Source organism: Onychomys torridus, chromosome X, assembly GCF_903995425.1.
Source record: "Onychomys torridus chromosome X, mOncTor1.1, whole genome shotgun sequence".
Lineage (NCBI taxonomy): Eukaryota > Metazoa > Chordata > Mammalia > Rodentia > Cricetidae > Onychomys > Onychomys torridus.
Window position 1 is genome coordinate 81,711,964 of NC_050466.1, and position 66,749 is coordinate 81,778,712.

General features: G+C 46.7%; 2 protein-coding genes across 2 annotated transcripts; both read left to right on the forward strand.

Annotated features, from left to right (window-relative positions):
- Positions 1-11,515: 11,515 nt before the first annotated feature.
- Positions 11,516-12,568, forward strand: LOC118574705 (melanoma-associated antigen B3-like). Its single transcript, XM_036175624.1, has one exon. The coding sequence runs from the start codon at positions 11,516-11,518 to the stop codon at positions 12,566-12,568; it is 1,053 nt and encodes a 350-aa protein (XP_036031517.1).
- Positions 12,569-13,388: 820 nt separating this feature from the next.
- Positions 13,389-57,620, forward strand: LOC118574706 (melanoma-associated antigen B5-like). The gene is made up of 4 exons (XM_036175625.1): positions 13,389-13,452; positions 15,550-15,639; positions 56,509-56,653; positions 56,735-57,620. The coding sequence occupies exons 1-4, from the start codon at positions 13,389-13,391 to the stop codon at positions 57,618-57,620; spliced, it is 1,185 nt and encodes a 394-aa protein (XP_036031518.1).
- The last annotated feature ends 9,129 nt before the right edge of the window (positions 57,621-66,749 follow it).

Here is a 66,749-nt window from a genome sequence, read left to right on the forward strand (position 1 = left end):
AGATCTGCCTGGCTCTGCCTCCTGAGTGCTGGAATTAAAGGCATGTGCCACAGCCATGTGATGACATTCATGTACTTTTAAATCATTCCATTAGTTGTAGAAGTTCATGGAGATAATCTGAAGGTGGTGGGATAGATCTGATATGTGGAAGTTTTGTATGTACAAAAATAAATGAAATGCCAAGTATAACTATTTCCCCAGCCCAGTATCCTTAACATGGAGACATTTTTGTAAACCCAAAGTGTACAATATACATTCCATTGGCCTTTTTCATAAATTTTTTCATACACTAAATTCTGATAATTGTTTTCCTTCCTTCACCTCTTCACAGATCTTCCTCATTTACTCACCTACCCAGCTCCACACCCTTTCTCTCTTTCTCTCTCTTTCTGTCTCTCTGTCTTTCTGTAGAAAACAAACAAACCAACAAAAAAACCCTAGAATTAAAAAAAAACACAGAGAAGAAATAAACACCCTCCACTAATAACACAAAATTGTATCCCAGATTATTTAAAAACAGATTTTTTGATCAAAATACTGGACAGAATCCACTGCCAGAGAGAAAAGAATATGAACATAAACGAAGGTTTTGTCAAATAAAGGGGGAAACTGGTAAGAATATAAATATCCCTTTGTAAGGTTTAACTTCAACAGATCCAGATCTGCAAACTCACCCGGCGTAGTCTCTTTCCTGTTCTCATCCAATACCTTGAAATCTTGAGTCTGCATCATAAAGAGAAGGAATATGAATGTTCTCTTCAGTGACTTCCTATCCTAAGTCCTCTTCCTGATCTTGAACTTTACCTTCTCCCAACATTCCAAAGACACATCTCTGCTTTCCCCTGTGACTGAAGGGGGTACAAGTCAGGAATATTTAGAGATATGACATGTACCGTGAAATGTAAAAGAGTGGAGAGTCATGGCATAGGTCGGGATAATTGGAGACATAGGAAAAACCAATTGTGCAGAGACTTCCTTTCTCCATGCTGAAACCTGTAGTTTGAAGAGAGTTAGCTCGGAGAGGGTGACTTTTGGAAGGAGGCTTTCAGAAGGCACGACGCCCAGGCAGGTGGAGTTGCAGAAGCCATCAGCGCTGCAAGTAGTCCAGGGACACTCTTCTAGGAGACTGAGAAAGTGCACCCCCACGCCAGAGGGGGCGCCAGAGAGGGGAGGCTTCCAGCAGCGTCTCTCCCGGGTTCTCCCCTCAGTGAGGGCGTGATTTCCTTCTCCACAGTTCCAGAGCAGGAGGAGGCGCGAGGAGTGCCATCCCAGGCCGCCCACTCAGCAGGACCTGGAAACAAGCCCCAGCCTGCTGGTTCAAGGTGAGGAGGGCGAGAAGCAGCCATCTCAGAGTCCAGTGACCCTGCTCTTGAACCCACGCCCTTTGGTCTCGGGTTCTGTCCTTTAGACTTCCATTCCCACCAACCGCCCCTTGTTTTCCTAAAGTCCCAGGTCGAAGCCCAGGGCCATCTCCCCAGCATGCCTGCCGGCCCCTGGTTGCCAGAGGTGGTCCATCTCAGAATACACCCACACTTTCCTCCCTCTAACCCCCATGTCCACCTCCTCCCCGGGCTGCCAGCCTGCGCCCCCATCCCCCACTTCTCTGCTTTTCCACCAGTCGCCGCCATTTCCAAAGACACCATAAGCCTGGCTGTGGTCCTGGTGGTGGAGGTAGTGCAGGCCTCTAGTCCCAGCCCTGGGAGCAGAGGCAGGGGATTTCATCCCAGCCCTAGGAGCAGAGGCAGGGGATTTCATCCCAGTCCTGGGAGCAGAGGCAGGGGATTTCATCCCAGCCCTAGGAGCAGAGGCAGGGGATTTCATCCCAGTCCTGGGAGCAGAGGCAGGGTTATATTCCCTATTCCCAGCACAGGGAGCAGAGGCAGGGCGGGGGTGGCGGGGTTTATTTCATCCCAGCCCAGGGAGCAGAGGTAGGGGATTTCATCCCAGCAGTATGTGGCAGAGGCAGGGGCATTTAATCCCAGCACTATGTGGCAGAAGCAGGGGGGTTTCATCCCAGCGCAGGGAGGCAGAGGCAAGGAGATTTAGTCCCTGCACAGGGAGGGAAAAGTAGCAGGATTTATTCCAGTCCTGGGAAGCAGAGGCAGGGAGATTTAATATCTGCTCAGGAGGCAGATGCAGGGGGATTTATTTGCAACACTTAGGAGGTTGATGCAGGGGAATTTATCCCCAGAACTATGAGGCAGATCTAGAGGGATTTACTTCTAGCACTCAGGAAGCTGATGCAGGGGGATTTAATTCCATCACTGGGAGGGAGAGCTGGGGGATATAATCCCAGCACATAGGAGGCAGAGACAGGGTGATTTAATTACAGAGCTGGAAGACAGACACAGGGGTATTTAATCTCAGCACTGGGTAGCAGAGTCAGGGGGATTTAATCCTAGCAATGGGAGGCAGAGTCAAGAATATTTATTCCCATCTTTGGGGGAGGGATGGGGAGAACCAAGTGGATTTAATATCAGCTCTGGGAAGCAAAGATAGGGCAATAATCCCAGTAGTTGGAGGCAGATTCTAGCTGATTGATTTCAGAACTTGGAGGCAGAAGCTCGAATATTCAATTCTACCACATGGCATGCTGAAGCCAGTGATTTAATCCTTTGAGTGGAGCAAGAGGCAAGGGTATTTAAGTCCGTCACTGGAGAGGCAGAGGTAGGGGGTTTCAATCTGAGCACTGGGAGGCAGAGGCAAGACGAATTATTTCCAGCATTTGCGAGTCAGAGTTATAGGCCAGAGGATTTAATTCCCGCACTCAGAGGCATGAATTAGATGTTTTACTTCTAGCACACAAAGGAAAACACATGGTGGATATAATTCCACCAGTTGGGAGGCTATTGCAGTGAGATTTAATACCTCTACTGGGAGGGACAGACAGGTGCTTTAAATTTCAGCACTGGAGAGGCAGATGTAGGGGGATTTAATCCCAACATTGGGATACAAAGGCAAGTGGATATAACTCCAGCACTGGGAAGACTGATGAAGAGTAATTTAATCCCAGCACTGGGTGTCAGAGGCAGTGGGATTTAATAGTAGAAATGGGAGGCAGTGGCAGTGGCGGGGTACTCAATCCCAGCAAAGGCTAAAGCTGTAGGATATAATTCCAGCACTTGGAGGCAGAACCTGGAGGATTTAATTTACCACTTAGAAGGTTGATACAGGGGATTCAATGCTAACACTTGGTGTCAGAGGAAGGGAGATTATATTCCAGCATTTGAGAACCTGATGCAGGGGGATTTAATCCCAAGACAGGGAAGGAGATTCTGGGGTATTTAATTGCTGCACTTGAGAGGCTAATGCAGGAGTATTTAATCCCAGTACTGGAAAGGGGAGGCATGCGGATTTAATATTAGCACTGGGAGGCAGAGCACTTGATTTAATTCCAGCACTTGGAAGGCTGATGCTGTGTGATATTTCCCAGCACTGGGGGTGACAGGTAGGGGATATAATCCCAGGGCACAATAGGCCAATGCATGGTGATTCAACACCACTTGGGAGTCTGTTTCATCAGGATTTAATCCCAGTACTGGGAGGGACCAACAGGGGAATTTATTTCAGTACTGGGAAGCAAAGGCAGGGAGATTTAATCCCTGTGCATGAGGCAGAGGCAGGAGAACTTAATTCCAGCACTCAGGAGGTTGATGCAGTAGAGTTTACCCCCAGGACAATGAGGCAGAGGCAGGGGGATTTAATTCCACCACTCGGTAATCTGATGCAGGGGTATTTAATCCCAGCACTGGGAGACAGAGGAAGGGGAATATAATCCCAGCACATAGGAGTCAGAGGCAGGGATATTTAATTACAGCACTGGAAGTCAAGGGTATTTAATCTCAGCAATGAGTAGCAGAGACAGGGGCATTTAATCCTAGCAATATAGGCAGAATCAAGGATATTTATTCCCATATTTGAGGGGGGCAACTGGGAGAGCATAGGGGATTTAATATCAGCTCTGGGAGGCAAAGGGGGGGGCGATTTAACCCCAGCAGTTGGAGGCAAATTTTAGAGGTTTGATTTTCAGAACATGGAGGCAGAAGCTGGGGTATTTAATTCCACCACTTGGCATGTTGAAGCATGAGATTTAATCCCTTGATTGGAAAGATAATTAAGTGTGTTTAAGTCTATTAATGGAGAGGCAGAGGTAGGGGTTTTAATCTGTGCACTGGGAGGCAGAGGCAGGAGGCTTTAATCCCATCACTGTGTGGGGAGCAAAGGCAGGAGAATTTAAACCCAACACGGGGAACAAGAGGCAGGGGGATTTAATACCATCACTAGAGGACAGAGGCAGGGGGATTTAATACCATCACTTGGAGTCAGAGACAGGGTGGTTTAATCCTGGTACAGGGTTCCAGAGGCAGGGGCAATTAATGCCAGCACTGGGGAAGCTGATGCGTGGGGGATTTAATCCAAGGACAGGGAGGGAGAAGCACAGGTATTTAATTCCAGCACTCAGAGGCAGAAACTGGAGGATTTAATTCCACCACTTAGGAGGCTAATGCAGGGGGATTTAATTCCCTGACTGGGAGGGACAGTCAGGGGCTTTAAATTGTAGCACTGGAGAGGCAGTAGTAGGAGGTTTTAATACCTACACTGGGATTCAGAGTCAGGCGGTTATAATTCCAGCACATGGGAGGCAGAAGCAGGGGTATGCAATCCCTTGTCTGGGAGGCAGAGGCAAGGGTATTTAATTCCAGCACTCAAGAGGCAGGGTTAAGGGGATTAAATCCCAGCACTGGGAGGCAGATGCACAGGGATTTATTCCCATCATTTGAAGGCAGAAGCAAGAGGATTTAATCCCAGGACAGGGAGGGAGAATCAGGGGTATATAATTCTAGCACTCAGGAGGCAGATATAGGGTAATTTAACCCCAACACTGGTAGGCAGATTCAGGAGGAATTAATCCCAGCATATTGGAGTCAGAGACACAGGCCAGTGGATTTAATCCTAGCGGTCAAAAGCATAACCTGGAGGATTTAATTAAGCACTCAGAGGCAGAAACTGGATGATTTAATTCTAGCACTCAAAGGCAGAACATGGAGGATTTATTTCTACCGCTTGGGAATCTAATGCTGGGGGATTTAATCCCTTAATTGGGAGTGACAGTCAGGGGTGTTAAATTGCAGCACTGGAGAGGCAGAGGCAACAGGATTTAATCCCAATACTGGGATAGAGATCCAAGGAGAATTAATATCATTTGTCATACTAGGTATGGGGATATATTTCCAGTGCTCGGGACGCTGATGCAGTTGAATTTAATCCCAGCACTGGGCATCAGAAGTGATGGGATATAATTGTAGCAAAGGGAGGCAGTGGTGGGGGGACTTAATATCAGCATTCAAAGGCTAAAGCTGGAGGATTTAATTTCAGAACTCTGAGGCAGAACCTGAAGGATTTAATTGACCACTTGGAAGGTTGCTACAGGGGGATTCAATGCAAACACTGGGAGTCAGATGCAGGGAGATTTAATTCCAGCACTTGGGAAGCTGATGCAGGTGGATTGAATCCCAAGACATGGAATGAGAGTCAGTGGTATTTAATTGCTGCACTTGAGAGGCTAATGCAGGAGTTTTTAATCCCAGCACTGGAATGAGGTGGCATGGGGATTTAATCTTAGCACTGGGAGGCAGAGCACTTGGATTTAATTACAGCACTTGGAAGGCTCATGCAGTGGGATATTTACCAGCACTGGGAGGGAGAGGCAGGGGATATAATCCCATCACATAATAGGAAGATACAGGGTGATTGAACACCAGCACTGGGAGGCAGAGACAGACTGTTTTAATCCCAAGGGTCAGAAGCAGAAGCTGGATGATGAAATCATGTCCTGTAGTCAGAAACTGGAGGATGTAATTACACCACTCAGGAGGCTGTTGCTTCAGGATTTAATCCCAGCACTGGGAGGGAAAAGCAGCAGGATTTTTTCTAGTGCTGGGAGGCAGAGGCAGGAAGATTTAATCCCTGCTCAGGAGGCTGAGTCGGGTGATTTAATTCCAGCACTCAGGAGGTTGATGCAAGGGAATTTATCCACAGGATTATGAGGCAAATCTAGGAGGATTTAATTCCAGCACTTGGAAAGCTGATGTAGGGATATTTAATCCTAACATTGGGAGGGAGAGGAAGGTGAATATAATCCCATCACATAGGAGGCAGAGGCAGGGGGATTTAATCTCAGCACTTGGTAGCAGATTCAGGGGCATTTATCTTAGCAATGGGAGGCAGAGTCAAGGATATTTATTCCCAACTTTGTGGGGGCTGCAGGGGAGAGCCAAGGGGATTTAATAACTGCTCTGGATTGCAAAGGGAGGGGGATTTAATCCCAACAGTTGGAAGCAGATTCTAGAGGATTTATTTTCAGAACTTGGAAGTAGAAGCTGGAGTACTTAATTCCACCTATTGGCATGATGAAGCAGACAATTTAATCCCTTGACTGGAGGGAGTGGCAAGGGTATTTATGTCCATCACTGGAGAGGCAGAAGTTGGGGGTTTTATTCTGAGTACTGGGAGGCAGAGGCAGGAGGATTTAATCCCATCACTGTTAGGTAGAGGAAGAAGTATTTAATTGTACCAGAGGCAGGGGGATTTAATTGCAGCAATGGGAAGCAGAGGCAGGCAGGTTTAATCGAATCACCTGTCTCCCAAGTGCTGGAATTAAAGGCAGAGGCAGGGCATTTAATTCCCGCACTTGGGGGGCTGGTGAAGTGGGATTTAATCCCAGCACTGGGAGGAAGAGGCAGGGAGGTTTAATCCCAGCAGTCAGGCAGTAGCTGGAGGATTTAATTCCAACACTCAGAGGCAGAAGATGGTGCATTTACTTTCCCCACCTGGAAAGATCATGCAGGGGGATTTACCCCATCACTTGGAGGCAGTGGCAGGGGTATTTAATTCCAGCACAGGGAGGCCAAGGCAGGGGGATTTTATCCCAACCTAGGAGGAAAAAGCGGGGGGGATTTAATTCCAGCACTAGGTTGCATAGCCAGGGGGATTTAATCCCATAACTCAGGGCAGAGCCAGAGCCATTTAATCCCATCTTTGGGAGGCAGAGACAGGGGGATTTAATCCTAGCAATGGGAGGCATATCCAGGGGGATTAATCCCATCACTGTAAGGCAGAGGCAGTGGAATTTTATCCCAGCTCAGGAGGCAGACACAGGGAGATTTAATTCCAGCACTGTATGGCAAATCCTGGGGAATTTAATCCCAGCATTCAGAGGTAGAAGCCAGAGGATTTAGTTCCAGATATCAGATGCAAAAGCTGTAGGATTTTATTCCAACCAGGAGGCTGATTACAGGGGATTTAAGCCCAGCACTGAGATAGAGAATTAGGGGGATTTAATCCTGATACTTGGGAGGTTGGTACAAGGGAATTTATCCCCAGTACTGTGAGGCAGCAGTCAGGGGGATTTAATTTTGGCACTGGGAGTGAGAGTCACAGGGATATAATCCAAGCACTTGGGAGGCCAAGACTGTGTGATTTAATTCCATCACTCAGGAGCAGAGTCAAAGGGATTAATATCAGCACTGGGAGGCAGAGGCAGGGGGATTTTATCCCAGCTGTTGCAGGCAGCAGCCGGAGGAATTAATTTCTGCACTCAGAGGCAGAACCGGGAGGATTTAATTTCACAATTTGCAAGGCTGATGAACGGGGATTTAACCCCAACACTGGGAGGCAGAGTGATTCAATTCCAGCACATGGGAGGCTAAAGAAGGGGAATTTAATCCCAGAACTGGGAAGGAGATTCATGGAGTTTTAATCTTAGCACTGGGAGGCAGAGCTCTTGGAAGGTGATGCAGTGGGCTATTTCCCAGCAATGGAAGTTAGAGGTGGTATTATAATCCCAAAACATACTAGGCAGAAGTAGGGTGATTTAACATCAGCACTGGGTGGCAGAGCCAGAGGGATTAAATCCCAAGAGTCACAGGCAGCAATCAGAGGAATACATTTCAGTTTAGGAGACAGAAACTAGAGGATTTAATTCCACCACACTGGAGGCTGTTGCATCAGGATTTAATCTCAGCACTGGGAAGAAAAAGCAGGTGGATTTAATCCAGTATTGGGAAGCAGCGGCAGGGAGATTTAATCCCTGCTCAGGAGGAAGAGGCAGGGGGATTTCATTCTAGCACTCAAGAGGTTGATGCAGTGGAGTTTATCCCCAGAAGTATGAGGTAGATTTGGGGGATTTAATTCCAACACTCGGGTAGCTGATGCAGGGGGATTTAATCCCAGCACTGGCAGGGAGAGGAAGGGGGATATAATCCCAGCACATAGGAGTCAAAGGCAGGGATATTTAATTACAGCACTGGAAGTCAGACACAGGGGTATTTAATCTCAGCAATGAGTAGCAGAGACAGGGGCATTTAATCCTAGCAATAGAGGCAGTATCAAGGAAATTTATTCCCATCTTGTAGGGGGGGCAACTGGGAGAGCAAAGGGGATTTAATATCAGCTCTGGGAGGGAAAGGCAGGGCGATTTAATCCCAGCAGTTGGAGGCAAATTTTAGAGGACTGATTTTCAGACCATGGAGGCAGAAGCTGGGGTTTTTAATTCCACCACTTGGCATGTTGAAGCAGGAGATTTAATCCCTTGACTGGTAGGATAGGCAAGTGTGTTTAAGTCTATCAATGGAGAGGCAGAGGTAGGGGGTTTTAATCTGTGCCCTGGGAGGCAGAGGCAGTAGGATTTAATCCCATCACTGGGGGGCGGCAGAGGCAGGAGAATTTAAACCCAACACAGGGAACAAGAGGCAGGGGGATTTAATGCCATAAATTGGAGACAGAGGAAGGAGTATTTAATCCTAGCACTGGGAACCAGAGGCAGGGGTATTAATACCATCACTCGGGTCAGAGACAGGTGGTTTAATCCTGGTACAGGGTTCCAGTGGCAAAGGCAATTAATGCCAGCACTGGGGAAGCTGATGCAGGGGCATTTAATCCCAATACTAGGAGGGAGAGGAAGGGGGATATAATCCCAGCACTTAGGATTCAGAAGCAGTGCGATTTAATTACAGCACTGGAAGTCAGACACAGGGTATTTAATCTCAGCAATGAGAAGACGAAACAGGGGGATTTAATCCTAGCAATAGAGGAAGAATCAAGGATATTCATTCCCACCTTTGGGGAGACGACTGGGAGAGCAAAGCGGATTTAATATCAGCTCTGGGAGGCAAATGCAAGGTGATTTAATCCCAGCACTCAGAGGCAGAGGTACAGGGGGATTTTTTCCATCATTTGTGGACAGAGGAAGGAGGATTTAAGCCCAGCACCAGGAACCTGATGCAGGGAATTTCATACCAGCACTCTAGGTAGAGACAGGGGGATTTAATATAAGCACTGGGAGACAGAGGCAGGCGCATTTAGTCCCAGATAGGGAGGGAGAATCAGGGGTATTTATTCCTGCACTCAGGAGGCACATGTAAGGGAATTTAACACCAACACTGGGAAGCAGAGGCAGGATTAATTAATCCCAGCATTTTGGAGTCAGAGTCACTTAATTATAGCCTGGGGAATCAGAGGTAGGGGGATATAATCCCAACACTGGGATACAGAGGCAGCAGGATTTAATCTGTTCAATAGAAGGGAGAGGAAGGAGGATTTAATCCCAGCACAGGTAACCAGAGGCAGGGTGGTATAATTCCAGCATTCGGGAGACTGATAAAGAGAAATTTCATCCCAGCAATGGGCATCAGAGGTGTTGGGATTAAATGCAGCACTGGGGAACCTGATATGGGGGTATTTAATCCCAGCACTGGAAGGCAGATGAACTGGGATTGAAATCCAGCACACGGGAGGCAGATGTAGGGGTATTTAATCCCTTGACTGGGAGGGAGAAGCAGGGGTATTTAATTCGAGCACTCAAGAGACAGAGTAATGGGGATTTAATCCCTGCACTCAGAGGCAGAAGCAAAGGGATTTATTCCCGTCATTTGGATGCAGAGGAAGGCAAATTTAATCCCAGCACAAGGAATCAGATGCAGGGGGATATAATACCATCACTTGGAGGCAGAGGCTAGATGGTTTAATCCAAGTACAGGGAGCCAGAGGCAGGGGTATTTAATTCCAGCACACAGGAGGCAGATGTAGGGGAATTTAAACCCAACTCCGAGAGGCAGAGGCCAGCAGTCGGAGGCATAATGAGGTGGATTTAATTCCAGCATTCAGAGGGAGAACCTGGATGATTTAATTCTGGCACTCAAAGGCAGAAACTGGGGGATTTAATTCCACCACTTGGGCGGTTAATGCAGGGGGATTTAATACCTTCACTGGGAGGGACACTAAGAGGCTTTAAATTCCAGCACTGGAGAAGCAGAGGCAGAGAGATTTAATCCCAAAATGTGATACTGAGGTAGTGGGATTTAATTCCATCACTCAGGGTGCAGAGGCAGGGGGTTACAATTCCAGCAGTTGGCAGGCTGATGCAGAGGAATTTAATCCCAGCACTGGGCTTCAGAGTTGGTGGGATTTAATCATAGCTATGGGAAGCATTGGCGGTGGTATTTAATCCCAGCATTCAAAGTCAAATTCTGATACTATAAAATGCAGAAAAACGTAGGTGGAGAAACTCACAAAGGCCAAGCATGTGTATCCCACAGACATATGCCCTCTCTTCCTACAGAATTAGAGAACTGAGGCTCTTGACATGAGGGGAACAGATCCTCAGGTAGGCCAAAGAAGCACCACCATGGTTTGTAATGAATAGTGTGTGTTCTGAGGGAGGTACCCATCCCCAAATATCCAGGAGGTTCACAGCCTGCCCCTTCCATCCATCCATGGAGGTATATGCAGGGCTATTGTGTTAATTACTATCACAAGAGTCCTAAGATTAATGAGTTCTTAGGGTGAATGGAGGGTCCTTTAGTCAGATAAGTCCTCTGAGTATGGTCAGGAATCAGATAAGGAATTCATGGGAGGAATTAGAGTACTTCTCCCCTGCTAGGAACCTCCATATTCTGTGTGGTAGTAATGGTTCATGCCCCCATGTACTCCCATGCTATGGGGCTGTAGCTGAAATAGTGGTAAAGGATGTTTGTTACAGGACATGGCTTACATATTTCTACAAGGAAGGTAAAGTCATGTCTGAGGAAAACACATACAACAGAGCATATCACAGCAAGACAACTGTCAAGGGGAAGTGGAGAGAGGTTCATGATTTCCAAGAACTTGCTTGAAGATTCTCACTGGAAATTGAGAGGGCCCCCACAACTCTCAGGAGCTAGAAGGCATGAGTGCCAGCCTGCTGCATTCACCCAAGCCGACCAGAGGCAGTAATGATAGGCTGTATCCCTAGACTTAATCTGCTTCTTCCTTAGGGAACAGGTAGTTGAGAACAGAAGGCCAGTAGGTTCCTAACATCGGTGCTCTCCTGGAAACATGCAGAGGCTAACTTAGATAAATAAACAAAGGGTGGCTTCTCCTGGATGAAAGTGCTCTTAATTTCATTCTCCTCTTGGCAGGTGTCTGTGTCTCCAGCATCCTGCCCACACATCTTGTTGTCGTCCCTAGCCAGGTCATCATGCCTCGTGGTCAGAAGAGTAAGCGCCATGCCAGGAAGAAAAGCCACAAGGCCCGAGGTGAAGCTCAGGCTAGTGGAGGTGTTCAGGAAATAGCAGAGAAATCAGGAGGGGCAGCAGAAAAGTCGTCTGCAGCCTCCCAGACCCATCCTGGGGCTGAGTCTTCCAGCACTCCCGAGGCTCCTCAGAACGCAACACCATCTGCCTCAAGCACTCTGAGTATTTCTTCCTTAGAATCACATGAGAGTTCCTGTGAGGGAAGTGAAGAATTCAAGGAAAAGGAATGCCCTGTTGAGGACAAGCCCTGCACCATCCTTCCTCACCAAGAAATGGTAGCAAGAAAGGTAATGGTGCTCTTACAGCACTTGCTCCACAACTTCAATCTGAAGAAGCTTACTACTAAGGAAGACATGCTGAAGCTTATCACCAAGAAGTATGAATACGACTTCCCTGAGATCTTCAGGAAAGCCTCTCAGAAGCTGGAAGATGCCTTTGAGGTGGAAGTGAGGGAAGTCAACTCCAGTGAGCCCTCATACAACCTCATCAGCAAGCTGAAGCTCCCCAACAATGGGAGGATTCGTGCTGGCAGAGGCTTTCCCAAGACTGCTTTCGTGATGTGTGTCCTAGGTATCATCCTCATTAGGGGCAATTGTGCCAGTGAAGAAGACGTCTGGAAAACCCTGAAGAAGCAGCGAATCTATCCAGGGAAGAAGCACTGCATCTTTGGTGAGCCCCGGAAGCTCATGACCCATTATTTAGTGAAGCTGAAGTACCTGGAGTACAGGCAGGTGGCAGGCAGTGATCCCCCACGCTATGAGTTCCTGTGGGGTCCCCAAGCCTATGCTGAAACAAGCAAGATCAAAGTCCTGGAATATTTGGCCAAGATAAACCAAACAACACCTAGTGCCATCTCTGCCATTCATGAGGAGGCTTTGAAAGATTACCAAGGACAAACAGAAGCCAGAGATGAAGATGACTCCGATGCCACTGACCAAACGAGTGAAGATTCCTCAGTAAAATTACCAGCAAATTCCACTGTCCCCGTTGACCCTTAAAGTTTTCCTGTCATTGAGATAAGGACATAAAGCATGACAAAGTAGGTTTGCTTGGAAATATGAAATAATCTTAGAGTTAGTAGGTCAGTACACTGGGAAGAGCAGGGGATTAGAACATAGTTAAATCTAGTCCCCTTTAATTGCATTCATTATGAGGTTTGGTAAAGTTAAACGCAATAAATGGAATTAAATATTTCCCCTGGCTTGTAAAAAAAGTCAATAAAAGTCAAATGTTTATGAATTAGACTTTGTGTTTCTTTACTGATATTGAACATATCTACATCAAATATATTATCTTTAGTAGTCCAAGTGAAAGTATTAGAATGGTAATATAATATTCCAGCCTCCAATTTTAGAAATTTTTAGCCAATATCTGCACTTTTTCCAGAAAAAAAATTGGGTTTACTGTCTTTGACTTAAGGTAAAGTAGAAAAGGAATAAGGACAATGGTGTTTCTTCTTCTTTTTTTTTGTGAGTAAGCAGATGATTGTCCTATTTAATTACTGCTTGCTCTTTTCTTAAAATACATACAGTCTGTTTTTGTGGTGAAGTAGAACTCTTCTTTATCACATTCCCCTACTGGGAATGGGGGACAATACCCCTTGAAGGCAGAGGGCAGGACACAGGGGGTTCTGGACAAAGCAAGAATAAACAGACAACTTGCACTGGAAGAGGAAGGGGGAATGAGGTCTAAGTTGATGGTGACAAGTACCCTCTTAGTGATGGAAACCCAGATAAATAAAGGCGAAATCTGTAAACTAAAAGCTTCAAGTGTTGTCCCTGCTTTCTGTTTGCCATTTGTAGGAGACAATTATGCCACATGACCACAGGCAAGTTAGGACCACTACAAACAGTCCAATGGCAGCAAGGAGAGAAGAGTTCAGGTATGCTTTGTCATGGCAGGTCTCAAGCTTCCTTGGCTCTTACACTGCATGTACTTGTGCTGAAGTATTCCTTCCTGATTACAGTAGCTTTTTTTATACTCACTGATGTACTGTGTTTTCCTGTTTTTTACATATTCCTGTGTATTATACCCCTGTATCTCTCTCAAACACACAAACACATCAAAGAAAAAATGAAGTACCAAATATGAATTTTGGAAAAGAACCATGAACACTGGGTCCATAACAAAGTTTAAATGTCTCAATTTTATGATAAATAACCAACACAATTCTCAAGTTTCAGAGCTGGAGAGATGGGTTGGCGGTTAAGAACACTGACTGTTTTTCTTCAGAAGCCCTGGATTCAATGTGTAACACCCACAAGGTAGTTCACAACCTTTTGTAACTCCAGTTCCAGGAGATCTGAGGCCTCTAGTAGCACCACACACAGAAAGGTTGTGAACATACATATATACAAGCATGCACACACACATGCACATACAAACACACAAAACCACACACATACACACACAATGTATATATATACATACATACATATACATATACATACATACATATATACATATGTACTGTTGATACATCTAGCATGTGGCATTCCACTCTACCCAAATTAAAGCTTACCTATTGGTGTTTTATGCATTAATTTTTCTTCACTAACTTTTTAAAAAATTTTGATACCTTATTATTGACATCCCTCTATTTACATTTGTTTTTGGAGACAAGGTTTCTCTGTGTGGTTTTGGTGCCTGTCCTGGATCTCACTGTAGACCAGGCTGGCCTAGAACTCAATGAGATCTGCCATGCTCTGCATTCTGAGTGCTGGAATTAAAGGCATGCGCCACAGCCACAAGAGGACATTCATGCATTTTTATATCATTCCATTAATTGTAGAAGTTCATGTAGATAATCTGAAGGTGGTGGGATATATCTGATAATTGGAAGTTTTGTAAGTACAAAAATAAATAAAATGTGAAGTGTAAATATTTCCCCATCCCAGTATCCTTAAAATGGAGATGTTTTTGTAAGCCCAAAGAGTACAATATACATTCCATTGGCCTTTTTCATACAATAAATTCTGATCATGGTTTTCCTTCCTTCAATTATTCCCAAATCTTCCTCATCTACTCACCTAGCCAGCTCCATCCCCTCTCTCTCTCTCTCTCTCTCTCTCTCTCTCTCTCTCTCTGTCTCTCTCTCTCTCTCTCTCTCTCTGTGTGTGTGTGTGTGTGTGTGTGTGTGTGTGTCTTTCACTTTCATTAGAAAAAAATAAACCAACAACACAAAAATTGAAGTAAAAAAAAAAACACAAGAAATACACTCCACCTTCAATAACACAAAATTGTATCCCAGATGATTAAAAAACAGATTTTATGCTCAAAATAGTGGATTGGATCCAATGCCTGAGTGAAAATTATATGAACATAAATGAAGGTTTTGTCTAATAAAGGGGGAAACTGGTAAGAATATAAACATCCTTTTGTAAGGTTTAACTTAAACAGATCCAGATCTGCAACACACCCAGCTTAGTCTCTTTCCTGTACTCATGCAATACCTTGAAATCTTGATTCTGCATCATAAAGAGGAGGAATACATATGTTCTCTTTAAGTGACTTCCTATCCTAAGTCCTCTTCCTGATCTTGATCTTTACCTTCTCCCAACACTCCGAAGACACACCTCTGCTTACCCCTGTGATTGAAGGGGGTACAAGTCAGGAATATTTAGAGATATGACATGTACCGTGAAATGTAAAAGAGTGGAGAGTCATGGCATAGGTCGGGATAATTGGAGACATAGGAAAAACCAATTGTGCAGAGACTTCCTTTCTCCATGCTGAAACCTGTAGTTTGAAGAGAGTTAGCTCAGAGAGGGTGACTTTTGGAAGGAGGCTTTCAGAAGGCACGACGCCCAGGCAGGTGGAGTTGCAGAAGCCATCAGCGCTGCAAGTAGTCCAGGGACACTCTTCTAGGAGACTGAGAAAGTGCACCCCCACGCCAGAGGGGGCGCCAGAGAGGCGAGGCTTCCAGCAGCGTCTCTCCAGGGTTCTCCCCTCAGCCAGGGCGTGATTTCCTTCTCCACAGTTCCAGAGCAGGAGGAGGTGCGAGGAGTGCCATCCCAGGCCGCCCACTCAGCAGGACCTGGAAACTCAAGCCCCAGTCTGCTGGTTCAAGGTGAGGAGGGCGAGAAGCAGCCATCTCAGAGTCCAGTGACCCTGCTCTTGAACCCACGCCCTTTGGTCTCGGGTTCTGTCCTTTAGACTTCCATTCCCACCAACCGCCCCTTGTTTTCCTAAAGTCCCAGGTCGAAGCCCAGGGCCATCTCCCCAGCAGGCCCGCCGGCCCCTGGTTGCCAGAGGTGGTCCATCTCAGAATACACCCACACTTTCCTCCCTCTAAGCCCCATGTCCACCTCCTCCCCGGGCTGCCAGCCTGCGCCCCCATCCCCCACTTCTCTGCTTTTCCACCAGTTGCCGCCATTTCCAAAGACACCATAAGCCTGGCTGTGGTCCTGGTGGTGGAGGTAGTGCAGGCCTCTAGTCCCAGCCCTGGGAGCAGAGGCAGGGGATTTCATCCCAGCCCTGGGAGCAGAGGCAGGGGATTTCATCCCAGCCCTGGGAGCAGAGGCAGGGATTTCATCCCAGCCCTGGGAGCAGAGGCAAGTGAATTTCATCCCAGCCCTAGGAGCAGAGGCAGGGGATTTCATCCCAGCCCTGGGAACAGAGGCAGGGTTATTTCATCCCAGCCCAGAGTGCAGCAGCAGGGGATTTCATCCCAGCCCAGGGAGCAGAGGCAGGGGATTTCATCCCAGCACTGGAAGCAGAGGCAGGGATTTCATCCCAGCTCAAGGAGCAGAGGCGGCGGGATTTCATGCCAGCCCTGGTATCAGAGGCAGGGGGATTTCATTCCAGCCCTGGGGACCGAGGCAGAGGGATTTATTCCCAGCCCTGGAAGCAGAAGCAGGGAGATTTCATCCCAGCACTATGTTGCAGAGGCGGACGGGGGGATTTAATCCCAGCCCTGGGAACAAAGCCAGGGGATTTCATCCCAGCACAAGGATGCAGAGGCAGGGGATTTCATCCCAGGCCTGAGAGCAGAGGCAGGGCATTTCATCCCAGCACAGGGAGCAGAGGCAGTGGATTTCATCCCAGGCCTGGGAGCAGAGGCAAGTGGATTTCATCCCAGCCCTGTGATCAGAAGCAGGGAGATTTCACCCCAGCACTATGTTGCAGAGGTGGGTGGGGGGATTTAATCCCAGCCCTGGGAACAAAGACAGGGAGAATTCATCCCAGCACAAGGATCCAGAGGCTGTGGGATTTCATCCCAGCCCAGGGAGCAGAGGCAGGGGGGTTTCATACCAGCATGGTGTGGCAGATGGGGGGGTGATTTATTCCCAGCCCTGGGAGCAGAGACAGGGGGATTTAATCCCAGCAATTGGAGGTAGAATCCAGAGGACTGATTTTCAGAACTTGGAGGCAGAAGGTAGAGTATTCGATTCCACCACTTGTCATTCTGAAGCAGGGGATTTAATCCCTGGACAGGAGGGAGAGGCAAGGGTTTTTAAGTCCATCACTGGAGAGGCAGAGGTAGGGTGTTTTATCTGATCACTGTGAGGCAGAGGAAGGAAAATTTAATACCACCAGTGGAAACAAGAGGCAGGGGAATTTAATACCATCAATCTGTGGCAGAGGAAGGTGGATTTAATCCCAGCACTGGGAACCATAGGCAGGGGTATTTAATACCATCACTATGGGGCAGAGGCAGGGGAATTAATTAGAGCACTCGGGAAGCTGATAAGGGGGGATTTAATCCCTACACTGCAAGGCAGAGACAGTGGGATTTTATTCTAGCACACAGAGGCAGAAGCAGGGGTATTTAATCCCTTGACTAGGAGGCAGAGGCAGGGGTATTTAATTCCAGCACTCAAGAGGCAGAGTAAAGGGGATTTAAACCCAGTACTTGGAAGCAGAGGCACAAGGATTTATTCCCATCCCCTGGAGGCAGAGGAAGCAGGAATTAATCGCAGCAAAAGAAAACTGATGCAGGGGGATTTAATACGATCACCCAGATGAGGAGTCAGGGGGTTTTAATCCCAGTACAGGGAGCCAGAGTCAGGCAGATTTAATCATAGCACAGTGAGGGAGAAGCATGGATATTTAATTCCAGCGATTAGGAGGCAGATGTAGGGGAATTTAACCCCAACACTGGGAGGCAGCGGGAGGAGGAATTAATCCCAGCAATTTGGAGTCAGAGATAGAGGCTGGAGGATTTAATCCCAGCAGTCAAATGCATAACAAGGAGGATTTAATTCCACCTCTCAGAGGCAGAAAACGGATGATTTAATTGTAGCACTCAAAGGCAGAACCTGGAGGATGTAATTCCACCACTTGGGAGGCTAATACAGGGCGATTTAATCCGTTGACTGGGAGGGTCAGTCAGAGGCTTTAAATTCCAGCACTGGAGAGGCTGAGGTAGGGGGATTTAATCCCAGCACGGGGGTTCAGAGACAGGGGCTTATAATTACAGCCCCTGGGAGGCAGAAGCAGGGGTATTTAATCCCTTGACTGGGAAGGAGAGGCAGGGGTATTTAGTTCCAGCAGTCAGGAGGCAGAGTTATGGGGATTAAACACCAGCCCTGGGAGTCAGAGGCACAGGGATTTATTCCCATCATTGGGAGACAGAGGAAGGAAGTTTTAATCCCAGCACACACAACCGGATATATGTGGTTTTAATATCATCACTTGTAGGCAGAGGGAGGTAGGTTTAATCCTGGTACAGGGACCCAGAGGCAGAGGGATTTTATGCCTGCACTGGGCAAGCTGGTGCATGGGGATTTAATCCTAGCAGAGGGAGGGGGAAGCTGGGGTATTAAATTCCAGAACTCAGGAGGCAGTTGTAGGAGAATTTAATCCAATCACTGGGAGGTAGAGTCAGGGGGATTTAATCCAGCACTGGGTGACAGAGGCAGGGGAATTTCATCCTAGCACAGTGAGGGAGAAGCAGGGGTATTGAATTCCAGCACTCAGGAGGCAGATGTAGGGGAATTTAACCCCAGCACTGGGCATCAGAACCTGTGAGATTTAATCATAGAAATGGGAGGCAGTGGCAGGGGTACTTAATCTCAAAAGTCAAAGGCTAAAGCTGTAGGATTTAATTTCAGCACTCTGAGGAAGAAGATGGAGGATTTAATTTACCACTTGTTAGGCTGATACAGGGGAATTCAATTCTAGCACTGGGAGGCAGACACAGGGGGATTTAATTCCAGCATTTGAGAAGCTGATATAGGGGGATTTAATCCCAAGAAATGGAGGGAGAGTCAGGGGCATTTAATTGCAGCACTTGAGAGGCTAATGCAGGAGTATTTAATCCCAGAATTGGGAAGTGGAGGCATGGGTATTTAATCTTAGCACTGGGAGTCAGAGGACTTGGATTAAATTCCAACACTTGGAAGGCAGATGCAGTGGGATATTTGCCAGCACTGGGAGGGAGAGGCAGCGGATATAATCTCAGCACACAATAGGCAGATGTAGGGTGATCCAACACCAGCATTGGGTGGCAGATGCAGAAGGATTTAATCATAAGAGACAGAGGCAGATGTTGGAGGATTAAAATTTACTACTTGTAGGCAGAAACTGGAGGCTTTAATTCAACCACTGGGGAGGCTGTTTCTTCAGGATTTATTCCCAGCACTGGGAGTGAAAAACAGGGGAATGTATTCCAGTACTGGGAAGCAGAGGCAGGGAAATGTAATCCCTGCTCAGGAGGCAGAGGAAGGGGAATTAATTCCAACACTCAGGAGGCTGATGCAGGGGAACTTATCCCCAGGACTATGATGCAGATCTGGGAGGATTTAATTCCAGCACTTGGGAAGCTGATGCAGGGGGATTTAATCCCAACCCTGGGAGGGAGAGGAAGGGGAATATAATCCCAGCACATAGGGGGCAGAGGCAGGGTGATATAATTACAGCACTGGAGGACAGACACAGGGGTATTTAATATCAGCACTGGGTAGCAGTGTCAGGGCATTTAATCCTTGCAATGGGAGGAAGAAGCAAGGAGGTTTTTCCATCACTCTCGGGGCAGGGGAGAGACAAGTGGATTTAATATTAGAACTGGGAGGCAAAGGCTGGGAAATTCAATCCCAGCAGTTGGAGGCAGATTCCATAGGATTTATTTCAGATCTTGGAGTCAGAATATACAGTATTTAATTCCACAACTTGGCATGCGGAAGCAGGCGATTTAATCCCTAGACTGGAGGGAGAGGCAAGTGTATTTAAGTCCATCACTGGAGAGGCAGAGGTAGGCGGTTTTAGTCTGAGCACTGGGAGGCAGAGGCAGAAGGTTTTAATCCCATCTCTGGGAGGCAGAAACAGGAGAATTTAATCCCAACACAAGGAATCAGATGCAGGGAGTATGATACTATCACTCAGAGTCAGAGGCAAAAGGGTTTAATCCAAGTACCGGGAGCCATAGGCAGGGGAATTTAATGCCAGCACTGGGGAAGCTGATGCATGGGGGATTTAATCCCAGCACTGGGAGGGATCAGCAGAGGTATTTATTTCCTGCATCAGGAGGAAGTTGTAGGTGAAATTAACTGCAAAACTGGCAGGAAGAGACAGGGGGATTTAATCCCAGCATTTGGGAGCCAGAGACATAGGACGGAGGATTTAATCCCAGCACTCAGTTGGCAGATGAAGGGGGATTTAACTTTAATACAGGGAGTCAGACTCAGGAGAATTTAATCCCAGCACTGTGTGTCAGAGGCATCGGGATTTAACTTTAGCAATGGTAGGCAGAGGCAGGCAGGTTTAATCGCATTAATCAGGGGTACAGCCAGGGGGATTTAATACTATCAATGGAAAACAGGGGAGGGTTTATTTGATCCCAGTACTATGTACCAGAGGCAGGGGGGATTTATTAACATCAATCAGGGGTAAAGCAAGGGGAATTTAATATAAGCACTAGGAGGCAGAGGCAGAGGGATTTAATCCCAGCACAGGGAAGGAGAAGCAGGGATATTTAATTGTACCTCTCAGGAGGCAGATGTAGGGGAATTTAACCCCAACTCTGGGAGGCAGAGTCAGGAGGAATTAATCCCAGCATTTGGGAGTCAGAGACATAGGCCAGGTGATTTAATCCTAGCCGTCAAATGCATAACCCAGAGGATTTAATTAAGCACTCAGACGCAGAACCTAGATGATTTAATTCTAGCAATCAAATGCAGAACATTAAGCATTTATTTCCATCTCTTGGGAAGCTAATGCCGGGGGACTTAATCCCTTGATTGGGAGGGACAGTCAAAGGCTTTAAATTGCAGCACTAGAGAGGCAGAGGCAGCAGGATTTAATCCCAATACTGGGATAGACAGCCAAGGAGAATTAATATCATCACTTAGGGTGCAGAGGCATGGGGATATATTTCCAGCAATGGAGAGGCTGAGGCAGTGGAATTTAATCCCAGCACTGGGCGTCAGAGGCAGTGGGATTTAATCATAGAAATGGGAGGCAGTGATGGGGGTACTTAATCCCAGCAGTCTAAGGCTAAAGATGGATGGTTTAATTCCAGCAATCTGAGGCAGAAGCTGGAGGATTTAATTTACCACTTGGAAGGCTGATAAAGGGGGAATCATTGCTAGCACTGGGAGGCAGAGGCAAGGAGATTTAATTCCAGCAATTGGGAAGCTGATCCAGGGAGGGGTTTTAATCCAAAGACAGGGAGGGAGGTTCAGGGGCATTTAAGTGTAGCACTTACCAGGCTAATTTAATTCCAGCACAATGAAGGAGAAGCAGGGGGATTTAATTACAGCACTCAGGAGGCAGATGTAGAGGAATATAGCCCCAACACTGTGAGGCAGAGACTGGGGGATTTAATCCTAGCATTTGGGAGCCAGAGACATAGGACAGAGAATTTAATCCCAGACCAATGTAGGCACATGAAGTGGGATTAAACCTCAACACTGGGAGTCAGATACAGGAGAATTTAAATCCAGCACTGGGCATCAGAGGCAGGAGAATTTAATTGTAGCAATGGGAGTCAGAGGCATGCAGGTTTAATTGCATCGCTCAGGAGGCAGATGTAGGGGAATTTAATATCAGCACTGGGAGGAAGAGGCAGGAGGAAATAATCCCAGGATTATGAGGGAGTCAGAGATAGAGGCTGGAGGATTTAAGCCCAGCAGTCAAATGCATAACATGGAGGATTTAATTGCACCTCTCAGAGGCAGAAAACGGATGATTTAATTGTAGCACTCAAAGGCAGAACCGGGAGGATGTAATTCCACCACTTGGGAGGCTAATGTAGTGGGACTTAATAGCTTGACTGGGAGGGACAGACAGGTGCTTTAAATTCCAGCACTGGAGAGGCAGAGAGCGGGGGATTCATTCCCAAGATTGGGATACAAAGGCAGCGGGATATAATTCCCTGCCCTGGGGAGACTGATGAAGAGGAATTTATCACAGCACTGGGTGTCAGAGACACTGGGATTTAATCGTAGAAATGGGAGGCAGTGGCAGGGGTATTTTATCCCAGCAATCAAAGGCTAAACTTGGAGGATTTAATTGCAGCGTTCTGTGGCAGAACCTGGAGGATTTAATTTACCACTTAATTCCAGCTCTGAGGAAGCTGATTCAGGGGGATTTAATCCCCACACTGGGAGGGAGAGGAAGGGGGATATAATCCCAGCTCATGGGAGGCAGAGGCAGGGCAAATTATTCCAGCACTGGAAGGCAGACACAGTAGGATTTAATCTCAGCACTGGGTAGCTGATTCTGGGGCAATTAATCCTAGCATTGGTATGTAGAGGCAAGGAGATTTATTTCTAATACTGGTGATGCATATGGGGAGGGCCGAGGGGATATAATATCATCTCAGGGAGGCAAAACAGGGGGATTTAATCCCAGCAGTTGGAGGCAGATTCTAGAGAATTTATTTTCAGAACTAGCAGGCAGAAGGTGGACTATTCACTTCCAACACTTGGAATGATGAAGCAGGTTATTTAATCCCTTGACTTTTGGGATAGGCAAGGGTATTGAAGTCCATCACTGGAGAGGCAGATGTAGGGGGTTTTAATCTGAGCAGTGGGAGGCAGAGGAAGGGTTTTTATTTCCAGCACTATGGAGGCAAATGTAGGGGTATTTAATCCCTTGAATTGAGGGAGAGGCAGGAGTATTTAATTCCAACGCTCAAGAGACAGAGTTATGGGGATTATATCTCAGCACAGGGAAGCAGATGCACAGAGATTTATTCCCATCATTTGGAGGCATAGGAAGGAGGATTCAATCCCAGCTCAGGGAAACAGATGACTGTGGATTTAATACCATCAACACAGAGGCAGAGTGAGGGAGGATTAATCCCAGTACAGGGAGCCAGAGGCAGGGGGATTTAATTGTAGCACTGGGAGGCAGAGGCAGGTAGGTTTAATCACTCAGGGATAGAGCCAAGGGGAATTAATATCAGCACTGGGAAACAGAGGCAGGAGGATTTAATCCAAGCACAGTTAGGGAGAATCAGGGGTATTTAATTCCATTACTCGTGAGGCAGATGTAGGGGATTTTAACCACAACACTGGGAGGCAAGGCAGGTGGATTTAATCCCAGTATTTTGGAGCCAGAGACATAGGCCAGAGGATATTTAATTCCAGCACCCAGGACTATGATGCAGGGTGATTTAATCCCAGCACTGGGAGGCAGAATCAGGAGATTTAATGCCATCACTGGGGGCAGATTCAGGGTGATTTAATCTCAGCAATGGAAGACAGATGCAGGGGGATTTAATCCTGGCATTTGGGAGAGAGAGACAGAAGCCACCGGATTTAGTCCCAGCATTTGTGAGGCAGACACAGATGGATTTAATCCCGGCACTTTGAGGCAGAGACAAGTACATTTATTATCAGTACTCTGAGGCAGATGCCTGATGATTTAATTCTAGCACTTGGGAGCCTTACAAAGGGGGATTTTTTCCCAGCACTGGGAAGCAGAAGAAGAGGGATTTAATTCCCATACTGGGCACCAGAGTTAGGTTATTTAATCCCACCACTTGGAGACAGAGGCAGGGCGATTTTACCACATAACTCAGGACAGAGCCAGGGGGATTTAATCCCAGCACTGGGAGGCAGAAGCAGGGCGATTTAATCCCAGCACATGCAGGCAGATATCCATGAGTATAAGTCCATTCTGGTCTATAGGGCTAGTTCCAGTACAGGCTCCAAAGCTACACAGAGAATCCCTTATTCAAAAAAACCAAAACAAAACAAAACCCACTCAAAACCAAAATCATTGCTCTTGGTCTCTATACTAACCAAAGAGAATAACACCATTCTCACCCTCCTGGAAGCTCTTTATTTCAGTCTTGTCCCATCTCAAAAACTAGCCAAGGCCCACCAAGGATGTCCTGACTGGAATTCTCTGCTAACTATAAAGTGTCCCAGTCCTGTTGGAAACTGTGCTCTTTTAACAGCTTTTCCCCCAACTCAGAGGAGTACCTCCATCTCAAATAACAGAGCTTGTTCTCTGTTTTAGCCACTGCCCAAGACATCTACATTTACCTCAGAAACCACCATTTTTATGTTGCTGTTATTTAAATAATTTTATTTTTTTCTGCAATAGTAATATCATTGATTCCATCATTTCACCACTTCCTTTTCCTCTTTCCAAACCATGTACCTACCTTGCTCGGTTTTAAATTCCTGGTTTCTTTTGCTTTAATTGTTGATTGTGTTTGTGGTGGTGTAGGTGGCACTGTTGGTGGTGGTTGTAGTGGTGTGTGTGTGTGTGTGTGTGTGTGTGTGTGTGTGTGTGTGTGTGTGTGTTTGTGTGTGTGTGTTTATTACTAAATACAAAATATTCCCTGGTCAGTCCATACAGTGTTGCATGCATACATGTTTTCAGGGTGACTGGAGTCCACACTGGACCTGGACAAGGAGGACACCAATCAGCATGTTCATGAGGGGGAAGCAACCTCAGGAGGTAGGCAGTCTTTAAGAGAGCCAGCTCCAAAACTGCATCAAGGATATGCAAAAAAAATCCATGAATTTGTTGAGGGCTTAGGAAAAATTCTTATCCACCCGAGGCTTAGCCTTTATCTGAGGGGGAAATAAGGAAACATACATGCTTTCTTATGGTAACTTTTTCTTTTCCTTCTTCTTAAAAAATTCTCTTTCTCTCAAAATCTGAATCTCAGTTGTGTAGCTTGATCTGCTTAAGGAGACCCCTGGCAATAGGATCAGAATCCGTCCCTGATGCATGAGCAGCTTTTTGGAGCCCACTACCTATGGCTGGACACCTTGCACAGGCTTGAGTCATGGGGAGGGTCTTAGACTTGCCTCAACTGAATATACCTCCCCATGGGAGGCCTTACCTTCCTTTAGGAATGAATGAGGCTTGGGTGGGAGGGGGTGGCTGGAGGTGTGAGAGGAGGGAAGAGAGGAATTCTATGATTGCTGTGTAAAATAAATAAAAATATTTCCTAATAAAAACCAAAAAAAGGAAAATCTGACTCCATATAGTCATATCTCTTAACATACAGCTCTCTGTCTCTCTGTCTCTCTCTCTCTGTCTCTCTGTTTCTCTCTCCCTCCCTCCCTTCCTCCCTCCCTCTCTCTCTCTCTCTCTCTCTCTGTCTCTCAAGCACACACACACACACACACACACACACACACACACACACACACACACAAAAATCATGGATTCTGCCCCCACCTCCCTGCCACCCCAGCGCCCTGCATACCATGAATGCAATCTGGAGCTTGGTCTCTTAAAGACTGCTTTAGTCCCTAGTGGAGGAAAAAGCCTACACTATAAAATGCAGGAAAAAATAGGTGGATATAATACCATCACTTGGAGGCAGAGGCTGGAGGGTTTAATCCAAGTACAGGGAGCCAGAGGCAGGGGTGTTTAATTCCAGCACCCAGGAGGCAGATGTAGGGGAATTTAAACCCAACACTGAGATGCAGAGGCCAGAGGATTTAATCCCAGCAGTCAAAGGCATAATGAGGAGGATGTAATTCCAGCATTCAGAGACAGAACCTGGATGATTTAATTCTAGCACTCAAAGGCAGAAACTGGGGGATTTAATTCTACCACTTGGGTGATTAATGAAGGGGGATTTAATACCTTGACTGGGAGGGACACTCAGAGGCTTTAAATTCCAGCACTGGAGAAGCAGGGGTGGGGAGATTTAATCCCAAATTGTGATACTGAGGTAGTGGGATTTAATTCCATCACTCAGGGTGCAGAGGCAGGGGCTTATACTTCCAGCAGTCGGCAGGCTGATGCAGAGGAATTTAATCCCAGCACTGGGCTTCAGAGTTGGTGGGATTTAATCATAGTTATGGAAGTAGTGGCGGTGGTATTTAATCCCAGCCGTCAAAGGCGAAAGATGGAGGATTTAATTCCAGCACTTTGAGGCAGAACCTGGAGGATTCAATTTTGCACTTGGAAGGCTGATACAGGGGGATTCAAAACTAGCACTGGGAGCCGAGGCAGGGAGATGTAATTCTAGTTCTGAGGAATCTGATGCAGGGGGATTTAATCCCAAGACAGGGAGGGAGGTGTTGGGGCTTTTAATTGCAGCACATGAGAGGCTAATGCAGGAGTATTTAATCCCAACACGGAGAAGGCGAGACATGGGGTTTTAATCTTAGCACTGGGAGGCAGAGCACTTGGATTTAATTCCAGCTCTTGGAAGGCTGATGCAGTGGGATATTTCTCAGCAATGGAAGTGAGAGGAGGTGATAAAATCCCAGCACCTACTTGGCAGGGGATATAATCACAGAACATAGAAGGCAGATGCAGGGTGATTTAACACCAGCACTGGGTGGCAGAGGCAGAGGGATTTAATCCAAAGTGTCAGAGGCAGAAACCGGAGGAACAAATTTCAGGTCTTGGAGGCAGAAACTGGGGTATTTAATTCCACAGCTCAGGATGCTGTTGCATCAGGATTTAAAACCCAGCCCTGGGAGGGATAAGGAGGGGCATTTATTGACGTTCTGGGAAGCAGAGGCAGGGAGAGTGAATCCCTGCTCAGGAGGCAGAGGCAGGGGTATTTAATTCCAGCACTGGGGAGGTTGATGCAGCGGAATTTATTACCAGACTATGAGGCAGATCTAGGGGGATTTAATTCCAGCACTGGGGAAGCTGATTCAGGGGGAATTTAATCTCAACACTGGGAGGGTAAGGAATGGGAATATAATCTCAGCACATAGGAGGCAGAGGCAGTATGATTTAATTACATCACTGGAAGACAGATGCAGGGGGGATTTAATCTCAGCACAGGGTGGCAGAGGCAGAGGGATATAATCCTAGGAATGGAAGGCTGAAGCCAGGAGATTTAATCCCATCACTGGTGTGTGTGTGTGGGGGTATAGTCTCAGGAATTTACTGTCAGCTCTGGGAATGTAGATGCAGGGCGATTAAATCTTTTCTCTGGCAGGCAAAGCCAGGAGGAATTAATGCTAGCATTTGGGAGACAGAACAATAGGACAGAGAATTTAATCCCAGCACTCACGAAACAGAGGAAGGGGGATTTAACCTCAACACCGAGATGCAGACACAGGGGAATTTAATCCTATCACTGGGCTTCAGAGGGAGGAAGGTTTAATTGTTGCAATGGGAGGCAGGGGCAGACGAATTTAATCACATCACTAGGGGGCAGAGGCAAGGGGATTTAATATCAGCACTGGGAGGCAGAAGCAGGGGAATTTAATTCCAGCAATTGGAAAGATGAAGCAGGGGAATTTAATCCCAATACATGGAGGCAGGGGCAGGGGGATTTAATTCCATCACTGGAGAAGCTGATGCAGGGGAATTTAATCACTAGAAAGTGAGGGAGAGTCAGGGGCACTTAATTACATCACTTGAGAGGGTAATGCAGTAGTATTTAATCCCAGCACAGGGAAGGAGAAGCAGGGGAATTTATTCTTAGCACTGGGAGTATTTAATCCCAGTATGTGGGAAGCAGATTAAGGGGTGTTAAATCCCAGCACTGGGCGTCAGAGGCAGGGGGATTTAATCACATCACTTGGGGGCAGAGTCAAGGGGTTTTAATGCCACCACTGGGGTCAGTGAAATGGGGATGTAATCCCAGCACTGGGAGACAGAGACAGGGCAATTTATTTCCAGCACAGTGATGGATGAAGCAGGGGGATTTATCTCTTGACTAGGAGGGAGAGGCAGGGGATTTAATCCCATCACTTGAAGACAGAGGATGGAGGATTTTATCCCTGCACTGGGAGGAAGAACAGGGGTATTTAATTCCAGAACTCAGGTGGCAGATGTAGGGGAGTTTAACCCCAACACTGGGAGGCAAAAGCAGGGGGATTTAATTGTAGCAGTGGGAGGCAGAGGCAGGCGGGTTTTATCCCAGCAGGTGAAGGCAATAGCCAGCGGATTTACTTCCAAAACGTGGAGTCAGAGGCTGGATGACTGAATTCCACAGCTTGAAAGATGGATACAATGAAATTCATACCCAGCATTGGAAGGCATAGGCAAGGGGATTTAATACCATCACTGGGCAAGGCATCAGTATTTAATCCTGGCACTTGAGAGGCAGAGACAATGATATTTAATGGCCTCACTCCATCTTAGAGAAAGGAGGATTTAATCCAATAATTTGGGAGACAGAGCCATAGGCCAGAGAATTTAATCCCAGCACTCAGGAGCCAGATGCCTGGGAATTTATTCACATAACTGGCAGACAGAGGCAGAGGGATTTAATTCCAGCACTCAGGAAGCTGATGGGGGGGGACTTAATACCACCACTAAGGACACAGAGGCAGGGTGATTTAATCCCAGCAATGGAAGGCAGAAGCAGGAGGATTTAATCCCAGCACTGAGAGGCAGAGACAGGGGGGTTTAATTCCCACACTCAGGAAGCTGTTGCAGAGGGATTTAATCCCAACACAGGGAGGTAGAGGCAGGGGGATTTAATCCTAGAACTCAGGAGGCAGATACAGGGGATTTATTCCCAGCACTTGGAGGCAGACACAGAGGGATTTAATCCCTTACTGGGCATCAGAGCTAGGTTATTTAATTCCACCACTAGGAGGCAGAGGCAGGGCAATTTTACCCCCATAACTCTGGACAGAGCTAGGGGGATTTAATCCCAGTATTGGGAGGCAGAGGCAGTGGGATTTAATCCCAGCAGTTGGAGCCAGAAAACAGAGGATTTAATTCCAGCACCAGCACATGGAGGCAGATGCTGGATTTAATTCCACAACTTGGGAGTCTGATGCAGGGGAATTTAATTCCAACACTGGGATGGAGATGAAGGGGAATTTAATCCAAGCACTAAGAGTCAGAGTTAGGGAGATTTAATCCCAGCATATGGCTGCAGAGGCATGGGGATTTAATCCCATCACTCAGAGGCAGTGGTAGGCAGATGTCCATGAGTGTAAGTTCCAGTATAGGCTCCAGAGCTACACAGAGAATCCCATAATCCAAAAACAAAAAACAAAAACAAAACACTCAAAACCAAAATCATTGTTCTTGGTCTCTATACTAACCATAGAGAATATCACCATTCTCACCCTCCTGGAAGCTCTTTATTTCAGTCTTGTCCCACCTCAAAAACTAGCCAAGGCCCACAAAGGATATCCTCAATGCAATTCTCTGCTAACTATAAAATGTCCCAGTCCTGTAGGAAACTGTGACCTTTATAACAGCTTTGCCGCAACTCAGAGGAGTTCCTCCATCTCAAAGAACAGAGCTTGTTCTCTGTTTTAGCCACTGCACAAGACACCTACATTTACCTGAGAAACTACCATTTCTATGTTGCTATTATTTAAATAACTTTTTTCTGCAATAGTAATATCATCGATTCCATCATTTCAGCACTTCCTTTTCCTCTTTCCAAACGATGTACCTACCTAGCTCAGTTTTAAATTGCTGGGTTGGTGGTGGTTGTGTTGGTGGTATTGTTGGCAGTCGTGGTGGTAGTGGTGGTAGTGATATGTGTGTGTGTGTGTGTGTGTGTGTGTGTGTGTGTGTGTATTACTAAATACAAAATACTCCCTGGTCAGTCCATACAGTGTTGCATGCATACATGTTTTCAGGGTGAATGGAGTCCACACAAGACCTGGACAAGGAGGACACCAATCAGCATGTTCATGTGGGGGGAAGCAACCTCAGGAGGTAGGCAGTCTTTAAGAGAGCCAGCTCCAAGACTGCATCTATGATATACAAAAAATCCATGAATTTGTTGAGGGCTTAGGAAAAATTCTTATCCACCTGAGGCTTAGCCTTTATCTGAGGGGGAAATAAGGAAACATACTTGCTTTCTTATGGTAACTTTTTCTTTTCCTTCATCTTAAAAAATTCTCTTTCTCTCAAAATCTGAATCTCAGTTGTGTAGCTTGATCTGCTTAAGGGGACCCCTGGCAATAGGATCAGAATCCATCCATGATGCATGAGCAGCTTTTTGGAGCCCACTACCTATGGCTGGACACCTTGCACAGGCTTGAGTCAGGGGGAGGGTCTTAGACATGCCTCAACTGAATATACCTCCCCATGGGAGGCCTTACCTTCCTGTAGGAGTGAATGAGGTGTGGGTGGGAGGGGGTGGCTGGAGGGGTGAGAAGAGGGAAGAGGGAGATTCTTTGATTGATTGCTGTGTAAAATAAATAAAAATATTTCTTAATAAAAACCAAAAAAAGGTTTCAAACAGCCATCTCATGCACTAAGGACAGATCCTGCTCCCACAGACTGGGTGCCTCCCAAACAGATTGAGCTATTCAATGGTCTCACTTATTCAGAGGGCCTGATCCAGCTGGTAATGGAAGGGAGGGGCTAGGGTGAAGGTGGGTTTGGGGGCGGGAAGGGGGAGGACAGGGGAACCCATGGCTGATGCATAAAGTTTAAAACACATAATAATAAAGAAAAAATTATTTATTAAAAAAAGGGTAAATCTGACTCCATAGACTTATATAGTTATATCTCTTAACATGCAGCTCGCTCTTTCTCTCTCTCTCTCTCTCTCTCTGTCTCTCTGTCTTCTCTCTCTCTCTCTCAAAATCTCTCAAACACACACACACACACACGGGCACACACACACACACACACACACACACGGGCACACACACACACACACACACACACACACACACACACACAATTCGTACCCCACCGCATACACTGAAGGCAGTCTGGAGCTTGCTCTCTCAAAGTCTGCTTTAGACCCAAGTGGAAGAAATAAGCCTACACTGATACTATAAAATGCAGAAAAACATAGGAGGAGATACTCACAAAGGCCAAGCATGGGTGTCCCACAGACATATGCCCTCTCTTCCTACAGAATTAGAGAACTGAGGCTCTTGACATGAGGGGAAAAGATCCTCAGGTAGGCCAAAGAAGCACCACCATGGTTTGTAATGAATTAAGTGTGTGTTCTGAGGGAGGTACCCATCCCAAAACACCCAGGAGGTTCATAGCCTGCCCCGGGCATCAATCCCTGGAGGTATATGCAGGGCTATTGTGATAATTACTATCAGAAGTGTCCTAAGATTAATGAGTTGTTAGGGTGAATGGAGGGTCCTTTAGTCAGAGAAGTCCTCTGAGTATGGTCAGGAATCAGTTAAGGATTCCATGGGAGGAATCAGAGTACTTCTCCCCTGCTAGGAGCCTCCATTTTCTGTGTAGTAGTAATGGGTCAGGCCCACACTTACTTCCAGGCTATGAGGCTGTAGCTGAAATAGTGGTAATGGATGTTGGTTAGAGGACATGGCTTAAATATTTCTACAAGGAAGTTTAAGTCATGGCTGTGGTCGTGGTGGTGGTGGAGGGAATGCAGACCTTTAGTCCCAGCCCTGGGAGCAGAGTCAGGGTATTTCATCCCTTCACACTGAGCAGAGTCGGGGGGATTTCACCCCAGCCCTGGGAGCAGAGGTGGGGTATTTCTTCCCAGCCCTGGAAGCAGAGGCTGGGGGATTACACCCAGCACAGGGAACAGAGGAGGTGGATTTAATATCAGCCTTGGGAGAAGAGGCATGGAGATTTCATTCCAGCAGAGGCAATGGGATTTAATATGAGCCTTAGGAGAAGAGCAGGGGGATTTCATTCCCTCACTATGTGGCACAGTTAGTGTGATTTCATCCCAGCAATATGTGGGAGAGGCAGGGGCATTTAATCCCAGCACTATGTGTCAGAAGCAGGGGGGTTTCATCCCAGCTCCGGGAGGCAGAGGCAGGGAGATTTACTCCCTGCACAGGGAGGGAAATGTAGCAGGATTTATTCCAGTCCTGGGAAGCAGAGGCAGGGAGATTTAATATCTTCTCAGGAGGCAAATGCAGGGGGATTTAATTGCAACACTCAGGAGGTTGATGCAGTGGAGTTTATCCCCAGAACTATGAGGCAGATCTAGGGTGATTTACTTCTAGCACTCGGGAAGCTGATGCAGGGGGATTTAATCCCAGAACTGGGAGGGAGAGGAAGGGGGATATAATCCCAGCACATAGAATGAAGAGGCAGGGCGATTTAATTACAGAACTGGAAGACAGACACAGGGGTATTTAATCTCAGCACTGGGTAGCAGACTCAGGGGGATTTAATCCTAGCAAGGGAAGGCAGAGTCAAGGATATTTATTCCCATCTTTGGGGGAGGGATGGGGAGAACCAAGAGGATTTAATATCAGCTCTGGGAAGCAGTGGTAGGGGGATTTAATCCCAGCAGTTGGAGGCAGATTCTAGCTGATTGATTTTCAGAACTTGGAGGCAGAAGGGGGTATCCAATTCTACCACTTGCCATGCTGAAGCCGGTGACTTTATCCTTTGACTGGAGAGAGAGGTAAGGGTATTTAAGTCCGTCACTGGAGAGGCACGGGTAGGGGGTTTTAATCAGAGCACTGGGAGGCAGAGGCAAGAGGAATTAATCCCAGCATTTGTGAGTCAGAGATATAGGCAAGAGGATTTAATGCCAGCCCTCAGAGGCAGTAATTTGATGATTTTCTTTTAGCAAACAAAGGAAAATCCTGATGGATTTAATTCCACCAGTTGGGAGGCTATTGCAGTGGGATTTAATACCGCAACTGGGAGGAAAAGACAGGTGCTTTAAATTTCAGTACTGGAGATGCAGAGGTAGGGGGATTTAATCCCAATATTGGGATACAAAGGCAGGGGAATATAATTCCAGCACTGGAGAGACTGATAAAGAGGAATTTAATCCCAGAATTGGGCGTCAGTGGCAGTGGGATTTAATCATAGAAATGGGAGGCAGTGGCAGTGGCGGGGTACTTAATCCCAGAAAAGTCTAATGCTGTAGGATTTAATTCCAGCACTCGGAGGCAGAACCTGGAGGATTTAATTTACCACTTAGAAGGTTGATACAGGGAATTCAATGATAACACTGGGAGTCAGAGGCAGGGAGATTTAATTCCAGCTCTTGAGAAGCTAATGCAGGGGGTATTTAATTCCCAAGACAGGGAAGGAGATTCAGGGGCATTTAATTGCTGCATTTGAGAGGCTGATGCAGGATTATTTTATCCCAGCACTGGAAAGGGGAGGCATGGGGATTTAATCTTAGCACTGGGAGGCAGAGCACTTGGATTTAATTCCAGCACTTGGAAGGCTGATGCTGTGTGATATTTCCCAGCACTGGGGATGACAGGTAGGGGATATAATCCCAGGACATAATAGGCCGATGCAGGGTGATTCAACATCGCTTGGGAGGCTGTTGCATCAGGATTTAATCCCAGCACTGGGAGGGAAAAGCAGGGGAATTCATTTCAGGACTGGGAAGCAAAGGCAGGGAGATTTAATCCCTGTGCAGGAGGCAGAGGCAGGAGAACTTAATTCCAGCACTCAGGAGGTTGATGCAGTGGAGTTTATCCTCCGGACTAGGAGGCAGATCTAGGGGGATATAATTCCAGCACTCAGGAAGCTGATGCAGGAGGAATCAATCCCAGCAGTTTGAGGCAAATTTCAGAGGATTGATTGTCAGAACATGGAGGCAGAAGCTGGGGTAATTAATTACACCACTTGGCATGTTAAAGCTGGAGATTTAATCCCTTGACTGGAAGGATAGGCAAGTGTGTTTAAGTATATCAATGGAGAGGCTGAGGTAGGGGGTTTTAATCTGTGCACTGGGAGGCAGAGGCAGGAGGTTTTAATCCCAACACTGGGGGGGGCAGAGGCAGGAGTATTTAAGACCAACACAGGGAAGAAGAGGCAGAGGGATTTAATACCATCAATTGGAGACAGAGGAAGGAGTATTTAATCCCAGCACTGGGAACCAGAGGCAGGGGTATTTAATACCATCACTAGAGGACAGAGGCAGGGGGATTTAATACCATCACTCAGAGTCAGTGACGGGGGGGGGGGGGGGGTTAATCCTGGTACAGGATTCCAAAGACAGGGGCAATTAATCCCAGCATTGGGGAAGCTGAGGCATGGGGGATTTAATCCAAGGACAGGGAGGGAGAAGCAGTGGTATTTAATTCCACCACTTGGCATGTTGAAGCAGGAGATTTAATCCCATTACTGGAAGGATAGGCAAGTCTGTTTAAGTCTATCAATGGAGAGGCAGATGTAGGGGGTTTTATTCTGTGCACTGGGAGGCAGAGGCAGGAGGATTTAATCCCAACACTGGGGGGGGGCAAAGGCAGGAGATTTTAATCCCAACACGGGGAACATGAGGCAGGGGTATTTAATACCTCAATACCAGACAGAGGAAAGAGTATTTAATCCCAGCACTGGGAACCAGAGGCAGGGGTATTTAATACCATCCCTAGAGGACAGAGGCAGGAGGATTTAATACCATCACTCAGAGTCAGAGACAGGGGAGGTTTATCCTGATACAGTATTCCAAAGACAGGGGCAATTAATCCCAGCATTGGGGAAGCTGATGCATGGGGGATTTAATCCAAGGAAAGTGAGGGAGAAACAGGGGTATATAATTCCAGCACTCAGGCAAAAATTGTAGGGTGAATTTAACACCAACACTGGGTGGAAGAGACAGGGGGATTTAATACCAGCATTTGGGAGCCAGAGACATGGACCGGAGGATTTAATCCCAGCACTCAGTAGGCAGATGAAGGGGGATTTAACCTCAACACTGGGAGATAGGGGCAGGAGAATTTAATCCCAGCACCGGGTGAAAGAAGCAGGGGCATTTAATTGTCCCAATGGGAGGCTGAGGCAGTCAGGTTTAAAGGCATCACTCAGGGGTCGATCCAGGGGAATTTAATGACAGCACTAGGGAAGCTGATGCAGGGGGATTTAATCCAAGCACAGGGAAGAAAAGCAGGGATATTTAATTCTAGCACTCAGGAGGCAGATGTAGGGGAATTTAACCACAACACTGGGAGGCAGAGGCAGGAGGAATTAATCCCAGCATTTGGGAGTCAGAGATAGAAGCCTGAGGATTTAATCCCAGCTGTCAAAGGCATAACCTGGAGGATTTAATTCTAGCACTCAAAGGAAGAAGCTGGAAGGATTTAATTCCACCACTTGGGAGGCTAATGCAGGGGGATTTAATCCCCTGACTGGGAGGGACAGTCAGTGGCTTTAAATTGTAGCACTGGAGAGGCAGATGTAAGGGGATTTAATCCCAGCACTGGGATTCAGAGTCAGGCGGTTATAATTCCAGCACATGGGAGGCAGAAGCCAGGGTATTTAATCCCTTGACTGGGAGGGAGAGGCAAGGGTATTTAACTCCAGCGCTTTAGAGGCAGAGTTAAGGGGATTAAATGCCCAGAACTGGGAGGCAGAGGCACAGGGATTTATTCCCATCATTTGAAGGCAGAAGCAGGACGATTTAATCCCAACACAGGGAGAGAGAATCAGAGGTATATACTTCTAGCACTCAGGAGGCAGATGTAGGGGAATTTAACCCCAACACTGGGAGGCAGAGTCAGGAGGAATCGATCCCAGTATTTATGAGTCAGAGACATTGGCCAGTGGATTTAATCCTAGCCGTCAATAGCATAACCCAGAGGATTTAATTCCAGCACCCAGAGGAAGAAAATGGATGATTTAATTCTAGCACTCAAAGGCAGAACATGGAGGATTTATTTCCCCCCTTGGAGGCTAATTCAGGGGGATTTAATCCAGTGATTGGGAGGGACAGTCAGGGGTTTTAAATTGCAGCACTGGAGAGACAGAGGCAGCAGGATTTAATCCCAATACTGGGATAGAGAGCCAAGGAGATTTAATATCATCACTTGGGGTGCAGAGGCATGGGGATATATTTCCAGGGCTCGGGAGGCTGATGCAGTGGAATGTAATCCCAGCACTGGGCATCAGATGTGGTGGGATTTAATTGTAGAAATGGGAGGCAATGGCGGGCGTACCTAATCACAACATTCAAAGGCTGAAGATGGAGGATTTAATTCCAGCACTCAGAGGGAGAACCTAGAGGATTTAATTTACCACTTGGAAGGTTGATAGAGGGGGATTCAATCCTAACACTGGGAGTCAGATGCAGGGAGATTTAATTCCAGCAATTGGGAAGCTGATGCAGGTGGATTTAATCCCAAGACAGGGAAGGAGATTCAGTGGCATTTAATTACTGCATTTAAGAGGCTAATGCAGGAGTTTTTAATCCCAGCACTGGAAAGAGGTGACATGGGGATTTAATCTTAGCACTGGGAGGCAGAGCACTTGGTTTTAATTCCAGCATTTGGAAAGCTGATGCAGTGGGATATTTTCCAGCACTGGGAGGGAGAGGCGGCAGATATAATCCCATCACATAATAGGAAGATGCACGGTGATTCAACACCAGCACTGGGAGGCAGAGACAGAGTGAGTTAATCCCAAGGGTCAGAAGCAGATCCTGGATGATTAAATCATGTCTTGTAGGCAGAAACTGTAGGATTTAATTCTACCACTCGGGAGGCTCTTTCTTCAGGATTTAATATCTGCACTGGGAGGGAAGAGCAGGGGATTTATTCCAGTACTGGGAGGCAGAGGCACTGAGATTTAATCCCTGCTCAGGAGGCTGAGGCAGGGGAATTTAATTCCAGCACTCAGGAGGTTGATGCAGGGGAATTTATCCCCAGGACTACGAGGAAGATCTAGGAGGATTTAATTCCAACACTCGGAAAGCTGATGCAGGGAGATTTAATCCCAACATTTGGAGGGAGAGGAAGCTGAATATAATCCCAGCACATAGGAGGCAGAGGCAGGAGGATTTAATCTCAGCACTGTGTAGCAGATTCAGGGGCATTTAATCTTAGCAATGGGAGGCAGAGTCAAGGATATTTATTCCCATCTTTGTGGGGGCTGCAGGGGAGAGCCAAGGGGATTTAATAACAGATCTGGAGTGAACAGGGAGGGGGATTTAATGCCAAAAGTTGGAAGCAGATTCTAGAGGATTTATTTTCAGAACTTGGAAGTAGAAGGTTGAGTACTTAATTGCACCTATTGGCATGATGAAGCAGACAATTTAATCCCTTGACTGGAGGGAGAGGCAAGGATGTTTAAATCCATCACTGGAGAGGTAGAGGTAGTGGGTTTTATACTGACCACTGGGAGGCAGAGGCAGGAGGATCTAATCCCATCACTGGGTGGTGGAGGAAGAAGTATTTAATCCCAGCCCTTGGAACAAGAGGCAGGGGGATTTAATTGTAGCAATGGAAGGCAGAGGCAGGCAGGTTTAATCACATCAGCTGTCTCCCAAGTGCTGGAATTAAAGGCAGAGGCAGGGCATTTAATTCCAGCACTTGGGAGGGTGGTGAAGTGGGATTTAATTCCAGCACTGGGAGGAGGAGGCAGGGAGGTTTAATCCCAGCAGTCAGGCAGTAGCTGGAGGATTTAATTCCAACACTCAGAGGCAGAAGATGGTGCATTTATTTTCCCCACCTGGAAAGATCATGCAGGGGGATTTACCCCATCACTTGGAGGCAGTGGCAGGGGTATTTAATTCCAGCACAGGGAGGCCAAGGCAGGGGGATTTTATCCCAACCTAGGAGGAAAAAGCTGGGGGATTTAATTCCAGCACTAGGTTGCATAGCCAGGGGGATTTAATCCCATAACTCAGGGCAGATCCAGAGCCATTTAATCCCAGTTTTGGGAGGCAAAGTCATGGGGATTTAATCCGAGCAATGGGAGGCATATCCAGGGGTATTAATCCCATCATTGCAAGGCAGAGGCAGTGGAATTTTATCCCAGCTCAGAAGGCAGACATAGCAGGATTTAATTCCAGCACTGTCTGGCAGATCCAGGGGAATTTAATCCCAGGATTCAGAGGTAGAATCCGGAGGATTTAATTCCAGAACTCAGAAGCAAAAACTGTAGGATTTTATTCTAACCAGGAGGCTGGTTACAGGGGATTTAAGCCCAGCACTGGTATTTAGAAATAGGGGGATTTAATCCTGATACTTGGGAGGTTGTTACAGGGGTATTTATCCCAAGTACTGTGTGGCAGAGGCAGGGGTATGTAATGTTGACACTGGGAGTGAGGGTCAGGGCGATATAATCCAAGCATTCAGGAGGCAAAGACTGTTTGACTAAATTCCATCACTAAGGAGCAGAATCAAAGGGATTAATATCAGCACTGTGATACAGAGGCATGGGGATTTAATCCCAACACTGGGAAGGGGAGTCAGGGGCATTTAATTGCTGCACTTGAGAGGCTAATGCAGGAATATTTAATCCCAGCACAGGGAAGGAGAGTCATGGAGTTTTAATCTTAGCACTCGGAGGCAGAGCTCTTGGAAGGTGATGCAGTGGGATATTTCCCAGCAATGGAAGGTAGCGGAGTGATTATAATTCCATCACATAATAGGCAGAAGTAGGGTGATTTAATATCAGCACTGGGTGGCAGAGCCAGAGGGAATTAATTCCTAGAGTCACAGGCAGAAATCAGAGGAATAAATTTCAGTTGTTGGAGGCAGAAAATGCAGGATTAAATTTCACCACACCACAGGCTGTTGCATCAGGATTAAATCTCAGCACTGGAAAGAAAAAGCAGGGGTATTTTTCCCAGTACTTCGAAGTAGAGGCAGGCAGATTTAATCCCTGCTCAGGAGGAAGAGGCAGGAGGATTTCATTCTAGCACTCAGGAGGTTGATGCAGTAGAGTTTATCCCCAGAAGTATGAGGCAGATCTAGGGGGATCTAATAGAGCACTCAGGAAGCAGAGGCAGGGGGATTTAATGCCAGCACTGGGAGGGAGAGGAATGGGGATATATTCCCAGCACTTAGGAGTCAGAGGCAGAGATATATAATTGCAGCACTGGAAGTCAGACACAGGGTATTTAATCTCATCAATGAGTAGCAGAGACAGGGGCATTTAATCCTAGCAATAGAGTCAGAATCATGGATATTTATTCCCATCTTTGTGGGGGCAACTGGGAGAGTGAAGGGGATTAAATATCAGCTCTGGGAGGCAAAGAAAGCGTGATTTAAGCCCAGCAATTGGAGGCAAATTTTAGAGGATTGATTATCGGAACATGGAGGCAGAACCTGGGGTATTTAATTCCACCACTTGGCATGTTGAAGCAGGAGATTTAATCCCTTGACTGGAAAGATAGGCAAGTGTGTTTAAGTCTATCAATGGAGAGGCAGAGGTAGGGGGTTTTAATCTGTGCACTGGGAGGCAGAGGCAGGAGGATTTAATCCCATCACTGTGGGGGGGGACAGAGGCAGGAGAATTTAATCCCAACACGGGGAACAAGAGGCAGGGGTTTTTAATACCATCAATTGGAGGCAGAGGAAGGAGTATTTAATCCCAGCACTGGGAACCAGAGGCAGGGGTATTTAATACCATCACTAGAGGACAGAGGCAGGGGGATTTAATACCATCACTCAGAGTCAGAGACAGGGGGGTTTAATCCTGGTACAGAGTTCCAGAGGCAGGGGCAATTAATGACAGCACTGGGGAAGCTGATGCAGGGGGATTTATTCCCAATACTGGGAGGGAGAGAAAGGGGGATATAATCCCAGCACTTAGGATTCAGAAGCAGGGCAATTTAATTACAGCACTGGAAGTCAGACACAGGGTATTTAATCTCAGCAATGAATAGCAGAGACAGGCTGATTTAATCCTAGCAATAGAAGCAGAATCAAGGATAATATTCCCACCTTTGGAGGGGCAACTGGGAAAGCAAAGGGGATTTAATATCAGCTCTGGGAGGCAAAGGCAAGGCGATTTAATCCCAGCAGTTGGAGGCAAATTTTAGAGGATTGATTATCAGAACATGGAGGCAGAAGCTGGGGTATTTAATTCCACCACTTGGCATGTTGAAGCAAGAGATTTAATCCCTTGACTGGAAGGACAGGCAAGTGTGTTTAAGTCTATCAATTGAGAGTCAGAAGTAAGGGGTTTTAATCTAAACCCTGTGAGGCAGAGGCAGGAGAATTTAATCCCAACACAGGGAACAAGAGGCAGGAGGATTTAATACCATCAATTGGAGATAGAGGAAGGAGTATTTAATCCCATCACTAGGAACTAGAGGCAGGGGGATTTAATATTACCTCTTGGAGTCAAGGCAGGGGGATTTAATTGCAGTACTGGGGAAGCTGATACAGGGTGAGTTAATCCCAGCACTGGAAGACAGAGGAAGGGGGATTTAATTTCAGCACATGGGAGGCAGAAGCATTGGCATTTAATCTCTAGACAGGGAGGGAGAAGCAGGGTTATTTAATTCCAGCACTCAAGAGGCAGAATTATGGTGATTTAATCCCAGCACTCGGAGACAGAGGTACAGGGGGATTTTTTTCATATCATTTGTAGGTAGAGGAAGGAGGATTTAATCCCAGCACCAGGAACCTGATGCAGGGGAATTTCATACCAGCACTCGAGGCAGAGACAGGGGGATATAATATGAGTACTGAGTGACAGAGGCAGGCGCATTTAGTCCCAGCACAGGGAGGGAGAATCAGGGGTATTTATTCCTGCACTTAGGAGGCAGATGTAGGGGAATTTAACGACAACACTGGGAAACAGAGGCAGGAGGAATTAATCCAAGCCTTTAGGAGTCAGAGACAATAAATTCTCGTATGGAGAATCAGAGGTAGGGGGATATAATCCGAACACTGGGAAACAGAGGCAGCAGGATTTAATCCGTTCAATAGAAGGGAGAGGAAGGAGGATTTAATCCCAGCACAGGGAACCAGAGGCAGGGTGGTATAATTCCAGCATTCGGGAGACTGATGCAGAGAAATTTCATCCAGGCAATGGGCATCAGAGGTGTTGGGATAAAATGCAGCACTGGGGAACCTGATATGGGGGGATTTAATCCCAGCACTGGAAGGCAGATGCACTGGGATTGAAATCCACCACACGAGAGGCAGATGTAGGGGTATTTAATCCCTTGACTGGGAGGGAGAAGCAGGGGTATTTAATTCCAGCACTCAAGAGGCAGAGTAATGGGGATTTAATCCCTGCACTCAGAGGCAGAGGCAAAGGGATTTATTCCCATCATTTGGATGCAGAGAAAGTCGAATTTAATCCCAGCAGAAGGAATCAGATGCAGAGGGATATAATACCATCACTTGGAGGCAGAGGCTGGAGGGATTAATCCAAGTACAGGGAGCCAGAGGCATGCGTATTTAATTCCAGCACGCAGGAGGCAGATGTAGGGGAATTTAAACCCAACACTGAGAGGCAAAGGATGGAGGATTTAGTCCCAGCAGCCAAAGGCATAATGAGGAGGATTTAATTCCAGCATTCAGAGGCAGAACCTGGATGATTTAATTCTAGCACTCAAAGGCAGAAACTTGGGGATTTAATTCCACCACTTGGGCGATTAATGAAGGGGGATTTAATAACTTGACTGGGAGGGACAGTCAGAGGCTTTAAATTCCAGCACTGGAGAAGCAGAAGTAGGGAGATTTCATCCCAAAATGTGAAACTGAGGCAGAGGGATTTAATACCATCACTCAGGGTGCAGAGGCAGGGGGTTATAATTCCAGCAGTTGGCAGGCTGTTGCAGAGGAATTTAATCCCAGCACGGGGCTTCAGAGTTGGTGGGATTTAATCATAGTTATGGGAAGCAGTGGCCGTGCCATTTAATCCCAGCAGTCAAAGGCGAAAGATGGAGGATTTAATTCCAGTACTCTGTGGCAGAACCTGGAGGATTTAATTTTCCACTTGGAAGGCTGATACAGGGGGATTCAAACCTAGTACTGGGAGCCAATGCAGGGAGATGTAATTCTAGCTCTGAGGAATCTGATGCAGGGGGATTTAATCCCAAGACAGGGAGGGAGGTGTTGGGGCTTTTAATTGCAGCAATTGAGAGACTATTGCAGGAGTATTTAATCCCAACACTGGAAAGTGGAGGCATGGGGATTTAATCTTAGCACTGGGAGGCAGAGCACTTGGATTTAATTCCAGCTCTTGGAAGGCTGATGCAGTGGGATATTTCTCAGCAATGGAAGTGAGAGGAGGTGATATAATCCCAGCACATATTTGGCAGAGGATATAATCACAGCACATAGAAGGCAGATGCAGGGTGATTTAACACCAGCACTGGGTGGCAGAGTCAGAGGGATTTAGAGAGGCAGAAACTGGAGGAATAAATTTCAGGTCTTGGAGGCAGAAACTGGGGTATTTAATTCCATGGCTCAGGAGGCTGTTGCATCAGGATTTAATCCCAGCCCTGGGAGGGAAAAAGAGGGGCATTTATTGAAGTTCTGGGAAGCAGAGATAGGGAGAGTGAATCCCTGCTCAGGAGGCAGAGGCAGGGGCATTTAATTCCAGCACTGGGGAGGTTGATGCAGCGGAATTTATCACCAGACTATGAGGCAGATCTAGGGGGATTTAATTCCAGCACTGGGGAAGCTGATTCAGGGGGATTTAATCTCAACACTGGGAGGGTCAGGAATGGGAATATAATCTCAACACATAGGAGGCAGAGGCAGTACGATTTAATTACATCACTGGAAGACAGATGCAGGGGGGATTTAATCTCAGCACTGGGTGGCAGAGGCAGAGAGATATAATCCTAGGAATGGAAGGCTGAAGCAAGGAGATTTAATCCCATCACTGGTGTGTGTGTGGGGGTATAGTCTCAGGAATTTACTGTCAGCTCTGGGAATGTAGATGCAGGGGGATTTAATGCTTTTCTCTGGGAGGCAGAGCCAGGAGGAATTAATGCTAGCATTTGTGAGACAGAACAATAGGACAGAGAATTTAATCTCAGCACTCATGAAACAGAGGATAGGGGATTTAACCTCAACACCAGGATGTAGACACAGGGCAATTTAATCCCATCACTGGGCTTCAGAGGCTTGAAGGTTTAATTGTTGCAATGGGAGGCAGGGGCAGACAATTTTAATCACATCACTAGGGGGCAGAGGAAAGGGGATTTAATCTCAGCACTGGGAGGCAGAAGCAGGGGCATTTAATTCCAGCTATTGGGAAGATGAAGCAAGGGGATTTAACTCCAAAACATGGAGGCAGGGGAAGGGGGATTTAATTCCAGCATTGGAGAAGCTGATGCAGGGGAATTTCATCCCAAGATAGGGAGGGAGATTCAGGGGTACTTAATTACCTCAGTTGAGAGGGTAATGCATGAGTATTTATTCCCAGCACCGGGAAGGGAAAGCAGGGGGATTTAATCTTAGCACTGGGAGGATTTAATCCCAGTATGTGGGTAGCACCTTAAGGGTTATTTAATCCCAGCACTGGGCGTCAGAGGCATGGACATTTAATTCTAGAATTCGAGAGGCTGAGGTAGGGGCATTTAATACCAGCACTGGCAGGCAGAGTAAGAGGGATATAGTACCATCATTTGGGGTTCAGAGGAGGGGGATTTAATCCCAGCACAGGGAGGAAAATTAGGGGGATTTAATTCCATTACTCATGAAGCAAATGCAGGGGATTTTAACCAAAACACTGGCAGGCAGAGGCTTTGGGTGTTAATCCCAGTACTGGGAGGCAAAGGCAGGGGGATTTAATTGTAGCAATGGGAGGCAGAGGCAGGCAGAATTAATCCCAGCAGTTGAAGGCAGTAACCAGCATTTTTACATCCAACTCTTGGAGTCAGAAGCCGGATGACAGAATTCCACCACTTGAAAGACTGATACAATGGAACTCAACCCCAGCATTGGAAGGCAGAGGCAAGCGGATTTAATACCATCACTTGGCAAGGCCTCAGGATTTAATCCTGGCATTTGAGAGGAAGAGGCAGGGGGATTTAGTCGCCTCACTCCAAGGTAGAGAAAGGAGGATTTAATCCCATCATTTGGGAAGCAGAACCATAGGCCAGAGAATTTAATTCCAGCACTCAGGAGCCAGATGCCTGGGAATTTATTCACATAACTGGCAGACAGAGGCAGAGGGATTTAATTCCAGCACTCAGGAAGCTGATGCAGGGGGATTTAATACCAGCACTAAGGACACAGAGGCAGGGGCATTTAATTTCAGCTCACAGGAGGCTGATTCATGGGGATATAATCCCTGCACTTGGAGGGAGAGGCGTGGGATATAATCCCAGCACTCCAGAGTCAGAGGCAGGTGGATTTAATCCCAGCAAGGGATAGCAGAGACATTGAGATTTTATCCCATAACTTGGGGCAGAGCCAGGGGGATTTAATCCCTACACTGGGAGGCAGAGGCAAGGGGTTGAAACACAGCAATCTGAGGCAGAGCCCTGTGGATTGATTCTCAGCAATGGGCGGCAGAGACAGGGATATTTAATTCCAGAACTTGGGATGATGATACAGGGGGACATAATTCTAGCACTGGGAGGCAGAATCTGGGGGATTTATTGCCATCACTGGGGGCAGAGGCAGGGTGATTTAATCCCAACAATGGATGGCAGATGCAGGAGCATTTAATACCAGCACTTTGAGGCAGAGACAAGTGGATTTATTATCAGTACTTTGAGGCAGAAGCCTGAGGAGTTAATTCTAGCAATTTGGAGACTCATAAAGGGGGATTAAATACCAGCACTGGGAGGGAGAAACAGGGGATTTTAACCCCAGCACTGGGAGGCAGAAGCAGGGGGATTTAACACCAGCAGTGGGCTGTAGATCAAGGGGGATTAAATTCCAGCACTGGAAGACAAGAAGGGTAATATAATCCCAGCAGTTGGAGGCAGAAGATGGATGGTTTAATTCCAGAAATTAGAGGCAGATCCTGAAGAATTTAATCCCAAGACTAGGGAGGAAGCGTCAGGTGTACTTAATGACATCACTTGAGAGGCTAACGTGTTTCAACCCCTTGACTCTGCCTCCCAGTGTAGGGATTAAATCCCCCTGGGTCTGCCCCAAGTTATCGGATGAAATCTCAATGTCTCTGCTATCCCTTGCTGGGATTAAATACACCTGCCTCTGACTCTGGAGTGCTGGGATTATATCCCACGCCTCTCCCTCCAAGTGCAGGGATTATATCCCCATGAATCAGAGAGGGGGATTTAATTCCAGCACTCTTTAGTTTGATTCAGGGGAATTTATCCCCAGGATTTTAAGGCAGATGGAGGGAGTTTTTATTCCAGGACTCGGGAAGGTGATGCAGGGGGATTTAATCCCAACACTGGGAGGAGAGGCAGGTGGGTATAATCCCAGCAATTAGGAGGCAGCTGCAGGGCGATATTATTACAGCACTGGGAGGCCAACAAAATGGTATTTAATCTCAGCATTAGGAGGAAAAGGCAGGGGCATTTAATCCCAGCACTCTGATGGGGAAATAACAGGATTTAATTTCAGCAATGGGAGGCAGAAACTGGAGGATTTAATACCACCACTTGGGGATCTGATTCAGGTGGATGTAATCCTAGCACTGGGAGGCAGAAGCAGAGGGATTTGACCCTAAGAGACACAGGCAGAACCCGGAGGATTTAATTCCAGCAGTTGGAGGCAAAATTGGGAGGATTTATTTCCACAAATCAGGAGGCTGTTGCATCAGGACTTAATTCCAGCACTGGGAGTGAAAAACAGTGGGATTTATTGCAGTAGTGGGAAGCAGAGCCAGGGAGATTTAATCCCTGCTCGGGAGGTAGAGGCAGGGGAATTTAATTCCAGCACTTGGGAGGTTGATTCAGGGGAATTTATCCCCAGGACTGTGAGGCATATCGAGGGGGATTTAATTCCACCACTCGGGATGCTGATGCAGGGGGATTTAAACCCAGGACTTGGAGGCAGATACAGGTAACTTTTATTGCAGTTCTTGGTGGCAGAGTAAGGGAGATAAAATCCCAACACAGGGAGTCAGAGGCAGGGGGATTTAATTCCATCACTGGGGAGGCTGATGCATTTGAATTTAACCCTGCACTGGGTGAGAGAGGCAGGGGGATTTAATCCCATTAGTGGGAGACAGAGTCAAGGGCATTTAATGCCAGCACTAGCAGGCAGAGGCAGGGGGTTGAATCACAGCATCCTGCAGCAAGAATACAGAGGATTCTATTGCAACACTCGGGAGGCTGATGCAGTGGGATTTATTCCCAGTACTGGGAGGCAGAGACAGGGGCGTTTTATTCCAGCTTTCAGGAGGCTATATCAGGGGGATTTAATCATATCACTCTAAGTCAGGGGCAGGGGTATTTATCCCACCACTGAGAGGCAGAGACAGGGGGTTTTATTCCCGCACTCAGGAAGTTGTTGCAGAGGGATTTAATCCCAGCATGGGGGGTACAGGCAGGGGTATATAATTCCAGCACTTGGGAGGTTGATACAGGGGGATTTAATCCTAGAACTCAGGAGGCAGATACAGGGGATTCATTCCCAGCACTTGGAGGCAGACACAGAGGGATTTAATTCCCTTACTGGGCATCAGAGCTAGGTTATTTTAATTCCACCACTAGGAGGCAGAGACAGGGCGATTGTACCCCAAAACTCAGGACAGAGCTAGGGGGATTTAATCCCAGTATTGGGAGGCAGAGGCAATGGGATTTAATCCTAGCAGTTGGAGCCAGAAAATAGAGGATTTAATTGCAGCACATGGAGGCAGATGCTGGATTTAACTCCACAACTTGGGAGTCAGATGCACAGGGATTTAATTCCAACACTGGGATGGAGATGAAGGGGGATTTAATACAAGCACTAAGAGTCAGAGTTAGGGAGATTTAATCCCAGCACATGGGACAGAGGCATGGGGATTCAATCCCAGCACTGTGAGGCAGAGGGAGGGAGATTTAATCCCATCACTCAGAGGCAGTGGTAGGCAGATCTCCATTAGTATAAGTCCATTCTGGTCTATAGAGCCAGTTCCAGTATAGGCTCCAAAGCTACAGAGAATCCCATATTCAAAAAAACCAAAAAAAAAAACTCCACTCAAAACCAAAATCATTGTTCTTGGTCTCTATACTAACCAAAGAGAATAACACCACTCTCACCCTCCTGGAAGCTCTTTATTTCAGTCTTGTCCCATCTCAAAAACTAGCCAAGGCCCACAAATGATGTCCTGACTGCCATTCTCTGCTAACTATAAAGTGTCCCAGTCCTGTAGGAAACTGTGACCTTTATAACAGCTTTGCCCCAACTCAGAGGAGTAGCTCCATCTCAAAGAACAGAGCTTGTTCAATATTTTAGCCACTGCACAAGACACCTACATTTACCTCAAAAACCACTAATTTTATGTTGCTATTATTTAAATTTAATTTTTGTTGCATAGTAATATCATCGATTCCATGATTTCAAGAGTTCCATTTCCTCTTTCCAAACCATGTACCTACCTTGCTCAGTTTTAAATTCCTGGGTTGTTGGTGGTTGTGGTGATGGTGTAGGTGGCAGTGTTGGTTGTAGTGGTGGTAGTGATGTGTGTGTGTGTGTGTGTGTGTGTGTGTTTGTGTGTGTGTGTGTGTGTGTGTGTATTACTAAATACAAAATACTCCCTGGTCAGTCCATACAGTGTTGCATGCATACATGTTTTCAGGGTGAATGGAGTCCACACAAGACCTGGACAAGGAGGACACCAATCAGCATGTTCATGTGGGTGGAGGCAACCTTAGGAGGTAGGCAGTCTTTAAGAGAGCCAGCTCCAAGACTGCATCTATGATATCCAAAAACATCCATGAATTTGTTGAGGGCTTAGGAAAAATTCTTATCCACCTGAGGCTTAGCCTTTATCTGAGGGGGAAATAAGGAAACATACATGCTTTCTTATGGTAACTTTTTCTTTTCTTTCATCTTAAAAAATTCTCTTTCTCTCAAAATCTGAATCTCAGTTGTGTAGCTTGATCTGCTTAAGGGGACCCCTGGCAATAGGATCAGAATCCATCCATGATGCATGAGCAGCTTTTTGGAGCCCACTACCTATGGCTGGACACCTTGCACAGGCTTGAGTCAGGGGGAGGGGCTTAGACATGCCTCAACTGAATATACCTCCCCATGCGAGGCCTTACCTTCCTGTAGGAGTGAATGATGGGTGGGTAGGAGGGGTGGCTTGAGGGGTGGGAGGAGGGAAGAGAGGGATTCTTTGATTGCTGTGTAAAATAAATAAAAATATTTCTTAATAAAAATCAAAATTTGAAAATCTGACCCCATAGATTTATATACTTATATCTGTTAACACACAGCTCTCTCTGGCATGCTCTCTCTCTCTCTCTCTCTGTCTCTCTCTCTCTCTCAATCTCTCAAATGCACGCGCGCACACACACACACACACACACACACACACACACACACACACACACAATTCATACCCACCGCATACACTGAAGGCAGTCTGGAGCTTGCTCTCTCAAAGTCTGCTTTAGACCCAAGTGGAAGAAATAAGCCTACACTGATAATATAAAATGCAGAAAAACATAAGAGGAGATACTCACAAAGGCCAAGCATGGGTGTCCCACAGACATATGCCCTCTCTTCCTACAGAATTAGAGAACTGAGGCTCTTGACATGAGGGGAAAAGATCCTCAGGTAGGCCAAAGAAGCACCACCATGGTTTGTAATGAATTAAGTGTGTGTTCTGAGGGAGGTACCCATCCCAAAACACCCAGGATGCTCACAGCCTGCCCCGGGCATCAATCCTTGGAGGTATATGCACGGCTATTATGTTAATTACTATCAGAAGAGTCCTAAGATTCATGAGTTCTTAGGGTGAATGGAGGGTCCTTTACTCAGAGGACTCCTCTGAGTATGGTCAGGAATCAGTTAAGGATTCCATGGGAGGAATCAGAGTACTTCTTCCCTGCTAGGAGCCTCCATTTTCTGTGTAGTAGTAATGGGTCAGGCCCACATTTACTCCCATGTTCTGAGGCTGTAGCTGAAATAGTGGTAATGGATGTTGGTTAGAGGACATGGCCTAAATATTTCTACAAGGAAGTGTAAGTCATGGCTGTGGTCGTGGTGGTGGTGGAGGTAGTGCAGGACTTTAGTCCCAGCTCTGGGAGCACAGTCAGGGTATTTCATTCCAGCACACAGAGCAGAGTCGGGGGGATTTCACCCCAGCTCTGGGAGCAGAGGCAGGTTGATTTCATTCCAGCACAGGGAACAGAGGCAGGTTGATTCCTTCCCACACCTGGGAGCAGAGGCAGGGAGAATTCATCCCAGCCGTGGGAGCAGAGGCAGGGGGAATTCATCCCAGCCCTGGGAGCAGAGGTGGGGTATTTCATCCCAGCCGTGGGAGCAGAGGCAGGGGGATTTCATCCCAGACCTGGAAGCAGAGGCAGGGGGATGTAATCTCAACACAGGGAGGCAGAGGCAGGAGGATTTCATCCCATTCCAGTGAGCAGAGGCGGGGAAATTTCATCCCCTCACAGGCAGGGACTTCATCCCTGCCCTGGGCCCAGAGACATGGGGATTTCTTCCCAGCATAGGGAGGCAGAGGTGGGGAATTTAATCTTAGCATTGGGAGCAGACACAGGGGTATTTCATCCCAGCACAGGGAGGCAGAGGCAGGGGATTTCATCCCAGTCCTGGGAGCAGAGGCAGGGGATTTTCATCCCCAGCCCTGGGAGCAGAGGCAGGGGATTTTATCCCAGCCCTGGGAGCAGAGGAAGGGGGATTTCATCCTAGCACAGGGAGGCAGAGGAGGAGAATTTAATGTTAGCATTGGGAGCAGACACAGGAGTATTTCATCCCAGCGCAGGGAGGCAGATGCAGGGGGATTTATTCCCAGGCCTGGGAGCAGAGTGGGTGGGATTTCTTCCCAGCTAGGGGAGCAGAGGCGGAGGGATTAATGCATATCAGTAAAAGCAGAGGCCACGGGACTTGATCCCTGCCCTGGGAGTAGAGCTGCAGAGGATTTCATAACAAGCCACTATGTGGCAGAGGCAGCGGAATATAATCCCATCCCTGGCAAGCAGAGGCGGGGGAATTTATTCCCAGCTGTGGGACCAGAGGTGTGGGGGATTTAATCCCAGGCCTGGGAGCAGAGGACAGGGGGATTTCATCCTAGCTAAGGGAGGCAGAGGTAGGCAGATTTAATTCCGGCCCTCGGAGAAGAGGCAGGGGGATTTCATTCCAGCCCTAGGGACAGAGGTGGGAGGATTTCATCTGAGAACTAGGTGTCAGAGGCGGGGAATTTAATCCCAACCATGGGAGTAGAGGCAGGGGATTTCATCCCAGCACAGGGAGGCAGAGACAGGGGGATTTTCATCCCAGCAATGTGTGGCAGAGGCGGAGGTGTGAGGGAGTGGGGGCATGGGAGGGGATGTATTCCCAGCCCTGGGAACAGAGGCAGGGCGATTTCATCCCAGAACACGGAGGCAGATGCTGTGGGATTTAGTCCCAGCCCTGGGAGCAGAGGCAGCGGGATTTCATCCCACACACAGGGAGGCAGATGCAGGCGGATTTAATCCCAGCACAGGGAGGAGAAGCAAGGATATTTAATTCCAGCACTCAGGATGCAGATGTAGGGGAATTTAACCCCAATACTGGGAGGCAGAGTCAGGAGAAATTAAACCCAGCATTTGGGAGTCAGAGACATTGGCCAGGGTATTTAATCCTAGCAGTCAAAAGGCATAACCCAGAGGATTTAATTAAGCACTCTGACACAGAACCTAGATGATTTAATTACAGCACTCAGAGGCAGAACATGGGAGGATTTATTTCCCACCGCTTGGGGAGCTAATGCCAGGGGCATTTAATCCCTTGACTGGGAGGAACAATCAGGCGGCTTTAAATTCCAGCACTGGAGAGGCAGAGGCAGCAAGATTTAATCCCAATACTGAGATAGAGAGCCAAGGAGATTTAATATCATCACTTAGGGTGCAGAGGCATGGGGATATATTTCCAGTGCTTGGGAGGTTGAGGCAGTGGAATTTAATCCCAGCACTGGGCATCTGAGGTGGTGTGATTTAATCATAGAAGTGGGAGGCAGTGATGGGGCTACTTAATTCCAACCGTCATAGGCTAATGATGGATGATTTAATTCCAGCACTCTGAGGCAGAAGCTGGAGGATTTAATTTACCACTTGGAAGGCTGATAAAGGGGGAATCCTTCCTAGCACTGGGAGGCAGATGCAGGGGGTATTGAATTCCCAGCACTTGGGAAACTGATCCAGGTGGATTTAATCCCAAAACGGGGAGGGAGGGTCAGAGGCATTAAAGTGCAGCACTTGCCAAGCTAAGATAATTTTAGCACAATGAGGGAGAAGCAGGGGTATTTAACTACAGCACTCAGGAGGACAGATGTAGAGGAATTTAACCCCAACACTGGGAGGCAGAGACTGGGGATTTAATCTTTGCATTTGGGAGCCAGAGACATAGGCCGGAGAATTTAATCCCAGCCCACTGTAGACCGATGAAGGGGGATTAAAACTCAACACTGGGAGTCAGACACAGGAGAATTTAATCCCAGCACTGGGCATCAGAGGCAGGAGGACTTAATTGTAGCAATGGGAGGCTGAGGCATGCAGGTTTAATTGCATCACTCAGGAGGCAGATGTAGGAGAATTTAATATCAGCACTGGGAGGAAGAGGCAGGAGGAATTAATCCCAGGATTATGAGGGAGTCAGAGATAGAGGCTGGAGGATTTCAATCCCAGAAGTTGAAGGCATAACCTGGAGGATTTAATCCCAGCACTCAGAGGCAAAAACTAGATGATTTATTTCTAGCCCTCTAAGGCAAAACCTGGAGGATTTAATTCCACTACTTGGGAGGCTAATGCAGTGGGACTTAATAGCTTGACTGGGAGGGACAGGACATGTGCTTTAAATTCCAGCACTGGAGAGGCCAGAGGTAGTGGGATTCAATCCCAACACTGGGATACAAAGGCAGGGGATATAACTCCAGCACTGGGGAGATTGATGAAGAGTAATTTATCCCAGCACTGGGCGTCAGAGACAGCGGGATTTAATTGTAGAAATCAGAGGCAGTGGCAGTGGCAGTGTTACTTAATCCCAGGAGTCAAAGGCTAAACCTGGAGGATTTAATTTACCACATAGGAGGTTGATAAGGGGGGATTCAATCCTAGCAGTGGGAGGCAGAGACAGGGGGATTTAACTCCAGCACTTGGGAAGTTGATGCAGGGTGATTTAATCCCAAGACAGGGAGGGAGAGTCAGTGGCATTTAATTGCTGCACTTGAAAGGCTAATGCAGGAGTATTTAATCCCAGCACTGGAAACGGGAAGCATAGTGATTTAATCTTAGCACTGGGAAGCAGAGCACTTGGATTTAATTCCAGCACTTGAAGGCTGATTGCAATGGGATATTTACGTGCACTGGGAGTGAAAGGGTAGGGTATATAATCCCAGGACTTGGAGGCAGAAACTGGAGGAATTACTTCTACCACTTGGGAGGCGGTTGCATCGGGATTTATTCCCAGCACTGGGAGGGAAAAACAGGGGCAATTTACTCCAGTACTGGGAAGCAGAGGCAGGGAAATTTAATCCGTGTGCAGGAGGCAGTGGCAGGGCAATTAATTCCAACACTCAGGAGGTTGATGCAGTGGAATTTATCACCAGGGCTACGAGGCAGATCTAGGGGATTTAAATCCAGCACTCAGGAAGCTGATGCAGGGGGATTTAATCCCAACAATGGGAGGGAGAGGAAAGGTGATATAATCCCAGCACATAGGTATCAGAGGCAGGCCATATATATTTACAGCACTGGAAGTCAGACACAGGATTGATTTTCAGAACTTGGAGACAGATGCTGGAGTATTTAATTCCACCACTTGGCATGTTGAAGCAGGAAATTTAATTCCTTGAATGGAAGGATAGTCAAGGGTGTTTAAGTCCATCACTGTTGAGGCAGAGGTAGGGGGTTTTAATCTAAGCCCTGGGAGGCAGAGGCAGGAGGATATAATTCCATCACTGGGAGGCAGAGGAAGGAGAATTTAATCCCAACATAGGGAACAAGAGGCAGGGGGATTTAATACCATCAATTGTATGCTGAGGAGGTGTATTTATTCTCAGCACTGGGAACCAGAGGCAGGGGGATTCAATATCATCACCAGGGACAGAGGCAAGGGGATTTAATTGCAGCACTGGGGAATCTGATACAGGGGAATTTAATCACAGCAGTTTAGAGGTAGATGCAGTGATTTATTCCCCTCACTCTGAGGTAGAGGAAGGAGGATTTAATCCCTGCATGTGGGAGACTGAGCCATAGACCAGAGAATTTATTCCCAGCACTCGGGAGGCAGAGGCAGGTGCATTTAATTTCAGCTCACAGGGGGCTGTTTCAGAGGGATATAATCCCTGCACTGTGAGGGAGAGGCATTGGGATATAATCCTAGCACTCTGGAGTCAGAGGCAGGTGTATTTAATCCCATAACATGGGGCAGAGCCAGGGGTATTTAATCCCAGCACTCTAATTCAGAAGCAGGGGGTTGAATAACAGCAATCTGAGGCAGAGCCAAGTGGATTTTTTCTCAGCAATGGGAGCCAGAGACAGGGATATTTAATTCCAGCACAGTGGATGATGATACATGGGAATTTAATTCCATGACTGGGAGGCAGAATCAGGGGGATTTAATGCCATCACTGGGAGCAGAGGCAGGGTATTTAATCCAAGCAATGGAAGGCAGGTGCAGCGTGATTAAATCCCAGCAATGGAAGGCAGATGCAGGGGGATTTAATCCCTGCATTTGGGAGACAGAGACAGAGGCCAGAGGATTTAATCCCAGCGTTTGTGACACAGATGCAGGGGGATTTAATCCCAGTAATTTGAGGAAGAGACAAGTGGATATATTATCAGCACTCTGAGGCAGAAACCTGAGGATTTAATTCTAGAAATAGGGGGTCTCATAAAAGGGGATTTAATTCCAGTACTGGGGGGGGGAGACAAAGGGGATGATAACTCCAACACTGGGAGGCAGAAACAGAGGGATTTAATCCCAGCAATGGGAGGCAGAGTCAGGGGGATTTAATACCAGCACTAGGAGACAGGTAGGGGAATTTAATCCCAGCAGTTGGAGGCAGAAGCTGAAGGATTTAATTCTACCACTCAGACACTCAGAATGCTGATGCAGGGGGATTCAAATCCCAGAACTGGGAGGCAGAGGCAGAGACTTTTTATTCCAGTACTCAGAGGCAGAGCGAGGGAGTACATCCCAACACAGGGAGGCAGAGGCAGGGGGGGTTAATTGCAGCACTCAGGCAGCTGTTGCAGCTCTCTCTCTCTCTCCCTCTCCCTCTCCCTCTCCCCCCTCCCTCTCCCTCTCCCCCCCCTCTCTCTCTTTCTCCCTCCCTTCTTCCGTCCATCCCTCCCTTCCTCCCTTCTTCCATTCTCTCTCTCTCAAACACACACACATACACACACACACACACACACACACACACAATTCATGGATTTTTTAATGCATACCATGAATACAGTCTGGAGCTGGCTCTATTAAAGACTGCTTTAACTCCTGAGATTGCCTATTCCTCTCTTCCTCCTCCTCTGTTTCTGTCTCTCTGTCTCTCTCTCTGTCTCTCTGTCTCTGTCTCTCTGTCACTGTCTCTCTCTGTCTCTCTGTCTCTCTGTCTCTCTCTCTCTCTCTCTCTCTCTCTCTCTCTCTCTCTCTCTCTCACACACACACACACACATACACACACACCCTGAATTCATGGATTATTTTGCAAAAGGTGAATGCTGTCTGGAGCTGGCTCTCTTAAAGACTGTTTTACCTCCTCTGTTTGCCTCCTCCACATCTTCCTCCTCCTCCTCCTCCTCCTCCTCCTCCTCCTCCTCCTCCTCCTCTTGCTCATCCTCTCTGTCTCTCTCTGTCTCTGTCTCTCTCTCTCTACACACACACACACACACGCATATGTATATTTATATCATATCGTATTCTCTTTTTGAAAGTCTCTCTTGTTCTCACTCTCCTGCCTACTTTTCATTGTCTTTCCTCAGCTCCCTCTGCATACCCACATACATGTTCACACATTCTCTCATTCCTATTTCTTCCTCTCATAGCCAAACAGTGCAGAAATATATGTTAAATTTTCAGGGTCTGACCCATTCTCATAACACATGGTAAGTCACATAGTTTTTCTCAGGCTAGGTAGCTCTCACTGACTGGCCAGTGGGTAACACTTGGCCAAGCATGTAGCCTGAGTGGTTATTGTTCCCAGACACAGAATGACATTGAAATTCAGACTAAAGAAAAAGACTTTTTTGATTATAATTTGAGTTGTTGGAGTACATGCAGAAAGAGAATTATTGCAGGGGTTATGTCTACCAGTGTTGCTTCAGTTCTGATCTTGATTTAGCAAATAACAAATTGAATTTATGTCTGTGTTCTCTGCAAGGGCAGTTAGTCTGTTTTGAATTTGTCCTGAAATCTAAATTTAGCTGTCTTTTGTGAATGAGAATACTATTACTTTCCTGTGTCAGTTACAAAAAATATTCTAGGACTATTTTTATTGATCAGAATGCCACATCTGAAACAGAAATAGTCTTTCTGACCATCCATAGCTGTAAGTGTGCCCAAAGATGGAATATTTTTTAAGAGACAAACACATAAGCAGTGGGGAAAATACTCGTAGCTGTTATTAGGGCAGAAATGAAGTGGCACATGAGATAAATTTCAGACAGAAACCACCAGTCATTTACAGTCAATGAGCACCATTTAAATCTGTCTCTGTGCAGTATATATAATAATAGCTGTCCCGCTCCCTCCCCTGACACACAGACCCTTGTTCTCAGTCTCTGTTACCTTCAGAGAAGGACTCACATCACACCTCAGAAGCTGGTCCATGTTTGCAGTAGTGGAACACCCCAGAAGAAAGAGATACCCCTTACAATTTCGAGAAGCCCTGAGAAGAATGGGCAATTGAAATACACACTCGTTTATGAATTTATGGCTTCAAAAATGGCATGGAGAATAAAAAGGTGGGCCACATTGTAGTGGAGGAAAGAAGCCTACACTGATACTATAAAATGCAGAAAAACATAGGTGCAGATACTCACAAAGGCCAAGCATGGATGTCCCACAGACATATGCCCTCTCTTCCTACAGAATTAGATAACTAAGGCACTTGACATGAGGGGAATAGATCCAGAGCTAGGCCCAACAAGGAACATCATGGTTTCTTATCAATTAAGTGTGTCTTCTAAGGTAAGTTCCCATACCAAAACACTCAGGAGGTTCACAGCCTGCCCCAACCATCAATCCTTGGAGGTATATGCAGGGCAATTGCATTAATTACTATCAGAAGTGTCCAAAAAGTAATGAGTTCATAGAGTGAATGGAGGGTCCTTTAGTCAGAGAAGTCCTCTGAGTATGGTCAGAAATCAGATAAAGATTTCATGGGAGAAATCAGAGTATTTCTTCCCTGCTAGGAGCCTACATTTTCTGTGTAGTAGTAATGGGTCAGACCCACATTTACTCCCATGCTATGAGGCTGTATCTGAAATAGTGGTAAAGGATGTCAGTTAGCGGAAATGGCCTAATATTTCTACTCGGAAGTTTAAGTCATGTATTAGGAAAATACATACAAAAGAGTATATCACAGCAAGACAATTAGAAAGGGGTAGCAGAGAGAGGTTCATGATTTCACAGATCTTGCTTGAAGATTCTCACTGGAAACTGAGAGGGCCCCCACAACTCTAAGGAGCTAGAAGGCATGAGTGCCAGCCTGCTGCATTCAGCTAAGCCCACCAGAGGCAGTAATGATAGGCTGTAAACCTAGAATTAATCTGCTTCTTCCTTAGGGAACAGGCAGTTGAGAACAGACGGCCAGTAGATTCCTAACATTGGTGCTCTCCTGGAAACATGCAGAGGCTAACTTAGATAAATAAGCAAAGGGTGGATTCTCCTGGATGAAAGTGCACTTAATTTCGTTCTCCCCTTGGCAGGTGTCTGTGTCTCCAGCATCCTGCCCCCACATCTTGCTGTCGTCCCTAGCCAGGTCATCATGCCTCGTGGTCAGAAGAGTAAGCGCCATGCCCGGAAGAAATGCCACCAGACCCGAGATGAGGGTCAGGCTTGTGGAGGTGTTCAGTAAATAGCAGAGGAATCAGGAGAGGCAGCAGAAAAGTCCTCTGCCGCCTCCCAGACCCAGCCTGGGGCTGAGTCTTCCAGCACTCCTGAGGCTCCTCAGAAAGCAACACCATCTGCCTCAAGCACTCTGAGTATTTCTTCCTTGGAATCACATGAGAGTTCCTGTGAGGGAAGTGAAGAATTCAAGGAAAAGGAATGCCCTGTTGAGGACAAGCCCTGCACCATCCTTCCTCACCAAGAAATGGTAGCAAGAAAGGTAGTGGTGCTCTTACAGCACTTGCTCCACAACTTCAATCTGAAGAAGCTTACTACTAAGGAAGACATGCTGAAGCTTATCACCAAGAAGTATGAATACGACTTCCCTGAGATCTTCAGAAAAGCCTCTCAGAAGCTGGAAGATGCCTTTGAGGTGGAAGTGAGGGAAGTCAACTCCAGTGAGCCCTCATACAACCTCATCAGCAAGCTGAAGCTCCCCAACAATGGGAGGATTCGTGCTGGCAGAGGCTTTCCCAAGACTGCTTTCGTGATGTGTGTCCTAGGAATCATCCTCATTAGGGACAATTGTGCCAGTGAAGAAGACGTCTGGAAAATCCTGAAGAAGCAGCGAATCTATCCAGGGAAGAAGCACCGCATCTTTGGCGAGCCCCGGAAGCTCATGACCCATTATTTAGTGAAGCTGAAGTTCCTGGAGTACAGGCAGGTGGCAGGCAGTGATCCCCCACGCTATGAGTTCCTGTGGGGTCCCCAAGCCTATGCTGAAACAAGCAAGATCAAAGTCCTGGAATATTTGGCCAAGATAAACCAAACAACACCTAGTGCCATCTCTGCCATTCATGTAGAGGCTTTGAAAGATTACCAAGGACAAACAGAAGCCAGAGATGTAGATGATTCCGATGCCACTGACCAAATGAGTGAAGATTCCTCAGTAAAATTACCAGCAAATTCCACTGTCCCCGTTGACCCTTAAAGTTTTCCTGTCATTGAGATAAGGACATAAAGCATGACAAAGAAGGTTTGCTTGGAAATATGAAATAATCTTAGAGTTAGTAGGTCAGTACACTGGGAAGAGCAGGGGATTAGAACATAGTTAAATCTAGTCCCCTTTAATTGCATTCATTATGTGGTTTGGTAAAGTTAAACGCAATAAATGGAATTAAATGTTTCCCCTGGCTTGTAAAAAAAAGTCAATAAAAGTCAAATGTTTATGAATTAGACTTTGTGTTTATTTACTGATATTGAATGTATATATATATCAAATATATTATCTTTAGAAGTCCATGTGAAAGTATTAGAATGGTAATATAATATTTCAGTCTCCTATTTTAGAAATTTTTAGCCAATATCTGCAGTTTTATCAGTAAAATTGGATTTCCTCTTTTTGACTTAATGTAAAGTAAAAAATGAATAAGGACATTAGTGTTTCTTATGAGAACAATCAAGGAGGAGGAAGGATTGTTGGAGCCAGGGGGATCAAGGACCTCAGGAGACCATGGTCCAGAGAATCATCTAAGCTTGGCTCATAGGGCATCACAGAGACTGACTGTAGTAGCAATCCCAGAGCAGCATGAATCTAAGTTAGGCCCTCTGCATATATGTTGTGATTGTTTAGCTTGGGGATTTTGTGGGAATCCTAAGAATTGGAGTGGGGAGCCTTTTGCCTGTTTGGGGAACATTTTCCCTCCACTTGGTTGCCTCATCCTGACTTGATATGAGTGTTTGTGCCTCATATCATTGCATCTTGTTATGCCATGTTCAGGTGAAATTGCTAGAGGCCTGCTCTTTGTGAAGGGGAATAGAGGGCAAAGCATCCTGGGAAGAAGGGAGGTGGGGTGTGTGTTACTGAAATGTGTGGAGGGAAGGAAGGCTGTGGTCAGAATGTATTGTATGAAAGAAGAATAAATACAAAAGAAAAAGAAAAACTACAGTGGACAAGAATGAGAAATATTTTGCTTCCCCCATTTACTAGATTACAATGCTCAAATAGACATTCTTTGTGTATTGCTGGATAGTTACTGAAGGGTAAGAGTAATATCCCCCTAAGGTGAGAGGTGCAGATGCCATTGTGTTAATATGATGAGCCCAGAACTGTAGTGAATGTGCTTACCTAGTAGAGTATTTTAAATCAGTTTTGGCTAAACATAAGGGAAGTTTTTCTTTGTGGAAAGAAATGAATGAGAAAAGAATGTATATGGAAGGATAGTTGAGAGGCACTGAAGGATTTGATGCTTAACAAAACTCTAGGAGCTTTGAAGTGTAGCTAGGTGAAGAACAAGTCCAATATCCAAATTAAATAACATGGGTTACCATAGGAAAGAATCTAATTCTACTTGTTAAAACAAACTTTTAGCTGTTATTTGAAAGCAATTCATGTTCTCTCATATAACTCATAGAAGATGGTGGTATTCTCCATTACAAAAGTACTATACTTGCCATTCATTAACTACTAAATATTTGGCAGTTACCTTGACAGGTATTTTATATATGATGCATCTTCAATTATCATATAAAACTCTTTTAATTTAGTTGGTGTCAATAACAGAATAACATAGACTAGGTAGCTTTAAAAACAACTGAAAAATTTTTACAATTTTATATCCTGGAGGACAGAATGTCCAAGATCAAATAGCTGGCCAGTTGGGTACCTGGTGTGCCCCTCACCCTTCACATACTTTCCTTCTTTCTTCATCAACATATGATGTATATTGGGACACAATATGTCTGGTCTTTTCACAAGCGGGTCAAAATCTCCTATACAGCTTCTAGAATCATTATTCAATCCAAATATAATTATTGCCAAGAGTAGTGCCACATGTCCTTAATTCTAACACTCAGAAGACAAACAAGGTGGATTTCTGTGAGTTCAGACGCTATCTAAAAATAAAAATTAAAACAAAATGCAGGGAAGTTACTCAGTGATATACTGTGTTTTCATGTTTTTCACATGTTTCTGGATATTATACCCCTGTATCTCTCTCACACAAACATACACACCAAAGAAAAAATGAATTACCAAACATGAATTTTGGAAAAAAACCATGAACACTGTGTCCATTACAAAGTTTAATAGTGTCAATTGTATGATAAATAACCAACACAATTCTCAAGGTTCAGAGCTGTAGAGATGGGTCAGCAGTTAAGAGCACTAACTGTTTTTATCCATAAGCCCTGGATTCAATTTGTAATACTCAAAGGTAGTTCACAACCTTCTATAACTCCAGTTTCAGGAGATCTGATGCCTCTAGTAGCACCACACACAGAGAGGTGATGAACATACATATATACAAGCATGTACACACACACACACAGACACACACACACACACACACACACACACACACACAGTATGTGTATATATATATAAATATCTGACTGTTGAACCATCTAGCATGTGGTATTCCACGCTTTCCACATTAAAGTTGACCTATTGGGGTTTTATGCATTATTTTTTCTTCACTCCCTTTTTTTTTAAAATCTTGATATCTTATTATTGACATCCATCTATTTGTATTTGTTTTTGGAGACAAGTTTTCTCTTTGTAGTTTTGGTGTCTGTCCTGAATCTCACTCTGTAGATCAGGCTGTCCTGGAACTCAATGAGATCTGCCTGGTTCTGCCTGCTGAGTGCTGGGATTAAAGGCTTGTGCCACAGCCATGTGATGACATTCATGTATTTTTAAATCATTCCATTATTTGTGGTAATTCATGGAGATAATCTGAAGGTGTTGGGATAGATCTGATATGTGGAAATTTTGTAACTACAAAACTGAAAATCAATGCCAAGTATAACTATTTCCCCAGCCCAGTATCCTTAATGTGGAGACATTTTTGTAATCCCAAAGAGTACAATATACATTCCATTGGCCTTTTTCATAAATTTGTTCATATAGTAAATTCTGATCATTGTTTTCCTTCCTTCAACTCTTCCCAGATCTTCCCCATTTACTCACCTACCCAGCTCCACACCCTTTCTCTCTTTCTCTCTGTCTCTCTCTCTGTCTCTCTGTGTTTAGAAAACAAACAAAACAACAAAACAAAAACTAGAATTAAAAAAAAGAAACACAAGAAATACACTCCCCCACAATAACAACAAATTGTATCCCAGATGATTGAAAAACAGATTTTCTGCTCAAAATACTGGACTGGATTCACTGCCAGAATGAAAAGAATATGAACATAAATGAAGGTTTTGTCTAATAAAGGGGGAAACTGGTAAGAATATAAATATCCCTTTGTAAGGTTTAACTTCAACAGATCCAGATCTGCAAACTCACCTGGCTTAATCTGTTTCCTGTACCAATCCAACACTTTGAAAACTTGAGTCTGCATCATAATGAAGAGGAATACATATGTTCTCTTCAAGTGACTTCCTATGCTAAGTTTCTGTTCCTGATCTTGAACTTTACCTTCTCCCAACATTCCGAAGACACACCTCTGCTTTCCCCTGTGATTGAAGTGGGGTACAAGTCAGGAATATTTAGAGATATGACATGTACCTTGAAATGTAAAAGAGTGGAGAGCCATGGCATAGGTCGGGATAATTGGAGACATAGGAAAAACCAATTGTGCAGAGACTTCCTTTCTCCATGCTGAAACCTGTAGTTTGAAGAGAGTTAGCTCAGAGAGGGTGACTTTTGGAAGGAGGCTTTCAGAAGGCACGACGCCCAGGCAGGTGGAGTTGCAGAAGCCATCAGCGCTGCAAGTAGTCCAGGGACACTCTTCTAGGAGACTGAGAAAGTGCACCCCCACGCCAGAGGGGGCGCCAGAGAGGCGAGGCTTCCAGCAGCGTCTCTCCCGGGTTCTCCCCTCAGCCAGGGCGTGATTTCCTTCTCCAGAGTTCGAGAGCGGGAGGAGGCGCGAGGAGTGCCATCCCAGGCCGCCCACTCAGCAGGACCTGGAAACTCAAGCCCCAGCCTGCTGGTTCAAGGTGAGGAGGGCGAGAAGCAGCCATCTCAGAGTCCAGTGACCCTGCTCTTGAACCCACGCCCTTTGGTCTCGGGTTCTGTCCTTTAGACTTCCATTCCCACCAACCGCCCCTTGTTTTCCTAAAGTCCCAGGTCGAAGCCCAGGGCCATCTCCCCAGCAGGCCCGCCGGCCCCTGGTTGCCAGAGGTGGTCCATCTCAGAATACACCCACACTTTCCTCCCTCTAAGCCCCATGTCCACCTCCTCCCCGGGCTGCCAGCCTGCGCCCCCATCCCCCACTTCTCTGCTTTTCCACCAGTCACCGCCATTTCCAAAGACACCATAAGCCTGGCTGTGGTCCTGGTGGTGGAGGTAGTGCAGGCCTCTAGTCCTAGCCCTGGGAGCAGAGGCAGGGGATTTCATCCCAGCCCTGGGAGCAGAGGCAGGGGATTTCATCCCAGTCCTGGGAGCAGAGGCAGGGGATTTCATCCCAGCCCTGGGAGCAGAGGCAGGGATTTCATCCGAGCCCAGGGAGCAGAGGCAGGGGATTTCATCCCAGCCCAGGGAGCAGAGGCAGGGTTATTTATTCCCTATTCCCAGTACAGGGAGCAGAGGCAGGGCGGGGGTGGCGGGGTGGATTTCATCCCAGCACAGAGAGGCAGAGGCAGGGGTATTTAATCCCTTCACTAAGAGGAGAGGCAGGGGGATTTCCTTCCACACCTGGGAGCAAAGGGAGGTGCACTTAATCCCAGCACTGGGAGGAGGATGAAGGGGGATTTCATCCCATTCCTGGGAGCAGAGGCAGGGCATTTCATCCCAGTCCTGGGAGCAGAGGCAGGGATTTCATCCCAGCCCTGGGAGCAGAGGCAGGGGATTTCATCCCAGCCCTGGGAGCAGAGGCAGGGGATTTCATCCCAGCCCTGGGAGCAGAGGCAGGGGATTTCATTCCAGCACAGGTAGCAGAGGCAGGGGATTTCATCCCAGCACAGGGAGCAGAGGCAGGGGGTATTTCATCCCAGCCCTGGGAGCAGAGGCAGGGGATTTCATTCCAGCACAGGTAGCAGAGGCAGGGGGATTTCATCCTAGCACAGGGAGGAGGAGGCAGGGGGATTTCACCCCAGCAGAGGGAGGCAAAGGCGGTGGATTTCATCCAAGCAATATGTGGCACAGGCGGGGTTATTTAAACCCAGCCCTGGGAGCTGAGGCAGGAGATTTAATCTTAGAACTAGGAGGAGAGGCAGGGGAATTTCATCCATTCCCTGGGAGCACAGGCAGGGGGAATTAATCTTAGCGATAGGAGCAGAGGCAGTGGGATTTAATCCCAGCACAGGGAGCAGAAATGGGACATTTATTCCCAGCTCTGAGAGCAGAGTTGGGGGTATTTAATCTTAGCACTGGGAGCAGATGCAGGGGGATTTCATCCCAGCACAGGGAGGCAGAGGTGGGGGGATTTCATCCCAGCCCTGGGAGCAGAGGCAAGTGAATTTCATCCCAGCCCTGGGAGCAGAGGCAGGGGGATTTATCAAAGCCCTAGGAGCAGAGGCAAGGGGATTCCATCACAGCCCTCGGAGCAGAAGAGAGGGATTTCATCCCAACACAGGGAGTAGAGACAGGGGATTTCATCCCAGCCCTGGGAGCAGAGTCAGGGAGATTTAATCCCAGGCCTGGGAGCAGAGGCAGGGGGATTTCATTCCAGCACTTTGTGGCAGAGTCAGGGGGATTTCATCCAAGCACAGGTAGCAGAGGAAGGGGGGTTTCATCCCAGCACAGGGAGCAGAGGCAGGGGAAATTCATCCCAGCAATATATGGCAGAGGCAGGGGCATTTAATCCCAGCACTATGTGGCAGAAGCAGGGGGATTTCATCCAGCAGAGGGAGGCAGAGGCAGGGGGATTTAATCCCTGCACAGGGAGGGATAAGTAGCAGGATTTATTCCAGTATTGGAAAGCAGAGGCAGGGAGATTTAATATCTGCTCAGGAGGCAGATGTAGGGGATTTAATTGCAACACTCAGGAGATTGATGCAGGGTAATTTTTCCCCAGAACTGTGAGGCAGATCTAGGGGGATTTACTTCTAGCATTCGGGAAGCTCATGCAGGGGGATTTAATCCCAGCACTGGGAGGGAGAGGAAGGGGATATAATCCCAGCACATAGGAGGCAGAGGCAGGGTGATTTAATTACAGAACTGGAAGACAGACACAGGGGTATTTAATCTCAGCACTGGGTAGCAGAGTCAGGGGGATTTAATCCTAGCAATGTGTGGCAGAGTCAAGGATATTTATTTCCCATCTTTGGGGTAGGGATTTGATATTAGCTCTGGGAAGCAAAGGTAGGGCAATTTAATCTCAACAGTTGGAGGCAGATTCTAGCTGATTGATTTTCAGAACTTGGAGGCAGAAGGGGGTATTCAATTCTACCACTTGGCATGCTGAAGCCGCTGATTTAATCCTTTGACTGGAGAGAGAGGCCAGGGTATTTAAGTCCATCACTGTAGAAGCAGTGGTAGGGGGTTTTAATCTGAGAACTGGCAGGCACAGGCAGGAGGAATTAATCCTAGCATTTTGGAGTCAGAGATATAGGCCAGAGGATTTAATTCCAGCACTCAGAGGCAGGAATTAGATGATTTTCTTCTAGCACCCTAAGGAAAAACCTGGTGGATTTAATTCCACCAGTTGGGAGGCAGTTGCAGTGGGATTCAATACCTCAACTGGGAGGGAGAGACAGGTGCTTTAAATTCCAGCAATGGAGAGGCAGAGGTAGGGGGATTAAATCCCAACACTGGGATACAAAGGCAGGGGAATATAATTCCAGCACTGGGGAGAATGATGAAGAGGAATTTAATCCCAGCACTGGGTGTCAGACAGAGTGGGATTTAATCTTAGAAATGGGAGGCAGTGCCAGTGGCCAGATACTTAATCCCAGCAAAGACTAAAGCTGTAGGATTTAATTCCAGCAGTCGGATGTAGAATATGGAGGATTTAATTGACCACATAGAGGGCTGATACAGGGGATTCGATGCTAACACTGGAAGTGAGAGGCAGGGAGATTTAATTCCAGCTCTTGAGAAGCTGATGCAGGGGGTATTTAATCCCAAAACAGGGAAGGAGATTCAGGGGCATTTAATTGCTGCACTTGAGAGGCTAATGCAGGAGTATTTAATCCCAACACTGGAAAGGGGAGGCATGGGGATTTAATCTTAGCACTGGGAGGCAGAGCACTGGGATTTAATTCCAGCACTTGGAAGGCTGATGCTGTGTGGTATTTCCCAGCACTGGGGGTGAGAGGTAGGTGATATAATCCCAGGACATAATAGGCCAATGCAGGGTGATTCAAAATCACTTGGGAGGCTATTGCATCAGGATTTAATCCCAGCACTGGGAGGGAAAAACAGGGGAATTCATTTCAGGACTGGGAAGCAAAGGCAGGGAGATTTAATCCCTGTGCAGGAGGCAGAGGCAGGAGAACTTAATTCCAGCACTCAGGAGGTTGATGCAGTGGAGTTTATCCTCCGGACTAGGAGGCAGATCTAGGGGGATATAATTCCAGCACTCAGGAAGCTGATGCAGGGGGATTTAATCCCAGCAGTTTGAGGCAAATATCAGAGGATTGATTGTCAGAACATGGAGGCAGAAGCTGGGGTAATTAATTACACCACTCGGCATGTTAAAGCTGGCGATTTAATCCCTTGACTGGAAGGATAGGCAAGTGTGTTTAAGTATATCAATGGAGAGGCAGAGGTAGGGGGTTTTAATCTGTGCACTGGGAGACAGAGGCAGGAGGTTTTAATCCCAACACTAGGGGGAGGTGGCAGAGGCAGGAGAATTTAATTCGAACATAGGGAAGAAGAGGCAGAGGGATTTAATACCATCAATTGGAGACAGAGGAAGGAGTATTTAATCCCAGCACTGGGAACCAGAGGCAGGGGTATTTAATACCATCACTAGAGGACAGAGGCAGAGGGATTTAATACCATCACTCAGAGTCAGTGACGGGAGTGGGGGGTTAATCCTGATACAGGATTCCATAGACAGGGGCAATTAATCCCAGCATTGGGGAAGCTGATGCATGGGGGATTTAATCCAAGGAAAGGGAGGGAGAAACAGGGGTATATAATTCCAGCACTCAGGCAAAAATTGTAGGGTGAATTTAACACCAACACTGGGTGGAAGAGACAGGGGGGGATTTAATACCAGCATTTGGGAGCCGAGACATAGACCGGAGGATTTAATCCCAGCACACAGTAGGCAGATGAAAGGGGGATTTAACCTCAACATGGGGAGTAGGGGCAGGAGAAATTTAATCCCAGCACCGTGGGGTGAAGACAGCACGGGGCATTTAATGTCCCAATGGGAGGCTGAGACAGACAGGTTTAAAGGCATCACTCAGGGGTCGATCCAGGGTTTAATGACGCATTAGCGGAAGCTGATGCATCGGGATTTAAATCCCAAGCACAGGGGAATTAACCCAGCATTGGGGAAGCTGATGCATGGGGGATTTAATCCAAGGAAAGGGAGGGAGAAACAGGGGTATATAATTCCAGCACTCAGGCAAAAATTGTAGGGTGAATTTAACACCAACACTGGGTGGAAGAGACAGGGGGATTTAATACCAGCATTTGGGAGCCAGAGACATAGACCGGAGGATTTAATCCCAGCACTCAGTAGGCAGATGAAGGGGGATTTAACCTCAACACTGGGAGATACGTGCAGTAATTTAATCCCAGCACCGGGTGAAAGAAGCAGGGGCATTTAATTGTCCCAATGGGAGGCTGAGGCAGTCAGGTTTAAAGGCATCACTCAGGGGTCGATCCAGGGGAATTTAATGACAGCACTAGGGAAGCTGATGCAGGGGGATTTAATCCAAGCACAGGGAAGAAAAGCAGGGATATTTAATTCTAGCACTCAGGAGGCAGATGTAGGGGAATTTAACCACAACACTGGGAGGCAGAGGCAGGAGGAATTAATCCCAGCATTTGGGAGTCAGAGATAGAAGCCTGAGGATTTAATCCCAGCTGTCAAAGGCATAACCTGGAGGATTTAATTCTAGCACTCAAAGGAAGAAGCTGGAGGATTTAATTCCACCACTTGGGAGGCTAATGCAGGGGGATTTAATCCCCTGACTGGGAGGGACAGTCAGGGGCTTTAAATTGTAGCACTGGAGAGGCAGATGTAAGGGGATTTAATCCCAGCACTGGGAT

Coding starts and splice junctions, on each gene's coding strand:
- LOC118574705 (XM_036175624.1), top strand. CDS start 11,516: ATGCCTCGTGGTCAGAAGAGTAAGCGCCATGCCAGGAAGAAAAGCCAC.
- LOC118574706 (XM_036175625.1), top strand. CDS start 13,389: ATGACCACAGGCAAGTTAGGACCACTACAAACAGTCCAATGGCAGCAA. Junction 13,453..15,549: donor GCAAGGAGAGAAGAGTTCAG/GTATGCTTTGTC, acceptor CCTTCTCCACAG/TTCCAGAGCAGGAGGAGGTG. Junction 56,654..56,734: donor CAGGCTTGTGGAGGTGTTCA/GTAAATAGCAGA, acceptor TGAGTCTTCCAG/CACTCCTGAGGCTCCTCAGA.